This window comes from Danio aesculapii, chromosome 13 (assembly GCF_903798145.1).
Source record: "Danio aesculapii chromosome 13, fDanAes4.1, whole genome shotgun sequence".
Lineage (NCBI taxonomy): Eukaryota > Metazoa > Chordata > Actinopteri > Cypriniformes > Danionidae > Danio > Danio aesculapii.
This window is the reverse complement of record NC_079447.1, coordinates 10,657,383-10,729,471: the sequence shown is the minus strand read 5'-3', so window position 1 is coordinate 10,729,471 and position 72,089 is coordinate 10,657,383. Positions and strand designations below refer to the sequence as shown.

Here is a 72,089-nt window from a genome sequence, read left to right as displayed (position 1 = left end):
GAGGCTTGTGTTTCGTGGCTGCGTCATCGCGAAACACCTAATGACTCGTTATCAAGGCGACTCGTTTGAAGCACTATGAGTCGACTCTTTTATAGATGAATCAATAGTTTTAAACACTGTACACTTACAGATTTAAGCCTTAGCTGGATATTTCACTTCACTTAGAGCTGTGTGACACACTACATGGAAGGGCATTTTCAAAAACCCATAATATGGGCTCTTTAATACATTCATAACCTTGTTTGTGTTTTACCGTTATGCTAAAAAATAAATAAATTAAATAAAAATAAAAATAAATTTGGCTATTTATAATCCCTAATAATAACTCCTGTATAGTAGTTCCACAACATTCTATTACTCGAATACCCTGTCAGAAAAGTCTAGTGGCTGGGAATGACCTTTTTACAGTATCTGGTATACTATTACGGTTGTTTTCGTGTGTTAACATAGATGAATATGGCCACGGTGTAAATCACAGTACAGTTAAGATCTTATTGCCACATTACATCGTTATGATGGCATGAGATCGTTGCCTTCAGTGATTTCCTGAAGATAAATACCAAAAAATAATGCAACTGGAATTACTACAGTCGCCGTCATCATTCATATGAAGTAAGAGATCGTGATGCCATTGGATGACTTGTGCAGGTGTTGTAGTGCTGTCCCATTCCTTAGGGGTAAATTTTGAAACCCTTCTTTACATTCTGTTTCAATGGCCAAGGAAACAGGGAAGAGGAAGGGGTAGTGGTACAAAAATAGAATTGGGATTGGATCTAAAATTTGAGTTATTTAGTTATGTTCAAGGTGTTGCAAAAAATAAAGCGAATGTACAGTAAAAATACATTACACAAAAACTGCAAATAAATAAAAGATGAATGTTAATTCGTATGCTAATTATGATGTTAATGTTAATTAATAACATGCACCTTTTCTAAAGCTGCTTTTGATAAATTAATTATTGTGAAAAGCGCTATACAAAAAGTCTTGAATCATGCTGACTCCAAATCAGGAAATAAAGCATTTGATGGAGATATACATTTATGCATTCAGCATTGCTAGTTTTGTTTGTCAGTTCATGCATTCACTGATATTCCATTCCTGACATTCCAGCCCATTGCCTTCGACTAACATTTGATCAATATAAATGTTATAAAACGGCAACCACTTTCAATTCATAGTGCCAGAGCCTTAGGTATAATACAAATCAGTTCAAGTTTATTCGTATAGTGCTTTTCACAGTAATTATTGTTTTAAAGCAACTTTACAAAAAGTGGACATTATTGCGTTACAATCAAAATCAGAAAAGTTAAGGTTATTAGTTACTATTAACGTATTAGTAACTTATAACTAGGGCCAGACGAAATCTGCAGACATTTTTTGCTATTTCTGCACAGAATTGTGTTAAAAATCTGCAGATTTATGCGGAATTATTTTGCGAGTATCATAACTAAAACCTTAATATATTAAATAAAAAGTAATACCTTTTTAACTTTTATTTAATGTTTACAATGCAAATCCAATTAGATTAACTTTATTTGGTAAACAAAGCAAGTCTCTCGTATAATATATCAGAAAATATTACTGTGCAAACTATATTGTAAATAAATCCTATGAACATTTTCATATTAGTCAATATCACTAAAATTAATTTTATAACTGACTAAATATAAATTTACACACATTTACACAAGTAAATACACCAATGATGGGTGGAAAAATCTGTGGAATTCTGCGCCGGCAGATTCCGTGTGGGCCTACTTATAACTTTATAATTGAAAGTAATTATATATAAACGTAGTTAACCTTCAGTTATATAGTATATAGGTGATGTCTAAGTGCAAATGTTTATTGAAGTGTATTTGTGTATTAAGTCTAAGTGTTGTTCTCAAAGTCCTCGGTTGACTGGCATCATCTCTTTAAAGGTCTTAGATCTGATCAAATCAATCCATCTCTACCTCTTCTCATTAGGATCAACGTCTCTGGATCTTTGCTTTGCCACCAGTTTTGCCATCCTCTTTGCCTTGTTCTTCTGTCGATTGCTCATGCCTGGACGAAACTCTGAATCTATGAGCTCTGCAGCCGGCTGAAGAAAAAGTAGAGAAAATAAAAATCTAAAGAGGACAACCCAGTTTACACGAAAATAAAATATACTAACAAATATACAATTAATAAAGTAATTAGTATTACAAATATACTTGCAAAGATATACGTTTCTCCTTATACTCTAATTTAAATAAAGCAAGAGCTTTTCATGAGGTGTCTGTGATTTAAGACATTCTTGCACAACTCACCAAATGGTTGCGCGAGAAGTGACAGCCCAGGTTTTTACCAGGCTGTGTTCTGTTGGTACTGGAGGCGCAAGCATCCTCCAGGTCCTCATCATTAAAAAGCTCCTCTGTGTCCATGCCGATCGCTGCACCCATATCCAATCCCAGCTTCTTCTGTAACTGCTTTCTCTGCCGGGCCAAACGCTCTTTAGGATCTGTCTCACCTACAGGACAGAGTCCAATCAGGAAACACAAATAACACAATGGCTTCTTTTAGACAAACTATGGACTTTTTTTTTTTAAGAATTATAAGAAATGTTCATTGCATACAGGAAAATGAACTGCATGAGTAACTATGCCGTGCTTTGCTATGAGAATGTTTCTTGTTTCCATATATGTAAGCAATGCGGACCTAAATCTGCTTTAACATATATACACTTGCATTAACATTTATTAATATTAACTAGATTTTTTTATTTACACCCCCCCCCCCCTTTTTTTTTTTTTTTTACATTTTATTTCAGATTTTTTTAATTTTCTGAAATTGTAAGCCCCATCAAGTATGTAACTGTATAGCTATATAAAAATGTAAGAACTTTATGCATTTCCCCGCTCTATTTTGTGTTAATAAAAAATAAATAAAAAAAGCAATGCAGGGCTTGAAATTGCGACCATTTTGCTAAATTACGAAATTTAGCTATGCAATCTCAAAATATATTTGGGAGCATTTGTGCGAGTGCATAAAATTGTTGTCGTGCAACCAGCTTTCACAGCAAAATGTTCACCGCATACGCGGATTTAGGAGACATTCGCGCATTATGCATCTTTGCACCAAAAAACGTCAAAAGCAGCACATATAAATGGTTTAAAACAGTTGACATGCTAACTTGCTGCAGTAAACAAAGCCCGCATTGCTTGTCCCGCCTTCAAGCTCCTAATTGGCCAACTGCGCTAGAACAGAACGCGAATGGATTGGTTAATATCAGCTGTCAATCACTCAGTTCCGATGACAGGGAGCTATAGCCGCGAAAATGTAAAGCGCTGAAGATGTGAATGAAAACATCACTGACAGATTTTGTTTTAGAAACCACCTTAAGTTACAAATAATGGCACTTCTGATTAGCGATCATGTAATGAATGTTAATCCACCATCTACACTTTTGGAAGAGTGGATAAAAGACTTCCAGTGGTTAAAGTCCGCTATGAAAATGACTAAAGCATTCATCGTAAAGCCGGTGGGACGGAGCTTTCAGGTAACCGTGTTTGCCACATGTACACATTAAGCACAAGATGTTCTATTTAATCGTCACGATGCTGTCAGTCGTGCGACTGGCAAGATGTTCACCATCGCTAAAGAGCATGCATTCACTGAGATGAAACTAATATAGCATGAAAAGACCGTTAATGCTATTAAGATGACGTATGCAAATAATAAGTTACATATCAAAAGAATCTGTGCAATATCAGTTTTTGCTAGTTTTGATTAGTGTTGATTTCAAATGCAATAAATCTGTTAATATAAAACGTGTAGTAACTGCTCACTTTTTGGTGGGTGCAACTAAATTTTGTCTGGTGCACCTACATTTTTAAAGTTAGGACCACTGGTGTTACTAAGAAAAAAAAGGTGAATTTCAAGCCTTGCAATGTAAAAACCACATAGGCCGTTTAACACTATTTTGATGGTCCATTTAAGTATTAGTAGACTGTCTGCTTAATACCTGTTGATGCTGCTCCTTCAACAGACATTTAACTGACTATAAGAAACTTTGCAAGTACAGGTCTTACACTAACCCTAACCCCAACCTAACAGTCTACTTATAATCTAATGAGAATTAGTTGGCATGTTGATGCAATTTAACTTAAATTAAACAATTGGACCATCAAAATAGAGTGTGACCAAAATATATACAATATAATGACTTTTAGATGTTACACATTTTATTGTCCTCTGGTAAACTCACAACCACTGTGTGCAAATGTAATCGTGATTCATCATTCATGTGCATAGCGTATATGGTGTAGAAATAATTACAAAACATGCTATTTAATCTTCACCTAAACACAAATAAATGTTTGAACAGATAAAAAAAAAATAATAAAAATTTAAATACCATTCAAATGTCTTCCACATAGACATGCAAATAAACGCACACTTTTCCACTGCACCTCTCATCCAAGTCCAGGACAAAGAAAGTCAAATAGACTTCAGTCAAATTCAGTCAAAGCAATTCAATGGTATTCAATCAGACTCTTTAAATGACAGAATCATTTGTATCACCTTCACAGAAGTAAGTAAGTCACAATTGCATTTGAGGTAACGGATGTTTTTGACGCGCACTGTGGCATTTAAACCAAAAGTATATTTTTCCCCATAAAACAGAGACTTTCAAAGAAATTCTTAATTAATATCCTGTGAAAAAACATGTATCCTTGCCGGTAGTCTAATTTATTCCCTGACATCATGAGACAATAACATCTTAATTCTCTTTTGAACTTGAGTTGCAGGTATACGTTGATCCCCTTACCAAGCACTCATCACTATTGTTTTTTGTAGTATTTTGTTGTTTTTCCTTTTTCAGTCGCCTCGGTTTTCTTTTGGACAGCGAATTAATGACTTGGGCCAGTGTTAACTTTAAACTCTGTGTAATTTTCTCATGTGCATTGGCTGTGTGCTCCCTTAAGATTCACCAATGAGATTGTGCTCCCGGACCCTTTTTCAAAATACAAATGCCCGTGTGTCAGCATAATGGCAGATTCAAAAACAAAACTAATGTCCTATTCTAATGAGGGAGAGATCATCACTAAAGGTTTTCCCTCTCTGATGACACATACAAAGGGAGACTGTCAATCAAAGTATTTCTGCTGTTTTTATTAAGCATGAAAATACAATTAATAAATTTTTACAATGGAGAAAAAAATTATAATAATCTATACATTTCCATTGTAAAACCCCACAGGAAAATCTAGAGAAAACTCCAACTGAATTTACCTTTTGGGTGTTGACATAATTACTGCACCTCCCAGTTATTTAAAAAAATAAATAAATAAATAAAAACACAATTTAATTCTGCAACCACTACAGACAGGACCAGAGTATGCTTAAAAAAAAACAAAAATATTCTTCAGGCTTTAGACATCAAAGTTTAAAGAATTAAACTACTAAACATCTATATTAGGGCTGCACGATATTGGGAAAATATGACATTGCAATATTTTGTTTTTCAGCAATATATCTTGCGATATGAATATAATTTCACCAGATTGCTTGAATAGCTGTATTTGGAAAGAATTCACTAAAAAGTGCAGTAGGTGATTGTCTTAATGAAATTTTTTTTGTTGTGCTGGTTGAAAGGCTCTTCACATTCCAATAGTAATGACTGAAGTGAGATATCCATCTATCCATCCATCGAGAGAGAGATGTGTTTATATTCTGAGTAAGGCATAAAACTAAAAAATGTTCATCTAATTAAAATTTGTCAGGCGAACATTTCCTATAATTCTGATAAGTAGCCCAAACTGTCTGTCAACAAATGTAGATTTGTACATCTACACACCCATTTACACAGAACTGCCGTTTGCATGAGCGCCGCATTCACATGCACACTCGAGAGAGAGAGAGCAGTAAAAACAAATGGAGAATCAAAACTTTTAAATGATGACACCATGGCAGAAGCATTTCTTTTAGACAGGTAATATTATGTTTTAACCTCCTAGGGCTTTAGTGGCCACATCTGTGGACAGGACATTTTAGCTCTTAAGTGGCTATTTAAAATACTTTGAATGTTTTATATTTTGTTACAGACTTACAGTGTCATCCTGCAATTGTTTTGCAGCATATGAAATGTCCCAAACACTTTTTAACGGTCCAAAATTGGCAAAAAAAAAAAAAAGAAAAAAAAAAAAAAAGTTGTTTGTACTCTCTGATAGTCAAATCATGTTCAAAAAATGTGTGTGTTATTAATGCATGAATAAACAGTCAGGAAAAAGTGTTCTATAAAATTCGGAACCACGAGTCCACATATATGAACATCATTCTTCTTAAAAGTACATCATATGAAAAGGTGAAACTTAGGTTTTATTCTAATTAGGTTCCATTAAGCCTAAACAGCTAAGAGAAAAAAATGCATGTTAAAAAAACAGCTTGGGCCTTCATGCAAAACTTACGAATGGGTTATACAAGTGTTGTTTAGCCACTGAAATCTTCTGACGATAGATTGATGTGACTATTTTCAGTTTTATAAGGGACCTTTTACAGCATCGATAATGCAGATTTTTATTTAGTTTAATAACAAAACATCAGTAAACAGTGCTATTCCACCTAGCCTGCTTTAATGAGGTTCATTTTCCCTATATTGTTTACCATGCTACTTTAAACATATTCGGTCTGAAAGAGCATGCAAGTATGGTTTAGTAATAAGTGTAATTCCTGCACTGTCTTTCAAAAGATATTATGCTAACCGTTAGCATTTTGGCAGATCACCTACTGCACCTTTAATTTAGACTGATTTGGGATTTTTCTGGGTGTAAATCATGCAAACAATATAATAAACTATTTAAAAAGCAAAGATTAATTCAATAAAAGCAAAAAAAAAGAAAATGAAATTTACAGTACTTTTTGGTTTTCTGGTGAGCCAAACAGTATTCAGGTACAGAAACTGAATAATCATATGTAAAAACACGGTATAATCTGTAATGTAAATAGTTAGATAAAATAAATCTGTAAAACTTACAAAACGTAAAAAAAAAAAAAAGATGGCCTGAATGCAAAGTCACAGGTTTTAAAAACACATGCAGATGATAAACTTTTCATTGGCTGCATTTACACTGCACTGTTCAAGTGACTCAATTCCGATTTTTTTTCTCCCATTTGGCACAGATCTGATATGGCTCATGTACGTGTAAGCAGGAACAAATCACATGGATTCCGATTTACTCAAATCAGATTCAGTCCTTGTTCATATGTGCAAATTTATCGGATATGAATCGGATCTGTGCCCTCGTGTCTGCAGTGTAAGCAGGTAGATCGGATTTTCATCTGTCAATGCGAGTCGCGCATCATTAAAAACCATAGCGAATTATGTCAAGTCTGACGCTTTCCTTTCAGAACAGACTTCAGCAGAATCGCAAACCTTAAATCTAATACACGAGGACTTAAACAGCTTTTATATTGTCATAAAGCACAGGTATTTAAGCATGTTAGCGACAGAGCACAATGCCCGCCACGCAACCAATATAAAACTAGCGCATACATCACGTGCATAAATCACACCATGGACATTAAGATGCCTACTGGTTTAAAAAAAAAAAAAAGCCTAAATATCAAAAGAGGATGGACAAATGAGAACCTTTCTGTCATAAACTATAGTAAAACAGCTTGTCAAAAAGGTTGCATACAGTAATAGAGAAAAGAGCACTCTTTAATTATCAGCTGTTAGTCAGCGCCTGCTCTTTTTTTTTTTTTTTTTCCTGGTCATTGGGCCCCTGCCGTGTGCTGTGCAAATGCAGACGATTGGATAAGAGTCACTTTTAAAAGACGAAAGCAGGTCATCAAAAAAAATAAAAAAAAATCAGATACAATCACAAAATCGGAATTGACCATCAAGATCTGCATTGTAAATGCAGCTATTATGGCTAAACTTTACAAAATGATGGCTCTTGCTCAAATATAGTCCCTACAAATCAACTCAACATTGAATATCCTGTGATGCGACTACTGCAGACACGCAGATTGCAATATTGATGCTGAAACCATTTATTGTGCAGCCCTAATCCATTTAGTAATAACAAGTGTTAAAACATGAGAGATCTAACCCTACCTGACTTGTCATCCTGCAGCTCAAACTCAGCACCAGCCGAACCAAGCAGAGACGCTCCGTGCTTCAGCAGTCGAGAGATATCAAACCTGTAGAAACTCAGCCTGTCTGTGGATACATCCTCAGGAGACATATCTTCTGCACAAACCTCTGAGGAGAAAGAAACAAGCACAAGCTTAACACAAGACACTCATTAGACAGAAGCTTATAAACTTGTTGCAAACTGGTGTTGATTGCATTTGACAGCCTTGAAGTAGCCACGAGATCAAACAAACTACACTGAAAAAAGCCTCATTGGATCAACTTAAATTACCTCAACTTCTTGCATCTTAAAGAATGAAGTTCTTCCAACTTACTTATTAATGAAAACTGTAATAAATTAAGTGGAAACTAATCATTCATGTAGTTGTAACAATCTGAAGTTATTCGTTTAAGTTTTCACAGTGTAGCTACCACAGTAACATGCTAAAAAACACAATCTCCAATTGTCCAGTAATGCAGGCTGGGAATATTCGCTCACCATCTTTTGGCTTTGGAGATGGGTTCCACTCTGGAATATTCTTCACAATGGCTTCGACAGCTTGTCCAGCAGCAATTCGTGTATCCCAGTTTGGACTTCTTAAGTATGTTAAAACCTATTCAGTTCAGAGGAAAGAAAAACAGATCAATAAACAGAAAGGAGGACGGTTTGTGAGGACAAAACCAACCTATTACCTAAATAATAATAGTAAAGAAATACCTTAGTTGGTTTTAAGGGTCTTTTTACAATTCAATACTCATTTAAAGTGCATTTTCACTTATAGTTCAAATTTAACTTTATTTCGATAGCTCTTTTACAATGTAGATTTTGTCAAAGCAACTTAACATAGAAGTCCTAGAAAATACTCGATTCATTTGAAGTGGATCAAAAAGTTTTTCAAAATTGTCCTAATTTAGATTTAATCCACTTGACTACTGTAGACAACGAGAAATGGTTCACGCAGTCATTTTTAAAACAAACTTGCAATGCAAAAAAAAAAAAAAAAAAAAAAAAAAAAATGCCAAAACTGCATTGGCTATTATGAGAAAAACCTGGTATGTTTGAACATTAGGTCTAATTTATGCTTACACCGGGTGATTTCAAGTTCTGTTTCTGGATATTAATGTCCATGTTGCATTCGTATTGAAGTCAAAATGCACCAGAGTTCATTTAGAAGTGTACAGTGGCCCACCTTTTCAAAGGTCTTGGCCTGCTTGCCTGGTTAGGTTTGCATAAAAATGTTCATACTTATGGAAATAAACTGCACTCACAAACCTAGCAGCCTTGTTTTAAATCAAACCAAACCATTTAAATGTGAACACACCTTCATAGAGAAATCACTAAAAACACACAATGCTTTAGGATATAGGACAGAAATCCAAGCACAAAAATAACACTTATTTTTTGTCCCAGAATAACACCATAACACATTTTTTATTTTATAATACATTTATATTTTATACCACCAAATCACATTTTATAAAAGGATGTAGTCATTCTTTTAGTTCAGTTCTGCAGATCAAAATCTTGTTTTTCAAATCCAATCTATACTGCATTATTTTAAGTAATGAAATGAAGCCCATTTGCTCAGACAGATAGTCAGTATCTTCAGCCGTTGCTATAGTAATGATAAAAGACTCTCTCATACAACATATCATTCATCAGTGTGTAGAGAAAGACAAAAAGAAAGAGCTGAACATTTCACTTCTGCTCCTATTTCTCACCTCACCTCATTGTGATGCTAATTTTAACAATATATAGAAATATGCACACACTCACAGACAAGTTCTGGATATCGTTTTGTTTTGTGCTTTTTTTTAGATTAAAGAGCCCAGAACTACTCACAAGTGTTTTTGCATCACATATGGGAGCTCTTGTGAACAACAGATGGCAAGCATGCAATCATGAATGCTGCAAACAAGAGCTAACTAGTACAAAAAAGACATCATTTTCATTTGCATATTAGAACCAATTTGGGTGGTTAAACGTGTTTTACAACCATTCAGAGTCAGACTACGAATCACTAAATAAGAGATATATCAAAAAACAAAAAAAAAAGAATCAGATTTCTTTCTGCTGGTCTGAACCGAGCCTAAATACTCACCTTTGATAACAGGTTATTAAGCTCATGTGGGTGAAGCTTAACAACATCCCCCAACTGCTGAGCAGCCGCTTTACGAGTGACGGGAGTCGTTCCTGTATCCAATAAGATAAAGAGACGTTCTAACCTGGAGACAGTAAGAAAGGATATTATTAAAAGCACAATAAATATCTGACTGTCAGCACAATTCTACAATCACTGTAAAAAATGCTTTGTTTCACACAACCGATCTGTGTTGGGACAACATGGAGGCATTAAGTAAACATCAGTTGTTGGTTTTTTTACAAATTTAAAAGGACTGAACATGAAACAATTAGGAATTGTGTTCTTTCAGCTCATTTGAAACAAGTAGGATTGAACAAAGAGCAAACATCCTTTTTCGGAGTGATCTTTTTTTATCATTTCCTCACTTTCAGTAACTGTCAAAGCTTAACCTGTTCCCAAACATCCATAGTATGGTCCAAAAATAAAGTTAAAGGGAAACTGAAACTATTTGGTTGACATGATTGCTCAAAATAACTTGTGCATTTCGAATAGTCATAAAGTCTTAACAACAGATCGAAAAATCGGTGCGTTTCAGGTCTATTTTCTTTAAAAATAAACGTCTTCACCGTCTGATAGATATAAGATATAAAATGGGTCTCAGAATGTAAAAAAAAAGCACTGCATTTAATTACATTTTCCCCCACAATGTCTTTAAAATACGAACATTTACTTTACCTCAGTATTTTCAATGAAGTTTCTGTGTTCGCCTACTAATCCTGATGGGCGTGTGCGTGTAAACGGGTTTTTACTCATTTTACGCTTGAACAACTAAAAGATTGCTGAAGTTTATTTAACGGTTTGCATTTTAATTTCATTACAACATCAATGCAAGAAATAAAAAAAATTTTCTTATAAAATTTTTTATAAGCCACATTAACCGTTCACCGGAGGTTTATCGATATGGGAAGAAACACTAGCTGTTCATATAGCCTATAGTCTGTAGTTTTAATTTCAGTTGTTTAATATTGATTTTGGTCTGAAACATTTGGTCTGAAATCACACATAACTTCAACACAACACTATTTAGTAGAGCTGGGCGATTAATCGAAAAGTAATCAAAAATCGACATTCAGAATCTATAATAGATCAAATATTTCCAGGACAATTTTTTCCATTACTTTCTCTACTGCATGTGGAGTCATGTGACCCCGCTCTGTTAAAGCTGTTTATTTTCACTTTATAAGAAAAAAAAAAAAAAAAAAAAGTCTCTGCTGGTTTTAGGCAATATGCGTTTTAATTTCAGATATTCAACGTTGACGTTTAATAAATAATCATACATAGTAGATAGTGTGTTTCTTCAATAATTTAAAAATCAAGTAATGCACCCTTCACTTAAAAATCCCTCACTTGTAATATGTGAGCATTTTTACTGTACAAAACCTGCCAGTAAACTATAAGCACAAAAAATTAAATAAATAAAATAATCGTTCATTAATCGCTATGAGTCAAAATGTTCAATTAATAGAGATTTTTGTTTTAGGCCAAATCGCCCAGCCCTAATTGTGATTATAATTGACAGGAGCCACAGTTTTTGCAGAGTTTAACCATAATAGAGTAAAGGTTTATCCTCTACATGTGTTTTTGAGGTCTGTGACTGTATGATGATGTATGAGGTAAAGTTGGTTTTATATTCATAATATTCACACATTCATTCAGTGACAACTTGTGACCCTTACCATACTTTAAATATTCTGTCTGAAATCACACATAACTTCAAAACCACTATAGGCTATTTGACTATAGGCTATTTGACTATAAACAATGTTGTACTGTAATAGCCAATGGCAGCTAATATGATTTCACCATTTAGAATTTGCAAAGATTAGGCTACTTCTCTGAAATTTGCCTATATTATTAATGAGAAAGTCTGAACGTGCGGATACAAAACCAACTTTACCTCAATGACTGTATGAGCATTTATTTATTTATTGGCAATTATTTTGATACATCAGCAACTACAAATACAGTCTCAGCTATAGGAAAAAAAAGCTGTGAATATACAAACAAGCAAACAGGATAATACAGTCAGGCTAGGAGCTAACATATACACCATAGTAGAGTTGCCGCGATACCATTAATTAATCTTATGATACTATACCAACTGAAGTATCACGATACCAAGTAGTATTGCAATACTGTTATTCATAACTCAAATTTGAAAGAAAATGGTCAGAAATACTATATTTTATGTTATATTAGGCCTACTTGAAAAGTAATTCATAATTCCCTTAAGGTCAAAATGGATTATGGTTTTCAGCGACAGGCTTCAGCCACTGTTTAAACTTGTCTTTCTCCAACCAGGTGTACGCAAACGTACATTTTCCCATTTTTCGCTCTAAGGTTGTGTTACATGGGGAGAGCGTCACATCACCTTCCTGTGTTTGTCGCAAATTACGTGACATCACCCGGACGGAGGAGCTTGGCCGGACACGCCCCGCCCGGCCCGTACCAATCGTGTGGATAAATGAATATATTTATGCTGTTTTGGAGTCAAACACTTTGGACAACGCTTGAACAAAATTTTATACTTTTTAATACATTTTAAGGGCCTTCATTTTCTCTTTATTGATTTATCAACTTTTAATACGGACCCACGGACACCCTGTTTGTGAATCGTTCTTTTAAAGAGATTGTTGTGGTTGTTGTAGCTACTAAATCATATTAACAGGAACAAAAATTAACCGATTAAGATGTGCGTTCGAACTGAAGCATTCGAAAACGTGCAATAGGCTACCATAAAAGCTGCAAATTCTACAGTTTTGCAACCTTAAGGGGCTCCACACACTATTCAAATAAAATGGTTTATTGTTGCACAAAGGTGTAGGCATTTTAGTGACTTTCACATGCAACATTATCTATTGGAGATAAACCATTGATGATGACACTACCTTTTACAAACTACAGTGGCACCGCCAGTATTTTAGAGCAATAGTATCACGATACTACCATAGTACCGGTAAACCGTGCAACCCTACACCATAGAATAGAAAAATCAGGAGAAATTATTAATGTAATGCCAAAAAGGTGTCTATAGCTGCCAAAAGTCATTGACTTTTGATGCATGTCATAGGGGAGCTTCTTGAGTGGAAATAGCGTACATACTTGAGACAACCACATTTTAAAGAAGGGTTCCTGAAGATATAACCACAATAAAAAGTAACATTTCTGTATGAACATTTTAATAGCATTCATGCATCAGAAATTGCACTGTTTGTAACATTAATAAGGATTAATTTGATTTAATTCTCTATACAATGAACACAATGCAGTATTGTTTTAAATTTGATTATTCAAATACTGTACCTAACAACTGTTTCACTCCTCAGAACACCATAAAATACGGTTCATTTCATTTGTATCTTTAGCTCAGGGTGTTATGGATCCCCAGAAGAGCAAATGGTTCTGCTCACACACTGATATCTAAAGATCTAGACTGCATTAGGTTCGTTTATTAACCAGCTATGTATTATTATTAATAACTGAATTGTGATCAACATGGCGCCACCCATGAGGAGACGACCAGATCCAAGGCTTCCAGGATTAATCCCTTAATGTGTACAATTAATTACTTAAAAATAAATAAATGATAAAAATACACATATCCCAGCAGATTCCCTCACACCAGCCTGTCAGAAGCGTTACATAACGGCACATTAATCTACCGCATCAACTGAAGAGATGGATTAGGAGAAATGAGAGCTGCCTTAATTCAGTCTGTGTCTTTAGCTCAATGACACGAGCCCAACCCGGACAGGGATGACACTGTAGGGTTAGTCCACTAATCACCCGTGGATTTACACATTAACCGGAGATTTACCAGGATAAAGCGGAACCGTTATGACAGACCACAAACTGTTGGATTCATAACGCGCACCCCGAAATGTAACCCACTAACGTTATAAAATATATAGCACTAAAAAACTCGGTTAAATATTGACGTGTCAATCTGTAGGTTGTTTCTGCAGTGTTTGTCTGGGAGGTCTTACTATGGTTGCTCGTTTTAAAATGTTGGCCGAGCTCAACTGACAGACGTTTTTACGTAGGATGTTTAACATGTTGTAAAGTGTTAGGAATGAGCAAATTGAAGTGTGGAGACGCCTATAGCTGCTGGAGATGAAGTATTATCCACAGACTCACCTTGAAACGGCCATATGTAAGCTATTCGGGGGTCCGGGTTTGTGTCCGGCCGCTGGGTTCGGGTTCAGGTTCGGGTTTGGCTGCTGCTGACCGTAGCGTGCGCGGACAGGCCCGAAATCTCGCGCACTGCCTCAAAATCCGCCTGCTCGCTTATTAAATATTTCCCACAGCGCCCGAAGACGCTTGAGTAACTCCACGCCAGCGTACAGATTGTTTCAGCCCTCCGCACTTCCCCGAAAACGGTATTTTAATCGAACAAACGGGGAGAAATAATTTTGTAGATCACAAAAGAGAAGCCAGGCGGCTGGTTTTATATGAGGAGCCATCTTGCATTTATTCCTTCCTCCATGGTAGGCGCGCTGTGATTGGTTACATGGGCTCCGGCCGGCCAATCGCAAGGCACTTTTCAAAAGGAAGCACACTGACTGTAGGAGAAAAAAAACATGCTCCGGAAACTCGGGTTTTGTTCATCTTCTTTTCAGTGAAACATATATAAATATATATCTTTATATGCTGAATAGAAAACTCCTTTCCATTTTACATTCTACATTTAATAATATAACTTGCATGTCATCCTCTATGAACTGAGAGCAGTCGAAAATCCTATAAGACAAATATCAACTTGATGATGCTTACTAATGAAGTGCACTTTAAAATTATGAATCACATTCATCCTGCAAAAGAATTTCTAATGTTAAAATTCAGTATTGGTGACTCAAATGTATGCCCGATTTAGATATTGAAACATGCAGGGGTGGATTTAGTGATTTGGGGGCCCTATGCAGTTCCAGCCATGGGGCCCAACAGTCCTAAAACGAAACCATTTGAATGAAAATTTTAATAGCATTCATGCATGAGAAACAATGATTCATTTGACTTAATTCTCTATACAATGAACACATTGCAGTATTATTATAAATTTGATTACTCAAATTTTGTACTTACAACTGTTTCACTCCACAGAACACCATACAAACGGTTCATTTCCTTTGTATCTTTTGCTTTGGGTGTTATCATAGTGTTGTGCATTCCCAGAAGAGCAAGTGGTTCTGTTCACACACTGATATCTAAAGATCTAGACCACATTAGGTTTGTTTATCAACCAACTATGCATTATTAATGATAACCAATTTGGGATCAATATGGCGCCACCCATGAGGAGATGACCAGACCCAAACTATGAAGATACAGGCTCCAGTTATTATTAATGCCATAATGTGTACAACTTTAATTACTAAAAAATAAATAAATGATAAATTTACACATTATTGTATATATATATATATATATATATATATATATATATATATATATATATATATATATATATATATATATATATATATATATATATATATATTTATTTATATATGTGTGTGTGTGTGTGTGTGTGTATGTTTATGTGTATGTATATATATAGAGAGAGAGAGAGATAGATAGATAGATAGATAGATAGATAGATAGATAGATAGATAGATAGATAGATAGATAGATAGATAGATAGATAGATAGATAGATAGATAGATAGATAGATAGATAGATAGATAGATAGATATGTATGTGTGCTGAATATAACACTGTTTTGTCCCTGTTATACATTCGCATTCGACCAATTTAATAATATAACTTAAATCAGTGTCATCCTCTATAAACTGATAGCAGATAAAAATCCTATAAGACAAATATCAACTTGAAGATGCTTAATTAAGAAGAAGTGCACTTTAAAATTATGAACCACATTTATCCTGCAAAAGAATTTCCCAGGTAAAATTCAAAATTGGTGATTCAAATGTATGCCCGATTTAGATATTGAAACAATCAGGGATGGATTTAGCAGTTCCAGCCATGGGGCCCAACAGTCCTAAAATGAAACCATTTGTAGTTTTATACATTTGTTTATTTATTTAATTAGCTGTTTTTTCTAATGTCACTGAATCTCCTTTTCCATGTTGCATTTCTTAACTCCTAATGTCATTAGTTAACACACTCAATGCATTTTTTTCAACACATCCCATAATTTCTAAAATATCAACCTCTACCAAATGGTTGATATGTCGGTTTATGGTAAAAGTACCAGAATTAATAAATATACTATGAAAAATCTGAAAATATAAAGTGTTAGACCAATTTATTTTTAAAAATATTCAAAATAAAACATTTTAGAATACTGAATTATCTTCAGTTTTTGAAGTATTCCATAAAATATTTCAGATTCTCATTTAACATGTTTTGTTGTTGTTGTTTTTTTATACAATAAAATATGGTCAACCATTTGATAGAGCGGGCAGTCAAAGGGAGTCAAATGAATTCAAGTCAAATGAAATCTCTACATTTTAAATGATTTGTTTTTTTAAAATGAACTCACAACTGAAAAGAATGAATGCATCTGGATCTTTACCTGACTTGACTGCTGGACGGCTCCATGATTGGGGTGTAAGACAATATAACATAGATGTTATAATTACATAAAATTTTAATTATAGACCCTCACCAATACAAAATATGATAGAAAACGATGTTATATAGCTTATACTTCTAGGTATTTATTGGGGTCCCCCAAATTTCCTGGAGCCCTAAGTGGCTGCTTACTTCGCTTATTGGTTAAATCCGCCCCTGGCAGCAGACATTACAAACATTGTACAAACATTTTGGAACGAAGTATTAGTTTGGATTAGGGATGCACTGATATGGATTTTTTTCGATAACTGATATCGATTACCAATAACTTTTAAGATTTGGAGGCTGATAAACGATATATTAGCCGATAAATATAAATATTTCAAAATGTTATATTTTTATACAGTAAACAACTGATTTTATTTTAAAAACTTCATAAAAGAGGCGTCACGGTGGCGCAGTGGGTAGCACTGTCGCCTCACAGCAAGAAGGTCACTGGTTTGAGCCCCGGCTGGGTCAGTTGGCTTTTTTTGTGTGGAGTTTGCATGTTCTCCCCGTGTTGGTGTGCAGGGTTTCCTCCGGATGCACTATAGGTGAATTGCATTTACTAAATTATCCGTAGTGTATGTGTGTGAATGGAAGAGTGTATGGGTGTTTCCTAATGTTGGGTTGTGGTTTGATGGGCATCCACTGCATAAAACATATGCTGGATAAATTGGCGGTTCATTCCGCTATGGCGACCCCAGATTAATAAAGGGATTATTTCAAAAAGAAAATGAATGAATGAATGAAATTGGCTGTACTCTATATGTGTGAATAAGAGTGTATGGGTGTTTCCCAGTGTTGGGTTGCTGCTGGAAGGGCATCCACTGCAAAAATCATATGCTGGAAAAGTTGGCGATTCATTCCTCTGTGGCGACCCCTGATAATTAAAGGGACTAAGCTGAAAAGAAAATTAATGAATGAACGAACTTCATAAAAGTTTAAACTGATCTTATGAACTGAATAGCCTACTCAGTTTCAGAAGGTTATTATACAGACCTATAGTCACGATTTCCCATAAATCAGCATGACAAAAACATTTTCACATAGCTAATTAATATGCAACTTGACTGTTGCATAAAACTAATAGGTTAAATAACAAAATGAGATTTATTAGATTACAAACAATCTAACGAGTTGTTTAGCACGTGTGCATCTCTGCTATTATGTTTACACATGTAATAATTTTCCTGAGGCGATTTAAACCAAAAGACACAATGAAACTCTATTAACATATAAGGAAAATGGTTACTTACTGAGTTATTAACGCCCAGCAGTACCACACAAAGAAAGGACAGATTTTGAAGGAATAAACAATGTCAGGAAAGTTCAACCCATGCATGCGTGAGGCAGGCAGTTCTGTACAATTATGTAATCTATTTTAAAGAGATGTTTTAAATTTTTCATATCGGACTGATAACGATGACATTAAAAATAGTATTTATCGGCCGATATTGATATGGCCGCCAATATATCATGCATCCCTAGTTTGGATACAACAGAAAATATCTGTAAGACTTATCATCTCATGGGAAAATATTAAATGTGGCTTAATACTTAAGGATAAAAAGATATCTAATATAATGAATAATTTGTTGATATTATTAAAATGTGATATTCATAAATGTAATTTTTTCTAAATTCCCCCCAAGACTAGTTGTGTTTAAAGAAGAATTTGGAATATATTTGAAGAGAGATGAAAAGCTAAAAAGCAAGATATTTATATTCATCATTAGAGGATTTTGGATTTAAATTCTGATAACTCCAACTCCCCTGCTACTTATTTTTCTTTATCAGTTATTTTATTTGTTAATTTTTGTTATTTTATTTGTATAGAGTGCTCAGCATAATTGAGTACAGCCCATTTAGAAAATGAATATTTGTATTAATTTCTCAGTGAATATAGGCAATGTATTTTGGTGCATTTAAACAAAACAGACATATTAATTCAATTCAATTAAAATCAATTCAATTCAATTCACCTTTATTTGTATAGCGCTTATACAATGTAGATTGTGTCAAAGCAGCTTCACATAAAATTAATAATAAGTAATAATTTTAATTAATATTAAACAGATATATTTATTAAAATAATATTTTAGTCACCAAACATATTTAAATTCAATTAAATTCAAGCAAAATATTACAAAAATAAATTACAGCCTACAAAATTTCGACTAAATTTTTCATTTTTTCCTTTTTCAAATTTTATTTAATATTTTCTATAACATATACATTTGGCTGTACTAGTTTTTGGACCGTTAACATAAGTTTTTTAGTTAGATTAGCTCCAGATTTGGCTTCAGTACTGACTAATCTAATGTATATGCACAAATATAATATTGCATAGCTTCCTAGTAAACATATAAATTTATAGGATAGATTTGTGAGGGTGTACTTATATATGCTGAGCAATAGTAATAGAAATTGAATGCATATTTATACTCGTGTCTGTGACTATTTTCCCCCATGACAAGATATAAATAAAACATTCTTCCGCTTTGGTGAATATGGACATGCATATAACAATTTCATCTCAATTTCACAAATACCTACAACTTCTGATTCACGCAGACTTCAATACTCTATTAACTTTATATTTAAAATGTCTAGATATTTCAAATGTCTTAAAAGTAAAAACATTCGGTTCTATTTCAATCTCTCTGGTAAACCATAAAATGCAGAAACACAGTATACATTCTGAACATTGATCATTTTGTGGATATCAAATGTGTTAATGAAAAATTTATACAAAACCACTATTTTTGACCATAGACTACCACAGTTTCTGCGTGAGTTTTTACAATATTTTAACGGTGTCTACTTCTGTTTTGTCTCCCTCTGCTGCTCACATGTTGGGTCAGCACTCCAAAATCTATTTTCGCTATTAGTTTAAACTACTTATTTAAAATGAGCTGAAACAACACAATTCTTGAGTTTGGGACAACTTAATTTTTTAGTTTTTAATCAACTTAAATCTGTAAAAAGAATTACGTCAACTTAATCAATTCTTGCTGGAAACCCTCTATTTTTTACAGTGTGAATGTTCAAACTAAAGTGAAGTTTATTGAAAATGTTTGACAATTATTTTTTCATATTTTTGTGGTACCAATATCAAATTAAATATCAAGCATTACATTATTTTACTGATCGATAAAAATAGGGAAAACAGCTTAATTCAGTCATTTTAAATGAAAATTCTTCAAACAGTTAAACAGTAAAGTTAACCTCGATTATTCACAGTATCCTTTAATCTAACAATAAAGATGTCTGTTTTTTTTATTTCACTGAATGGCTCAGCTTTGCAACTTAAGTTATATTAATGATCAAATATTTAAGAGCAATAAATTCTTAAATATCTTTGTTTCATTCATTAATTTTCTTTTCAGCTTAGTCCCTTTATTAATCTGAGGTTGCCACAATGGAATGAACCGCCAACTTATCCAGCACATGTTTTACGCAGCGGATGCCCTTCGAGCTGCAACCCATCACTGGGAAACACCCATACGATTTCATTCATACACATACACTACGGACAGTTTAGCTTAGCCAATTTACCTATAGCGCATGTCTTTGGACTTGTGGAGGAAATCGGAGCACCCGGAGGAAACCCATGATAAAGTTCCGGTGAAAGGTTAATGTGATATTTTCAATTTCATAATGTTCCTTTCACAGCATCGTTGTTGTAATGGAATTAAAATATAATCAGTTAATTAGACTTCAGCATTCATTTAGTCGTTCAAGCGTAAAACAAGATGAAAAATGGCAAGCTATAGTGCAGAAACTTCACTGAAAATACTGTAGTAAAATTCATTCATTTTCTTTTCGGAAAAATGATTAATAAAACTCCCTTTATTAATCAGGAGTCGCCACAGTGGATTGAACCGCCAACTTATCCAGCATATGTTTTATGCAGCGGATGCCCTTCCAGCCGCAACCTATCCCTGGGAAACATCCATACACGCTCATTCACACACACACTCATACACTACGGTCAATTTTAGCATATCCAATTCACCTGTACTACATGTCTTTGGACTTGTGGGGCAAACCGGAGCACCTGGAGGAAACCCACGTGAACACATGCAAACTCCACACAGAAATGCCAACTGACCCAGCTGAGGCTCGAACCAGCGACCTTCTTGCTGTGAGGCGAACATGCTAACCACTGCGCCACCGCGTCGCCCTGAGGTAAAATTTTATGCAGTGCTTCTTGTCCAGTCTGAGACCTACTTTATATTGTATATCTATCAGGCAGTGAAGATCACTGATTTTTAAAGAAATCAGATCTTAAACATAGAGATTTGGTAATACTGCGACAGTTGACCAGAAGCTCTTAGGCTGACTGAAAATTAAAAGTACGTGTGCATACTGTATGGCCCATTTCTGTTGACATTAGTTTCTGACTATGGTTTTAGCCACAATATTATTAGCCACGCATCTCTTACCATTAGTTTGCTATGAGGGAATGATGCACAAGAAGAAAGCCCCATCCCTACTCAATATTCAGTATCAGTTGAAAGTACATCAACATACTGTAATAAAAGTCTCAGCAACTTACAGTGTACACAGATAAAATGGAAAAAAAAAACATCATGCTTATTTGCACAGCATATGTGATGATTAAATTCAATCCTAAACATAAAAGCTCTAGTCAGAAGCAAAACAGGTAACAGACTGACACCATTGAAAAAGTGTATTAGTCAGACTAAGAATTTTCATTTTTAAGAAAAAACAACCGTCTTCAAGTGCTTTAGCGCTGTATTTGCTGATCTGAAGAACCTGCAGGATCATACAAACTCAAAAACTTCAGGATAATAAATAGTTGATTTCTTTAAATGTTGTTGTGTGTGTCACCTCTCTGGGTTTTAGCTCATTTGACTGAAAAACTACGACACTTGTGACATGCTATGACCTCTCAGGAAACTTTTACAGGCTAAAAGAAATGCACGGGGTCTAATTGTTCTTAAAACAACGTCAGTAATCCAGCATTGTGACAGAACTGTGTGAGTTTCCAGCTGTCAGTGTGTTAATATGCTACTAAACCTGTATGTCTGGTTCAGCTCAGCAGCTTCTTCTTATAACCACAGCTCTGAGCAGAAACAAACACACACAAGAGGAGCACAAACACGCAGAGAGAAACCACAATGCTGTATATATTGGGGGTGAGTTCATCTGTAGCTTATTTTTTGTTTGTTTCATTAGGACTGTTAATTATAATTCTGACTGAGGTTTTAGTGTTTGGGTGCATAAAAAATCCATTAAATATGCACTTATAAAAGTCTCATATGGCATAGTCTTCTCTTAATCTTAGTATCTATGAGGTTTGGTAATAATACAGTGGTAATAATATATAAAATGAAAACTGTTGGCTTCCACTATATAACAGGTTCAAAAATGTAATATTTACTGTGTAGATATTTTTTCAAAATAGCATCAAATTATTGTAAAAATAGCATTGTTTTTTTCATAATTTGGATAAACCTTTAAACACACACAGGATACAATTTTTACAGTAGAAAACAGTTTTTGTAAATTGTATTAAAATGTAATAAAATTACTGTTTTACTGCATTTTTTAACAAAGAAATGCTGCATTTATGAACATTTTCTTTTTTTAAAAGGGTAACACTTTACAATAAGCTTCCATGAGTTCACATTACTTACTGACATGAACATACAAGGAACAATACATTTAATACAGTATTAATTCATCTGTGTTTAATTTACTTCTTGTTAACTCACAGTGCATTAACTAATGTTCAGCACAACTTTAGATTTTAATAATGCATTATAAATGCTGTACAAGTATTGTTTAATTTTAGTTCATATTAATTAATCCATTAGCTTACATTAGCTAATGGAAGCTTATTGTAAAGTCTGAACAAAATGTCAATTAAAAAACTGTTCTGAAGGTTTTAATTGCATTTAATTATGTAAGTTGTGACCACGATACCTTAGTTGGGGACTAGTTTGGGTTTGTTAACAGGGTAACAGTTTGATTCTGTACAAAGATACTGTATTTAATTCTGTATTTCACTTTTGAGTCAATAAAACTGCTAATCATTACACTGTAAAACTCAACAGTTTACTTTATCAAAAGAAATGAGTGTAGTTAACTCATTTACTGTAAGTTAATTCTACTAATTTGTAGAGTTTTGAACTCAGTGTTGAAGTTAATGTGTTAATTAAAAACCTCATTACTTCAACTGAAATGAGTTCACAGCACTCATTTAGATTGCTTTTTGAACTCAAATGGTTTACAGCAATCGGTTTCCTCAAACGGTTTGAGTTGCCTGAACTTATTGGGTTTTACAGTACTCGGTTGGTTTGAGGTCTCTTCATATATCGGGTTTTACTGTGCTCAAATTGCTTCATTTACTCAAATGGAGTAAGTTCACAGAACTCATCAGGATTAGTTTTTGAACTTAAATGGTTTGTTGCAATCGGTTTCCTCAAACGGTTTGAGTTACCTTAACTTTTTGGGTTTAACAGTGTAAAAAAACTGGATTCTCCTGAAACTATAATATGTCAAATGCTCGAATAATACACAGTGACAGAATTATTATTGTTATCTATATACATTTACATTTTTTGTATACTTTTGCAAAGATTTCTAATGATTATTAAACTGATGGTATTGGTGTGTTGGACAGATTGTTTTGGGGCTCATTGGCATCATCAAGTGCATGTCACATGGCCTGAGTCAGGTGAGAGGAACTGTTTACTTATAAGTTCATAACTGGTTCTTCTGGATTAAATAGTCAGTAACAAATCATTTAGTATATTATCTTGCATTACATCTCATGTTGGAATTTGTCAAAACAAATCATAGGAGAATAATATGACAAAAGCAGGAGGAGACGTTGTTTTCATTTAGTATTTAAGATTTTATTTAGTAAAGTAAAAGTTAAAAAATGATACACTACATCAGAAATACTCCGGCTTTTTGAGCAGTTTCACAAATATCTTCAGGCAAAGGAGTGTTTAAATCCTGCTGTTTGTCTGGGGATATCATCATTTACTCACCTTATGTTCAAAACCTTTTTGAGGTTCTTTCTTCTGTCAAACACAAAATAAGATATTTAGAAAAATGTTGAAAACCGTTAGCTGTTGAGATCCAAACTATTTTCACTCCTATTGTATTTGAAATAGTTCATTCATTCATTGGTTTTTTTTTTCAGCTTAGTCCCTTTATTAATCTGGGGTCGCCACAGTGGAATGAACCGCCAACTTATTCAGCTTATGTTTTAAGCAGCAGATACACTTCCAGCGACAACCCATCACTGGAAAACACTCATCCACGCTCATTAGGACAATTTAGCTTTCTCTATTGACCTATAGCGCATGTCTTTGGACTTGTGGGGTAAACCGGAGCACCCGGAGGAAACCCACACGAACATGGGGAGAACATGCAAACTCCACACAGAAATGCCAACCAGGGCTACCCACTGCGCCACCATGTCACCCCTATTTGAAATTATATATATTCTTTTGTATTTTCCAAAAGGTAAAAGAGATTACTGTAGTATGTCTTGTTGCACATTTGAGATGACAACTCCAATAGAGGGCGCTGTCTACATTTATGCAAATTCTGAAATACTTTGCTAAGTATGTTTTGTTGTATGATTTATGCAGCCATGTAGTTTTACCTTGATTTTACATCGCTTCTATCTCTTTTGTGGAACCGTGCTTTCCTGGACTTGAACCTGAGCGCTCTGCATCACAAGTATAACATACAAAGCATAAGCATACAAAGTACAAACTGCCCCCAAAAGTTGTCCATATGAAGATAGACAACTGAGGCAAACATATTCAGTTACAAATCATAGACAGCATAAAGTTCATTCATTCATTTTCCTTCAGCTTCGTCTCTATTTCAGAGGTCACCACAGAGGAATGAACCACCAACTATTCCAGCATATGTTTTACGCAGCAGATGCCCTTCCAGCCACAATCCACTAACAGGAAACATCCATACACTCTCTCATTCACACACACATGCAGACTACGGCCAATTTAGTTTATTCAATTCATCTATAGTGCATGTCTTTCGACTGTAAGGGAAACCAGAGCACCTGTAGGAAACCCACATCAACACGGCGAGAACATGCAAACTCTACTCAGAAATGCCAACTGGCCCAGCCAGGATTTGAACCAGCGACCTTCTTGCTGTGAGCCACAATGCTAACCACTGAGCCACTGTGCCGCCCACCATTAAGTTAATAATAATCCTTTAATAGTCAATAATATGTCCCTGTAAATATCATTAGTCTGAAAATGAACAAGTTATTGGTGTCATACTGCCCCCTAGTCTTTACATAGAAATTGCAGTCAAACAGACAATATATTGAACGTTTACGTCAAAAATGTAGCTGCAGCACGTATTTCCAATTAGCCTGTGTTACATGGATGTCAATAGCTACCGGTTACAACATTGTTTAAAACACATAAGGTTTAGAAACCACTTGAGGGTGAGTAAATGCTGAGTAAGTTTTCTTTTTGTGATAAACTATCTCATAAAGACTGTCTGAAATCGGTCTTGTTTTGACTGTATCGTCTCCAACATAGATTCAATGCAAAGCCGGAAATACCTCTCAAGACAAAAACTTGCTTTACAAAAATAAGGTAGGCTATAGGCTATATATGTGGAAATACCAGTTTTCTTGACTGAGCGACAGACTGAAGTGTTTATTGTTCTTTTATTTTGCTGCAGTGGAGAATGAACGATCAGGAGGTTTACCTCATCATTAAACTCCTGACCGCTGGGCTGGTGGACGCAGACCCGAACACCCTGCACCACATTAAAGAATACAGAGATCTGAGAGGAAGCTCAACCTGAGGGAGGAAATGACAGCAGGAGGATTTTACGAGAGGGAAACCCGAGAGCAGGGGTTTACCTTTACTCAAGAGGAAGAAGGAAGTCCGTCGAATGATCACAAAATGTTTTTTACCGAGAAGTCGGAAACTTCAGGATCATCTGTTCCGGAAGACTTCAGTGAAATGAATAGAAAAGATTGATAATTTTTCATCGATTCTCAAGATCAACAGATATTTTCTGGAGTTAGTAGAAATGATCCACTGTGAATACTCATCACATCCAGTGGGCATTCAAACACTCCTGCACTCATTCAGTTTAATGGTCAGCCAAAGAAAGAAAAAGATCATTCAATTATATATATATATATATATATATATATATATATATATATATATATATATATATATATATATATATATATATATATATATATATATATATATATATATCAGAAATAAAAGTACAAAATCTGTCACTGGGGTAGTTCCTTTTCAAAATAAGCCTACTTACATTTTTGTTCCTAACAGGTACTTAAAGGGAAATATCAATTCCTAAAAAAGTAAAAATAACTGTAACTGTGTACCTTATAGTATACGTTAGAGGTACAAAAGTATACAATAAATGTGACAAAGTTACTTTTATTCAATCAACAAGTTTTGCTTGACTGGAAATGGCACAGGCTACTCCCAAATGATAATAAGACAATGTACATGAGGCATCATTGTGGAAAATAAAAAAATATTTCTCAGCTAATTTACATTTAAACAAAAAATTTAAGTCAGAATTTATTAATAATTTCAGGCTTGACTGTAAATATATGAATATATTTATAATATGATGTGTAAATAGAAGAAAAACACTGAAAGAAAAAAAGATCAGTATATATATATACAGTTGAAGTAAGAATTATTAGCCCTCTTGAATTATAAGCCCCCTCTGTTTATTATTTTCCCCAATTTCTGTTTAACAGAGATTTTTTTCAACACATTTCTAAAAATAATAGTTTTAATAACTCATCTCTAACAACTGATTTATTTTATCTTTGCCATGATTACAGTACATAATATTTCACTAGATATTTTTCAAGACACTTCTATACAGTTTAAAGTGACATTTAAAGGCTTAACTAGTTTAATTAGGTTAACTAGGCAGGTTAGGGTAACTAGGCAAGTTAATGATGGTTTGTTCTGTAGACTATCAAAAAAAAAATAGCTTAAAGGGGTGAATAATATTGACCTTAAAATGGCTTTTAAAAAAAAACTGCTTTTGTTCAAGACGAAATAAAACAAATAAGGCTTTCTCCGGAAGAAAAAATCTTATCAGACATACTGTGAAAATTTCCTTGCTCTGTTAAACATAATTTGGGAAATATTTAAAAAAGACAAAATATTCTATTTTATATACAAATTAATCAAACCTACTTATTCTGATTTATTATTATTATTAATATTATTCTTAATATTTATAAAAGAAAAGAATAAGTGATGATACAAAATGTTAAACACTACTTTCTGAACTGTTAAAAATCCAACTTAAAAAAAAATTGAAATGACTTGTTTTTTTAAACAGCTCATTTACACAGACTCGTTGCTGAGTCTTGTTTTCCCCTGTGAAGCATTACAAAGCATTTTCCCGTTTGTCCTGCCATGTTTTGATCCTTGTTGTTTTGCCTGCTGTCCTGTTTATAATTCTGTCTAATAAATGTTTTGTTAGCATTTTTCTCTGTTTCATTTTTAATTTTTTTTCAAGTAAACTATGTTTGTTTGTTCTCATAACATTATTTCGTATAATCATTCAGCTTCAGACAATTTAGGTCAGTGCAACTGATGTTTTCAAAAGTTGAGTACACAAGAAAAAACAAAAGGAAATAAGGATTATGTTTTTTTTTGTTCACTTAACTTCAGGCATTCCAGTTCTGCAGACAAAAAAATGTTCAGCTTAAAAAGTTTTGTTACAGAGTAGTTCATCTCTCCAGAAAACGAAAAATCTTATGTTAACCCAACTAAAAAAATTTTGTATTACTGACTAATAATTTTAGGTCAGTGCAGCTGATGTTTTCAAAAGCTGAGTGAACAAGAAAAAGCAAAAGGAAATATAGGATATGTTTTGTTGTTGTTGTTTTTGTACTGGCTTAAAATGTTTACAGTGTGGCAAATGGTAAAACCTTGTGGTCTGAAGGATATTGGTAAAGTATGAAAAATGTAAAATGGCAAGTAATCAGTAATATGGGGGTATTTTAATGTCAACAACCTTTGGGGGTTAACAATATAACAAATATAACAATAGTGTTATAATAAATCACTTTTAAGTGTGTGTCTTCTGTAAATCATGGTAAAAAATGTATGATAGACATTATTATAGTCAGAAAAATATGAAAGAGATAAAAAGATAACACCTTTTGATGGTATTAAACAAGTTCAATAAATGTTAGAGAACATCAGTTTCATTATCAGTTGTAAAGATGCACAATGTAGATTTATATTAGCAGAAGTGGAATGGTTTCTGAAAATAATATACAAAAAGGTGTATAAATAATATGTATATATATTATTCAGATCATATAAATGTGATTTCAAAAAATTAGATTTGCTGTTTGTTCAAACTACGGTAACACTTTATTTTGATGGTTCATTTGAGTATAAGTAGACTGTCTGCTTAATATCTGTTGATTCTGCTCCTTCAACAGACATTTAACTGACTATAAGAGACTTTGCAAGTACATGTTAACTTACACTAACACTAACTCTAAACCCTAACTCCAACCCCAACCTAACAGTCTACCTATAATCTAATGAGAATTAGTTGGCATGTAGATGCAATGTAACTTAAATTCTACAAACGGACCATCAAAATAAAGTGTGACCAAACTACTTATTTAAAATGAGCTGAAACAACACAATTCTTGAGCTTTTTTTTGGGACAACGTAACTGCTTTATGTTCAATCCACTTAAATTAATAAAAATTCATGAGCTAACATAATTCCTTCATGTTGTTTTCACTAATCGATTGTGTGTAGCCCAGCATTCTTAACAGTGTATAGATGCATTTTCAGATCACCAGTAACTGGTTCACATCAGATATTCACATCAGACATGCACCTGAAGATATTTACAGTAAAACACATGTCAAGTTTGATCTCTAAAGCACTTCCGTCTGACTCATCGTGAGCTTGGACATTTCAGATGTTTTTTCCCTGTGAGAGTAAAAAGATATAAAAATATTCATTTTTGGCATGAGGAAGCATTTATATAAAGCAGCATCGTCATCATTCTCAGATATGTCAAAAGATAAACATATATTATTATGAAAATAAGACTCACCCCAAATTTTATAGTTCAAGGCTTGTCCCAGTAAAAACAGCAGTGTTACAACAAGCATGTTATGGAAGAAGAAGATGGCCAATCCTGAGTGGCTGAAGAGCCCCAGTAAAGGATAAACCCAGATTCCCACTGTACAATACACCCAGATCACCCTAAAGCAGAAGAAAGGCGCAATACTTTAATCTAACGGTCTGGAATTTTTCATTAGTTGAGAATAAATCAGTTCCTCCTGGATTTTACAGGGATTTTTTTCATATATTTCCTAAAATTATGTGATGATACTTATTTGTACTTATGGGTTCTCTTTTAAACCTAAATATGTTAAATAAATTAGACTTTACATTATTCCTGGTCAATGGTCTTTGCTTTTTGTGTTTTTTTTTTTTGTAGAATAGAAGATGATTTCGTAGCCTTGCACTTGTACATGTGTGATGACATTAAATTGAATCTAATCTAATCTAATCTAATGAGACTCCTCATTAAACCTAGAGGTGTCATATTTAATTTAATTTATTTATTGAATTTATTGTTACAGGTCTATCATGTATTGTGGAGCCGTGTCAGGTTTAGAGTTTGTAACACTTTGATCAAAAACTACGGCAATATTTTGCTGAGAAAATACAGAAAAATCTGGATACACGTTTCTTTACAGTGACGTTTTACAGTGTAACTATTCATTTAACAACTGAGTAATATTAATTAATTAATTACATGTACTTTAGGGTTTAGTTTAAGGTTTAGGGTTAGTTACATGTAATTATGCATGATTCATTGAAATTACTATAAGGAACATGTTTAACTGTCACCTTAAATTAAAGTGATACCAACAATCTTACAAATATTTTCTTTTTTTTTTATCTCATGGACCACTGAACTCAAACTCCTCAAGAGACAGTAGATAAACACACCAGTAATTGATAACTAACTTTCCCAAAATTATGCCTGAACTCAATTAAGCAGAAACACACTAATTAACGATTAACTTGACATTAAGGGCACATTAGAACTCATAGGACAGTAAATCCTTTAAGGTAATTATTTATTTTTAACTTACCAGCGAACCGTGATATTGTAGTGTAGTATTTCACTTGGGTATATTTCAGTCATTCAGCATCTATTAGGTTAACTGAACATCATGAAGTTATATCTGTGCTTAATTACTGCTGCTTATACTGCTGAAGCAGATTAGTTTGTTTTTTGTAGTATGTAACTAATATATATATATTGAATGAAATGAAAACGTGCATGATCCATTGTAGAATAATATATATCAAAGTTTCACAAGTGGTGAATTAGTGATCCAGGATTTTGACGTCTCAGGCACAGATGCAGAACTCAAACCTTTAGAACTAGCAGGTTTAACATGTTAGATGTTTTTTGGCATTAATAATACTGTCTTGCTATGTGAATTGGGTAAAACAATTAATTAATTCACTCGGTTTTGGCACTTAACCCTCAAGTTCTTGTTAACTTTTCCCCCTTTTAAGCTCCTTATAAAACTTTTCAAATTTAATGAAAAGGCTCTTCTAGCATGACAACTTGTTTTGTTCATAGTTTCTCCCCTCAGAATGTGAAATTATGGAAAAATAAAATGATTCCAGGAAAAATATTTGTGATATGCTATAGATTCAGAGCTGAAAGTACATTCTCATGATTTCATAGGGGGGTTTTGTGGGATTTTCTAACAGAAAATATTAACTAGAAAAAGGAAAAGCTCTTCCTTAAAAGCCCCGAAAAAGTTAAATGAATACACTTAAAGGTTTTAAATGTATCACTTCTGACTTCAGCATGCAGAGTTCACATAAACTGTGCATTTTTTTCTTAATTTCTCCTTTTAAAGTATCTGATTTAAAATATCCTGTGTGACATCTGTGTCTAGTTATGTCATTGTTATTATGCAACTAACCTAAAACATATAGTACATGTAATCAATTCATATTACTCAGTATAATAAAAAAGAATAATGCAGAATTTTTATCAAGAATATCAAGAAACAACATCAACAACATTCTGACTGTAAGACACTAAAAATGATCAGCAACAAAAGTGTTGATGTTCTTTTGTAGCTGTATTGTATTTAAGAAAGAGTTATATTTATATATTTATATTATATATATATATATATATATATATATATATATATATATATATATATATATATATATATATATATATATACATACATATATATACATACATACATATATTTATATATACATATATTTATATATACATATATTTATATATACATATATTTATTTATATATATATATATATATATATATATATATATATATATATATATATATATATATATATATATATATGTATATATATATATATACATATATATATATATATATACATATATATATATATATATACATATATTTATACATATATTTATATATATACATATATATACATATATATATATATATATATATATATATATATATATATATATATATATATATATATATATATATATATATATATATATATATATATATATATATATATATATTCATTTTCTTTTCGGCTGTGTCCCATTATTAATCAGGGGTCACCACAGCGGAATGACTTTGTTTAACTATTGTTTGAGAACTACTGTATTATGAATAACACATTTTTATGATATCATATTTTGAAAAATAAAAAAATCTATAAAAACACATAACTGGCTCTGTCATACACAGATTACAGAAGGAGCACAAATCATACTCACCATCCTAAATAAGCGAGACCAACCACTCCTAAAGCCGCTAAACCATTTTTAGTTTTGGGGAAGACATGAGGCTCCAGCAGGAGCTCACCAAACAAGATTGGCAGAACAAGTGTGTGCTGTGAATCAAACATGTACAATGTGACTGGTTTAGCAAACAGATCTTAAAAAAATCTATCTATTTGATCATTTAATTGACATAAAAAAAACTTATCATGTATAGAGTACAAACCATAGCATGATTCAGCCATGGAGGGAAGAAGTTGTCTATTGAAGCGGGATAGACCAGCTGTCGGTCATAGGCGAAAATCAGCCAAAACAGCAGCACTACAAACTTAAGACAAAAAACAACTTAATAATTAAAGTTAATTAGACTATTTATAATGTCAAACATTTATTGTAATCATTAATACTTTAAAATTATGTTATTACCAGTAATAACCAATAGATGGCGTACTGTCATTATTTCAAAACATCATTTCCTTTCAACCCATTCTGTTGAAACTAAACATTGTGCAATACATAGGCATGTATCAGTGAGTAACAAATGCATTTGTAGCAGGTTCTCATCCTTTTATTTAATGACATTGTTATTAATATATATTTTTAAAAGTTTTATTAATCTCACATTCTTTTATTCTGCTCTCCCACAAAACACTCGTTTTTTGTAGGTCTGCGCACATTGGGACTACACACATATTCCTACAATTAATTTTGATTACTTCTAATTTTGATTGATTTATTTAGATTTCTATTGATGATTTTTATTTCTATCGACCTTGTTTCTTTTCTTTTTCTTTCTTTCTTTACATACACTGTAGTGCCCATGCACCAAAATACATGTATATACATTATACTATTATTATTATTAAATTAATTATATAATTATCATATAATAATAATAATGAATATACATTTTTATTGATACCGACAGTTTGATTAGGGACCGTTAATATCCATGGTAAATTTTCACAAAAGGAGTATATACTGTACATAGAAAATATATATAACGGAGTTGTTAAAATTATTAAAATGCTTTTCAAACTCATTAAAAATAATGAAATTGAATTTTCGCTGAAATGTTCATTATGAAATCCAGAATGGTAACCCATGTTAAACCTATTTTAAGAGTGTTTGAAATTTTTTCAAGAACATGCCACATGTACATGCCACTCCTGTCAGCCAAGAACAGGAAACTGAGGCTACAAATCACACAGGATCACCAAAATTGGACAATAGAAGATTGGAAAAATGTTGCCTGATCTGATGAGTCTCGATTTCTGCTGCGACATTTGAATTGTAGGGTCAGAATTTGGTGTCAATAACATGAATGCATGGATCCATCCTGCCTTGTATCAACGGTTCAGGCTGGTGGTGGTGGTGTAATGGTGTGAGGGTTATTTTCTTGGTACACTTTGGGCCCATTAGTTGAGCATCGTGTCAACACCACAGCCTACCTGAGTATTGTTGCTGACCATGTCCATCCCTTTATGACCACAGTCTACCCATCTTCTGATGGCTACTTCCAGGAGGATAACGCACCATGTCATAAAGCATGAATTATCTCAGACTGATTGCTTGAACATGACAATGAGTTCACTGTACTCAACTGGCCTCCACAGTCACCAGAGCTCAATCCAATAGAGCACTTTTGGGATGTGGTGGAACGGTAGATTTGCATCATGGATGTGCAGCTGACAAATCTGCAGCAACTGTGTGATGCTATCATGTCAACATGGACCAAAATCTCAGGAATATTTTTAGAAGCTTGTTGAATCTATGCCATAAGGGATTAAGGCAGTTCTGAAGGCAAAACGGGGTCTAACCAGATATTAGTAAAGTGTACCTAATAAAGTGGCCGATGAGTGTATTTACAAAAGGTTGTTAAAATTATTCAAATGCTTTTCACACTATAAAAAAATTAAACAGAACCCAGAATGGTGAGCTACACAGTAAAAATGTATATGACCAATTAGTCATGACAACATATGTTTTTAGTTCATTGTAACTTATTAAACTAAGTTAATCATGTTCCAATCTAGTTTTTTAAACTACGCAAACTGTTTAAGTCAGTTGAACACAATATAAGTTCAAAGGATTCATAAGGTTAATTTAATTCAGCTTAAAAAATTAAGGCAACAAGCATTTTGTTACAGTGTAACCTATGTTAAAGCTATTTTATAAGTGTTTGAAAAATTTTCAAGAACATGCCACATGTACAATGTGCAAACTTTAAATCCTCAAACATTAATGATCCTAAACATATTTGAGTTTCAGCACTTGTAGACACATGAACTTAATCAAATCAAACATTCATCAAATAAAAGTTTAGAATTCTAGTCCAATGGCATCGTTTTTTGATTGCCGTTTTTTTTTTTTAATCAATGAAATATTTTCACAGTAAATACCCACACTCACCATTCCCACTGGAAACACAAAGACGGAAAACAGCAAGTCCTTGGAGAGGCAGAGAAGAGACATCTTTGAGCCTTTCCCCACAGGCTGAAGGTCATTCACAGACGCCAGTCCAAAAAACACCATCTGTAAGACCTGACAAACCCCAGTTTACAAAGCAAGCTGTCTTTTCCAACACAAAAACAGAACAAAAACATGCATAGCATCTTACCAGGTTTAAAAATGTGAGGTATTTCCAGGGTCCACCATAAACAAAAATCCCAGGCGGCAGATCTGAAACATCTTTTGCATAAATACACTGAATTATAAAGGCATACCAGCTGAAAGCCGCTATGTGGTAAAATGTCTTCATTACACCAGCCATATTTGCAGTCGAAGTCTGTTGCTGAAATACTACTTTCATTATTGAGATCTCCACTGTTATATCTGCTGTGGGAGACTTTGGGACAAGCCAGGGGAACTAATTCTGATTTATGAAAAAGAAAAGCTTATATTGAGAGATTAGCCTAAATTGACGGGCGGATTTGACATGCCATTACAAAAGTACAAATTCACACAAAGAGCTCAGTGTTTTTTCAAGTGACGTCACATACACTGTACATCATTTTGTAACACAGGATTACATATCACAGACTAAAAAAAGTGTGTTCTGTAATTTGCTTTGGCAAAGATGAATTTAGGCTTAACTGCATGCTTCACATTTTTCTGCAGCATGAGCTATTTAAAGATCACGTCACATAACAGACGTAACACACGTCACACATAAGCACTCTCAAAAGCAAGTAACTCCCAAAGGAAAGCAACTATTTTAAGAATAATTAACTTAAAGATAACAGTTCTGTCATGGTTTAGTATGTCTGAACTGTTGTTTCACATACAATAAAAAGCAACAGGTTGCATAAGGTCAAGGTGCTCCAGGATTGGCCAGTCACCAGACATAAACATTATTGAGCATGTTTGAGGTAAGATGAAGGAGTAGGCCTGTAAGATAAATCCAAATAATCTTGATGAACTCTGGGAGTCCAGCAAGAATGCTTTCTTTGCTTATTTGAGTCATTGCAGAGATGCATAGATGCAGTCCTCAAAGCTCATTGTAGTCATACTGTTATGGAAGCAGACGGACAAGTTAGGTGAGTATATAATGAAAGATGTTTATTACAGCAGAGGAGCAGATAAGGATAACAAAGGGGATGTGACTGTTGTAAGGTTGAGCAGATATTCCTTCTTCGGAGCAGGATGGATGACAGACACTGAGGGAGACCGAATGCACACACCAGAGGGCTTGCGGGGAAGACAGACTGAAGACACACTCAATACAGATAGGACACCGGGAACACTGGACAGACTGGAACAAAACAGAGAGCAGGTAAGTTCAAGAGATTAGATCAATGTGATAGTGACTACCAGGAGGTACTCGCTATGAGTCCGCTTCGTGGGAACGAGACCGGACACTGACTGAAGTGAGGTGTGTGCTTATATAGTGAATGGAAGTGATTGGGTGCAGCTGTGCGTGGTTAATACTCAGGTGACGGTGATCGTTGCGTGATGCTGGTGGAAGAGCCTGGCCAATCCGTGACATTACCCCCCCTCCCCAGGGCCCGCTCCTGAGGGCCTAGACCATCGACGCCGTGGTGGTCTACCTCGTCCACGAGGTGCTGGGAACTCGGGGTGATTGGAGTGGAACTCCTCCATGAGTGCGGGATCTAATATATCGGATCTGGGGACCCATGACCTCTCTTCTGGACCGTATCCTTCCCAGTCTACGAGGTATTCCAGATGACCACCACGACGTCGGGACCGTAGAATGTCCTTGACCTTGTATATGGACCCTTCTTCTGAAATCAGTGGGAGAGGGGGTTCCTCTTCATGGCCAGGCTCTGTGGAGGGAATCAGAGGGTCGTGAAAGGGTTTGAGGAGTGACACGTGGAATGTGGGGTGAATTCTGTATTGTGGTGGTAGCTGTAACTTATAGGTGACTGGGTTGACCTGTTCCAGGATGGTGAAGGGACCAACAAATCTGGGACTAAGTTTTCGGGAGGGCAGTCGCAAGCGGATGTCTCTGGTGGAGAGCCAAACTTTCTGCCCCGGAGCATAGGCAGGTCAAGGAATCCTCTTCTTGTCTGACACCTCCTTGGCTCGGCGAACTGCCCTCTGAAGATGGTGATGAGCATCGTCCCAGACCCTCTCGCTCTCCCGGAACCAGTAATCCACTGCGGGGACGTCAGAAGGTTCGCCATCCCAGGGAAAGAGTGGAGGTTGGAAGCCCAGAATACACTGGAATGGCGTAAGTCCGGTGGTAGGTTGCCGCAGGGAATTCTGGGCGTATTCCGCCCAGCCCAGAAACTGGCTCCAGGAGTTCTGATGACCGTGACAGAAGGTCCTGAGGAACCGCCCCACTTCTTGAATTTTCCTCTCAGTCTGGCCGTTGGTCTGTGGGTGATAGCCAGACGAGAGGCTGACGGTCACACCTAGGAGTCTAAAAAAGGCTTTCCATAGTCTGGAGATGAATTGGGGTCCTCGGTCCGAGACTATGTCTTCAGGTAGCCCAAAACATCGAAAGACATGGTTAAATAGGTTTTCAGCAGTTTCTAGGGCTGTGGGTAGACCCTTCAGAGCAATCAGACGACAGAATTTGGAGAATCGATCTACAATGACTAAAATGCAAGTATTACCTTCAGACGATGGGAGGTCTGTCATGAAGTCAACTCCTAGGTGTGACCAGGGGCGGTTTGGGATGGGCAAGGGATGGAGTTTTCCTGCAGGTAGATGACGAGGACTCTTTGACATGGCACATTCTCTACAGCCTTGGATGTATCTCCTCACATCCCTCGCCATGTTCGGCCACCAGAAGCGTTGGGATAGCAGCGAGAGGGTGTTGTTGGCCCCGGGATGCCCTGTGCCCAGAGAGGTATGACTGGAGTGAATGAGATCTACCCGTTGATTTTCAGGGATGAATCGTCTATTGGGGGGACAGCCCGGCGGAGTTCTGGACTCTGGGGTGGCGACAACTGTTGGAGCAGACCAGGTGATGGGACAGACAGTGATCTGATCTGGGAGAATGTTGGCCGGGGTCTCACTTGTTTCCTGTTGGTCATGGATTCTGGAGAGTGCATCCGCCCGGATGTTCTTGGATCCTGGTCGATATGATATGGAGAACTGAAATCTGGAGAAGAATAAGGACCACCGGGCTTGACGAGGACAGAGTCTTTTCGCTTCTTTAAGGTACTGTAAGTTTTTATGGTCGGTAATCACCTGGAATGGGTGTTTAGCTCCCTCCAACCAGTGTCGCCACTCCTCCAGGGCGAGCTTGATGGCTAGAAGTTCACGGTTCCCGATGTCATAGTTCTTTTCCGCCGGGCTGAGCTTACGGGAGAAGTAGGCGCATGGATGGAGTAGTGAGGGATTACCATGGAGCTGGGACAAGATGGCTCCTACTCCGGTGGTCGATGCATCCACCTCGACCACGAAAGGTAAGTCGGGATTGGGGTGAGTCAGGAGTGGAGCCTGCGTGAAGGACTTCTTGAGTCTTTGGAAGGCTGCGGCCGCTTCGGGTGACCAGGATAGTGTTTTGGGTTGATTCTTTAGGAGGTTGGTAAGTGGAGCGGTGATAAGACTGTAGTTGTTGATGAAACGGCGATAGAAATTGGCAAACCCTAGGAATCGTTGGAGTTCTTTGATGGTTTTTGGTTCAGGCCAGGAGATGACGGAAGTGACCTTCCCCTCGTCCATGCGAACCCCTTTTCGGTCAATGATGTATCCGAGGAACTGGACAGATGGTAAGTGAAATGAGCACTTCTCAGCCTTGAGGTACAGTTTATGGTTCCGTAGGGTTTGTAGGACCTCCGCAACGTGGTGGCGATGTTCGGCCTCACTCCGGGAGTAAATCAGGATATCATCAATATAGACAATGACGGAGATATGGAGGAACTCCCGGAGGACTTCGTGTATGAAGTTCTGGAATACGGAGGGGGCGTTGACCAGACCATAGGGCATGACCAGATATTCGTAGTGTCCAGTAGGGGTCACAAACGCCGTCTTCCATTCGTCCCCCTCGCGTATTCGTACCAGATTGTAGGCGCTGCGGAGGTCCAACTTAGTGAATATCCTGGCGGATCGGAGTTGTTCCAGGGCCGCAGGGACGAGAGGAAGTGGGTATCTGAATTTGATGGTTCCTTGGTTCAGGACTCGATAATCAATACATGGCCGCAGCCCTCCGTCCCTCTTGGCCACGAAGAAGAAGCTTGAGGCTGCGGGTGACGTGGACTGGCGAATATACCCCTGACTCAGAGCCTCCTGAATGTACTCCTCCATGGCCTTAGTTTCTGGAAGGGACAACGGGTAGATCCTACCTCTGGGCATAGGAGCATCAGGAAGCAGGTCAATGGCGCAGTCCCATGGCCGATGTGGAGGTAGCTGGGAAGCTCTCTTGGGGCAAAATACGTCCTCGTATGAGGAGTAGATCTTCGGGATCTGGATGGATCGTTTCTCAACTGGACTTTCGACAGACGTGACGTAGACATTTATGGGTTTCTGGATCTGCAAGGGTAGGTCGGGAAAACAGCTGGAGACGCATTCTTTACCCCATTTTTTGATTTCTCCGGTGCCCCAAGAGAGGATGGGATCGTGCTTCACCAGCCACGGGCGCCCTAGGATGATGTCCATTGATGCTCCCTCCAGAACCAGAAATTGAATTTCTTCCTTATGAAGTAATCCTACTCTGAGGGTGACGGGTTCACATTTACGATGGATACGTGCCTGGGAATGGATATCGGTGGTTATAGGTTGAATCTGGTAGACGTACGTCGAGGCTTCGGTGTGGAGCTGGAGGCGGCGACAGAGGGCGTGCGAGATGAAATTTCCGGCTGACCCGGAGTCGATGAGGGCCGTGACTGAAATAGAGACAGAATGGGCAGTTAACTGAACATTGGTGGTGAGAGGGTGCATTTTTTCAACGGGAGAACTGAACACACTCACCAATGAACGTACTGGACGAATGGGACAGTCCAGCCTGACATGTCCTTCGGCACCACAGTACATACACAGACCCCGGGTCAGCCTCCTCTGTCGCTCAGTAATCGTAAGTCTACCAGATTCGACGATCATAGGTTCTGGTTCTGGAGGGACGACTGGCTCTGGCGGACGAAGGAGTGCTTGTGAGTTTGATGGGAGATCATGCTGGTAGACCTTCAGACGATCAGAACATCGAAGTGAGTGTTGGATGAATTTTTCCAACCCCATGGTATCGTCGAGGGCTGCCAGCTGTAACCTCAGGTTGGGCTCCAATCCGAGCCGGTAAGTGGTTAGGAGAGATCGCTCATTCCATCCACTAGCAGCAGCCAGAGTACGAAACCGGAGCGCATAGTCCTGGGTGGACATGGCTCCCTGCTTCAGATGATACAATTGTTCTCCGGCTGCTACTTCTCCATCTGCGCGACCAAAGACCTCCTTGAAATATGTGGTAAAGTTATGAATGGAATTGGTTACCGGCCCAGCTTGCTGCCAGATGGTCTCAGCCCACCGGAGAGCCGACCCAGAGAGAAGGGAGATGATGAATGCAATTTTGGACCGATCAGTGGGGTATAAATCTGGTTGCATTGTGAATATCAGAGAACATTGTAATAGAAAGCCATTGCACTCCTCCGCCCCGCCAGAGTAGGGCGCTGGTCGAGCCATGGGACTGGATGAGTGGGTGGACGGTGAAGAAGTGCTCGGTGCTGGTGGTGCTTCGGGAAGTGGAGTAGCTGGCATTAAAACTCTCTTCAGGGAGTCCACCAACTCCTGAATGGGATCGGGAGTGCTCATGCTGTATTGGTGTAGGTCCGGTCTTCTGTTATGGAAGCAGACGGACAAGTTAGGTGAGTATATAATGAAAGATGTTTATTACAGCAGAGGAGCAGATAAGGATAACAAAGGGGATGTGACTGTTGTAAGGTTGAGCAGATATTCCTTCTTCGGAGCAGGATGGATGACAGACACTGAGGGAGACCGAATGCACACACCAGAGGGCTTGCGGGGAAGACAGACTGAAGACACACTCAATACAGACAGGACACCGGGAACACTGGACAGACTGGAACAAAACAGAGAGCAGGTAAGTTCAAGAGATTAGATCAATGTGATAGTGACTACCAGGAGGTACTCGCTATGAGTCCGCTTCGTGGGAACGAGACCGGACACTGACTGAAGTGAGGTGTGTGCTTATATAGTGAATGGAAGTGATTGGGTGCAGCTGTGCGTGGTTAATACTCAGGTGACGGTGATCGTTGCGTGATGCTGGTGGAAGAGCCTGGCCAATCCGTGACACATACACAATATTCATTCTTTTTCCCACTGCACCATGACTTTATATTCTATACTGTACATTATTTCTGTTACGTGACAAGACTTTTGTCTAAGCAAAGTCAGACCTTACTGTCCTAATTAAATAATAAAAAACCCAGGCCTGATCATATTTAATTTTGGTAAAATAAGCTTAATCTAGAGGCCTTTGCCTTTCATATAATCCACATCTGATACTGAATGATCAACTAGAAGTCATTATTTGTTGTTGCTACAACTTGGATAAGCGACAAGACTTTTTTCAGGTAGTGTAAATATCCATAATGATAACGAATGGAATGATTGCACATTTAAAAAAGTCTCTGACTGTAAATCTGTTTTCCATAACACACAATGGAGATTTTGATATTTCAAACTTGTTCTTTCAGTTTTATTTTCGTGTCAGTGTAATAGACCTCATATTACTTTAACATGATTTAGATTTACAAGCTTTGGAAAGGATGGCAACACGTAACAGGCATTTCAACACAGGAAAATAACGGGAACTATCAACAGATGCAGTCTCACTATATTGACAATTGTTTACAAACATTAAATTGCACAATTTAAATAAATCAACATCAGTACATCATCCCAATATTCACAATATTGCACATTTCATTCAACACGGTAAAAACAGAATCCCCAAAAAAAGTACTTTTTGTTACACATTCTATTGCATGTATGTATGTATATATAAAACAATCTACTCAAACATCTAGAAAAATGTTCTTTCCTGTTTTCTGCATTTGTGACTGATTAATTTCCCTTTCCTTCTCCTAAGCTTCCTCTAGTCATTCTGCGGTTTGTTCCATATTTTTTGCTGTTCTCTCATTACTTTAAGTTGAAGTTAGGTTATTAGTTCTTTCAAAATATTACAAACATTTGGGCACAAGATAATTACATTTAATAATAAAAAGTATAATGTTTGGAGATAAGTTTCAGTTGTAGCTATATTGACACTAAAACAATAACTTGTTAGCATGCTGGAACATTAAATGATCTTCAAGACTTTCAAAACAATTTGCTTCTTGCTCCTGACAGTTTCACATATTCCCCCCCGGTCCACATTGCTCCAACATAGGCTCATTCTGAAAACGTAGCCCTAAATACATTTCTGGAGATCGCAAATTATACAGCCAGAGCTACGTATGGCTGCATTTCATCTTTATAATAAACTCTACGGGAAGGTATGACGCTGTTACTTTTCTCGCTTACCAGCTGACCACTTATCTCCGTATGGACGGCTTTCTCGTTGTTACCATTTTGTCCGGTAGCTTGACATGTACATTGGTGGACTTGAGACGCAGAGCAGAGTTGACAGTGACAACAGGGTTCGAGTTCGATGAAGAACGGTTCCAGAAAGCAGGTAAGACAAAAACAAAAGCTAAAAAAATAAAATAAACAAGTAAATAACAGGATGAGAGTGTGGTAAAATCTGAAAATGTGGTAAAAATCAGGTGAGGGCTTTTCTTTTTCTGAATTCCTTTTTAAAACACTGCGGTTAGGTTTAGGGAAGTGGGTGGGCGAGTCAATCTGTGCTTTTTAAAACATTTGGTTGGGCTTAGGGAAGGGGGAGGGTGGGTCAGTCGACCAGTCATTCAGTCAGTGGACAGTCAGTCAACAGCAGCCCTTGGTGGATTTATGTGAGAACAGCAGGCATGAATGGCACTCGCAAAAGAAATATGAGATCTGAAAATGCATCCACAGCAGCCTCTGGTGGATTCGTGCACTCTCCGGAAATGTACATAGGGGTATGCAATCAGAATGAGCCTGGGTTGCATTGCTCACATGCTTTGTCACTGGCAAGTTCACTTTTTTGTTACTGTACCTCTTTGTTTGGTAAACAACACTTTATTTACAGTAATTCAACCAACTCTCAGTTTCTAGACAGAAATCCTGATAATTGCAAAAGATTCAGAAATGTGTTTCAAAGCTATATATAGGCACACAATAGGTAATATCCTGCCCGATCGAAAGCTTATTCCATCTGGGAAGGTTGCGTTCCTTTTTTTTTTTGGCACACAGTTCCTCTGCTTAGCCTTGTAAGTCTTTTAGGAATTTCCACTATATCAGCATAGGCAGCATTCTTTGGTATAATCAGACATTATGAGACACTTTATCCCAAGTTTGCGCAGGTTCATAGTTATGAGGTAAGATTGGAGGAAGGAGCAAAATTAGGAAATATTGTTTCCCTCTTACTGTCTACTCCTGGAGTCACTTTTCCAAAAAGTTTTTTTTTCATGAGGCCTGTGAAAACATCAAATACAAACGCAAACAATTAACCTACTTGAAACAAAGTACATGCGCACTTACACAATCTGATAAAACAACACTAAAAATGTTGAATTTATATAAACAAAACCTCCAGCATACCTCAAAACGGCTGTAGACCTTCCTCTCTTTCCGCATTTTCTCCATCTTTTGGAGCAACATCTCCCGTTCTTCTGCTGTAGCCTTTTCGGACCAGGGCCTTCCCGAATATTTTGAGAGTGGTTTATATGCAGATTTAACCTCACCTTCTTTAGCTTCATTGGGTGAGGAGAGAGTTTGTTTGGACTGGGTTGATCTGCTTTGGTTCTTCGCTGAAATTTGCTCTAAAAGAACTTTAGTGTCATCTCTAAGGTTGCTGCATGAGATAACATTTGCTGTAGATGACTGATGGGCAGATAAAATCAATTTTGGACTGTCTGCCACTGTAGACTGCTTTTCTGAATTATGGGTTACAGTCAAATTGGACTTTTCTGACACTTCTGAAGAGACAGAGACAGAGTTTTCTTTTTCTGATGATGTTTGTTTGATTTCATCAACCTCATTAGGGTCTATGACTGTAGAAATGTCTGTGTGAGGCATCTCATTCCCTGGAGCTATAGCCGAGGTGTCATTCTTCTGAGGTTGCATTGTAATGGTTTCATTCTTCCGGCATTCATCTGTTTTCTCAGGTTTTGGGTCAATTGGACAGCTAGATTCCATAGAATTTGATGATATGTTAGATTGGAATTCTGTGCTATCTTGATTTGAGTTCATTACATTTGAGGACAGGCAAGGCTCTGGTAAAACTTGAGGCTGGGTTGAGCCCACATCCACTGCATCAAGACCAGTCAACTGATCAGTACTGACATGTGAAATGGGTAACACTTCGCTCAAGTCTTTAGATACAATAATGTCTCTTTTTTCATCTGCAAAGTCAGACATTGTTGCAGTGATGATTCGATGGGATTCGTTTTCTGTTTCAATAGGATGTTTGGAAAAATCTTCTCCTATTTTAGAAATATTTTGAGAAGATACTTGTTCTGTTACAGTGATCTGCTTGGTTAAGTCAACCCCTTCTTCTACGGGCGGCTGGAAGAAGTCTGTGGCTGCTGCAGTGGGCTTTAGGGAAGAGTTTGCTTCCGTTAGAATGGTCTGCTGGAAAGAGTCTGTATCGATTGGAGAGGACTGTTGGAGGAATCTGTATCTGTTTGAATAGTCTGCTGGATAGAGTCTGTATCTGTTAAACTGGTCTGTTGGGAAGAATCTGTTTCTGTTGCAGTGGACTTTTCTAACGAGTCTATTTCTGTTGCAGTAGTCTGGTTGGAAGGGTTTGCTTCTATTATAGTGGTCTGCTGGGTAGAGTCGGTTTCTTTTGCAGTGGACATTTCAGAGAAGTCTATTTCTGTTGCAGCAGGCTGCTGGGAAGAATCTGCTTCTATTGGAGTGGTCTGCAGGGAAAAACCTGTCTCCGTTGCAGTGAACTGCTGAGGAGAGTCTGTGTCTATTAGAGTGGTCTGCTGGGAAGAGCCTGTCTCCATTGCCATGATTTGCTGAGAAGAGTCTGCTTCTATTAGAGCAATCTGTAGAAAAGACTTTGTTTGAGTTGCAGTGGTCTGCTGGGAAGTGTCTCCTTCTACTAGGGTAATCTGCTGAGAAGACTTTGTTTCAGTTTTAGTGCTCTGCTGGGAAGAGTGTGTTTCTATTGAAGTGGGATGATGGGTAGAGTCTGCTTCTACTGGAGCAGACTGATGGGAAGGCTTTGTTTCAGTTGCAGTGGGCTGCTGTGAGGAGTCTGCATCTGTTGCAATGGGGTATTGGAAAGACTCTGCTTCTACTGAAGCGGACTGGTGGGAAGACTTTGTTTCAGTTGCAGGGGGTTGCTTGGAAAAGTTTGCTTCTATTAAAGAAGGCTGCCGATAAGAGTTTGCTTCTAATACAGTGGTCTGTTGGGAAGAGTCAGTTTCAGTTGCAGTGGTCTGCTGGGAAGAGTTTGCTTCTATTACAGTGGTCTGTTGGGAAGAGTCTGTTTTACTTGCAGTGATCAGTGGGAAAGAGTCTGTTTCAGTTGCAGTGGTCTGCGGGGAAGAGTTTGCTTCCATTACAGTAGTCTGTTGGGAAGAATCCGTTTCAGTTGCAGTGGTCTGCTGTGAAGAGTTTGCTTCAATTAAAGTGGCCTGCTGTGAAGAGCTTGCTTCTATTAGAGTGGTCTGCTGGAAAGAGTTTGCTTCTATAAAAGTGGGATGCTGGGATGAGTCTGCTTCTACAGGAGTAGACCGATGGGAAGAGTCTCTGTCTTGCACAGTGATTTGCTTTGTGGACTGCATCTGTTTTGCAGTGGGGTGCTGGGAGTTGTCTGTCTCTATTGAAAGTGTCTTCTGGAAAGAGTGTTTCTCTAACTAGGTGTCTGCTGGTAAGTGTCTGTGACTGTTGGAGTGGTCTGTTCCACCACACCAGCAGTTACAGACACTTGCTCTGAAGAGTCTCTCTCAGATGGAGCAGGTTGCTGAGAAGTGTTTGTCCCTGGTGGAGCGGGATGCTGGCAAGAATCTGAGACTGTTGCAGGGGGTTTCTGAAAGGTGTCTGTTTCCGTCGTAGAGGGTTGCTGGGGAGAGTGGGCCTCTGTTGGAGTGGGATGCTGGAAGCAGTCTGTCTCTCTTGCAGCAGGCTGCTGGAATGATTCAATCTCAGTTGCAACGGACATAACTGAAGAGACATTCTGTGTTGCACTGGGCCTCTGGGAAGAAACTGTGTATGGTGTTAATTTTAGGGCATTGTCAACTTCAGTTCCAGCAGGCTTCTGGGAAGAGTATACCTCTTTTGAAACAGCCTCCTGAAAAGAATGTGCGTCTTTTGGAGGAGGCTGTTGGAAAGACTTTGTGACCTCTGCAGTGAGCAGCTCAGACGAGTCTGTGATTGGTGCAGTATACTGCTGGGAATGGTCTGTTTCTGTTGCAGCATGCAGAATCTGTTGTAGAGAGTCTACCTCTGCTACATTAGGCAGCTGTGCAGAATCTACCTCTGTTGAAGTTGGTTGCTGGGAGGAATCTGTGCCTGTTAAAGAAGAGTTTTTAGAAGATTCTGTGACTTTTGCAGTGGACTGGCTGAAACTGGCAGAGGAGTGCTGAGAAGATTCTGTGGCTGTTGCAGTTAGTGGATGGGAAGAGTTTGCGGTTATTGCAGTGGAGTGCTGAAAAGACTCTGTGGCCATTGCAGTTAGTGGATTGGAAGAGGTTGTAATTAATGCAGTGGAGTGCTGAGAAGAGTCTGTAGCTGTTGCAGTGGGATGTTGGGAGGAGTCTATGATTGATGCAGTGGAGTTTTGAGAAGAGTCTGTCTCAGTTGCATTCAGATGTTGTGAAGAGGCTGCAACAGATGAATTTAACTGTATGAAAGATTGTGTATCTGCTGTGGTAGGATCCAGAGATAGTTCACTTTCTTTTGCAGTGTGTTGTAGGGGACATTCTGAAGTGGAAGACTCAATAGAGTCCATCTCAGCTGAGGTGGGTTGTTCAGAAGAATTTTTCCTCAGTACAGCAGAGTCAGAACCAGTGCATTGTTGAGAAGGTTTATTGCTGGTTCTCACAGCAGAGGTATCTGTCACTATTGCAGTGGTTGGTTTGGTGGTTTTACTTTGTGCCTCAGTGGAGTCCGTCCCAGTTTCAGCAGGAGATTGAAAAGAGTACTCCTCTGTCACTGGCTGTTGAGAAGATGTTTTAATTGTAGTGGAGGTTAGTGATAATTCACCCTTTTCTAATGCTGGATGCTGTACAGAGTCAGTTGTTTTTGTTGTGATGGGGATATTTTGAGAAGTTTTAATTTCTGTAGAAATTGTGAGCTTAGTTGAGCCTTCACTCAAAGCAGTAGGCTTTAGGGCAAGAGGGGGTTGGGAGAAGCCAGTTTTTAATAATATAGGTTTTTGGAAAGGTTCATCTTCTATAATTACGAGCTGAGGTTGCTTTGAAATATGTTGTTGAGAAGGGTTTTTATTTATTTCAGTATCATTTAGGCTTTGAGAGGAGCCTACAGTTGTTGGAGCGAGGTCTTGGGCAGAACTAACTTCAGTTGTAGAAAGTGCTGGGAAAGGACTTGTAACTCTGTGGTCAGATTTTGAGAGTATGCTGTTATCTACAATTGCAAGGTTTGATGCTGAGCTAGAATCCAAAGACACATCATTTGAGGATGTGCTAGAAATGCAGAGTGAGCTCTGTGCAAGAGTTTGGGAATCATTTGCAGATAGACAGTCCTTATTTGGAGTGGTGCTTATTGGTGACATTGATTTTGTCTGTGGTACTTACAGGCAGACCACTCTCTTCCAGAACACCATGATATGGTTTTGTTTCTTTTCAATGTGATACTGAGTGGGGGCAGAATGTTTTAAGGGAGCATTGAATGCAACAGAACTGACTTGATTTTGAGGAGATGTGGTCTGATTTTTAACTGTAGACACTGTTTTGGCCTCTTCACAGGTATTAGAGCTGAATCTCTGATTTCTTGGAAAAATTGTTTTGAACCAGAGCAAGTTGAACCAGACTCTTCTGCAAGTTTTTTTCTTAAATCTAATTTTTTTCAGCATCTGTGGCTCTCTGAAGGATGTCTTTACTTGATTCTTCACATTTGGGATCTTTATATGTCTCTTTGATTTCTGCTGCAACAGCTGTCGTTTTGATTTAAGTGAAGTGTCTGGAGTTTTGAAAACAGCTTTTTATCTGTGTCATTATTTGCAGGTTTCTCTGGTAGAGCAAATTTTGGGTGGCTTTCACTGGATTGTTTTGAGAAGTCTTTGCTGCTGAAAGTTTGCGTTTGGCTGCCAACTCTTTGAAATACCTCAGTCTACAGTCCGGGTCATTCATATCTATGAGAGATGATGATTTTTTGCAAAACATTAGATGGCGATTCCATCCTTTTGCTATTTCCTTCAGGGACTGTGGTTTGAGGCAGGTCTTTTTCTTCCTGAGCACCCTCAATTAGTTTCTTTGAAGATTTTGGGGGTTTTCCAAATCAGATTTTTCACTTGTTTTGCTTAGTTCATCCTCAGGTTCTGCAGACTCTGTGGCAGAGTTATCAAATGTGGCTGACTTAGTAAAATTGCTCCACTGAAAGGCTGAAATGGAGAACCAGTCCTCCTCTTATCCAAATATGTGACACACGAGCTGACAGTTTTAAAGCTTCATCCCCATCTATTTCTCCTGCTGTATCTTTCATCTCTTCTTGTGTATTCAACTCTAAATTTGAACTGAATATCAATGAGTGTCTCAGTCTGGAACTCCTCTGAACAGGTCTGCTGGGCTTTCTCTTGAGGAACTCTTCACTAATCCGGTTAGTCTCTTTTGGTTCTCTATTCTGCATCTCCTCTGCTTTTTCACCCTCAGTGGTGCAAGAAGACCTCTGAGGTTGATGTTGGTGTTGATTTGAAATTGATTTGTGATAAGTCTGTTGGATGGTTAAGTGAACTAACCCGTAAAAACAGAATCATTCTGTATCTGGACAGGCATCAGATTTTCCCTTGGTGAAGGTATCCTGTTTAACTCTCGATTTCCTGGTCTAATTTCAGGGCGTATAGGGCCACAAGGAACGTCCTGTGTAAACCATGGAACCTCATCATTGCACTTGATCCTTCAAGTTCAGTAACATCTAATTCTCCAGCATCTTCACATGTACTAAGGTATGAGCTAATTCTCCAATCCCGCATGCCTTGCTTTTGACTCAGATCCTGTGGGTATTGCGGTTCACGTTTAAGAAACGTTTCTGTTCTGGCTGGTTCGGTTGAGTTGGGGAGGTCTGACATTTATAAGAATATCCCATGCTATGTCTCTTACGGCCAGACTGCAACAGGAGGCAATAGATGTCTTGGAGCATGTCCTTCCTCCATAGCAGAGTGAGACTGGAGGTATCTTTGAACATGATCATAACCTCCAGTTGGTTCAGCTTCATCTACCTCAGAAGGATAGCCAGAGCCTGATAACGGATCCAACATGGTGGCCTTGGCCTCTAAACTTCCCATACATATCATAACTAGTTGTAATCCAGTTTCCTGGTAAATATGTGGCTCCCTTGCAAGTGACCACCGTGGGACATTGCTTCCTCCATGTACTGATTCCCTCTCATTGGATGGTTTTGAGGGGACATATATTCAAAATCAGGGAGATTTCCGTAGCTATGCCTTTTGTATCCAACCATTTCAGTTGGTCCTCTCATTGGCCTTCCATGCTCAATGAATTGATGATCTCCTCTATATTGTTGGGGAGCAGGCATTGCAACTGGTGCACTGTGCATGGATTCACTCCTATAGGGTAACATTTTGGGACCCGCATTCATGTGAACAGCTGCAGTACATTCAGGCCAGTCCATGCTTACAGTTGGATATTGTCTGTTAAACATGGCGGTCTTCTCTGTGTTGTAGTAGTTTTCAGGTTCACTACTGTAGTGTGGCATATTGGCCAAAACATTTTCAACATCCAGTGGCTCCGAATGGGCAAACAAAATCCGAAACTCTTCATCAAAGGTGGACACAAGCTGTCCCAGAAACAGATGAGCTAGACAGCGATGTATCTTCTCAAATGACCACATGAAGCTGCAACACAAAGTGAGAAGATCAGTTAGCCAACACATATTTTAATGTGCCACATGCCACAGCCATATCACCCTGCAGCCTAAGAATGCCTACTCACTGAGCTAAGCAGGGCTGAGTCTGGTCAGTACCTGGATGGGAGACCACTTGGGAAAACTAGGTTGCTGTTGGAAGTGGTGTTAGTGAGGCCAGCAGGGGGCACTCAAACTGTGTTCTGTGGAGTCCTCTTGCCCCAGTATAGTGAAGGGGACACTATACTGTCAGTGAGCGCTGTCCTTTCGGATGAGGCATTAACACAAGGTCCTGACTCTCTGTGGACATTTAAAATCCCATGGCACTTCTCGTAAAGAGTAACCCCAGTGTCCTGGCCAAATTCCCTCTATTGGCTGCAGTAAGAGGAGGGCTCAAAAAATACATCAGATGTCAGAAACTTCTTGAATCTCGTTGTTTTGCCGCCTGGAAACATCAACAGTAGCGGAAATCGTGTTCGCATTTTTTTATCGCGGACGAATGACCTCATGAAAAAATACTATGGTAATTTATAGTAATTATTATTGTGTTTTTGAAAATCTTTTTTTAGTATTGGTTTTGTTTATAGTTGTTGTGATACCTGAGCAACCATAGAATTTAATAGGCTATTTTTATAACATGGTTCAAAAACACTAGAGTATTGCTAATAATTACTAGTATTTTTAATGAGGGAATGGACCCAATTGAAATATCACCATTTTTACAAAAAGATGGTCACAATCACTGTCAAATACTGTTTTTTTTTTTACAATTAAAACAGCATCTTTGGATATCTTTTTCTGCTGGAGATACTGTTGTAAAAAACGTAAATAAAAAAACGAACACATATTGGTGATCAATTCTGCGCAGATTTTGCCCATCTCAAATGAGCTTACTATCTCTCCACCCCACCAATAGCTAGTGTGAAGTGAGCACACTGGCGCTGTTGTCCTGTGACTGCTGTTGCATCATCCAAGTGGATGCTGCACACTGGTGGTGGTGTGAAGAGACCCCCGCCATACACATAAAATGGCCATACGGCCATTCACAAAAAATGTGCTATATAATAACATTTAAAAAATGTTAAGGTTGCTTTTTTGTTTTTAAGGTTAGGGTTTTGTCATAATGTAAAACACACTCACCTATAGTTGCCACTTAAAACAGCTCTGCAGTCTACAAGTATAAAACGATCCATCATTTGACCTTTGAAAGTCTTTCCTGTGCGGCAGAAATAGGTACTACCAGAGACGGTTCTCACCCGCATACACTGCAAGAAAAAAAATATAATACTGCATTCGTACTGACTTCTAACAACCACATTTTAATTGTCTTTTAAAGATGCACCATCTAATAATAAACAATGACAACTGAGTCTATATTACTCTAACATACAGTGTTAATACAAAATATTGTAAAAATAAAAAGTACGTACAGTATCAGTCATGATATTTCTATTCCATTGTTTAAACCAATGTAAAAGACAATCAATTTTAAAGGGGTTGTTCACCCAAATATGAAAACCTACCTATTTACTCACTTTAATTGGTTTTAAACCTTTATAAAAATTTCCTGATGAACTTAAAATAAGATATTTTGAAGAAAGCTGGAAACCTGTAACCATTGACCTCCACAGTAGGAAAAACAAACAGTATAAGTCAATGTTTACCTGTTTGAATATATACAATACATATATATATATATATATATATATATATATATATATATATATATATATATATATATATATATATTTTTTTTTTTTTTTTATTTATTGTTTAACAGAACAAAGAAACAGGTTTGTGACATATGAAGGGTGCATAAATAATGACAGAATTTTCAGTTTTGGGTGATCTTTCCCTTTTATTAATATGCTAACAAAACCCTCTTTATGACAACTAAATTTGCGCTAAAACTCAAGCACATGCCACTTACTTTTATCTCATCCAGATTAACCCTACAGTTGTTCACCATTGCAACAAAATGGTGAGCATTTAGTTCATCAAGAAGAACATAAACGGCCACACCACGTGCTGCTGCACCAAGGATATCAGCAAAGATGTCGACATCTGTAAACATATCCATTACCACAGCAATAACCTAGAACAAAAAATACAAATGTATTACAAAAAAAACAAACAATAGTGTTGCAATGAAGTTAGAATGAGTTTCAGTTTTTTTCTAGCTTAAGAACCTTTTTCCACTAGTATGTAGTTTTATTACAATAGAAAATATTTTTCACTAACATTTTTTTCGACAGCCATTTTACAGGCATGTCTATAAGTATGCAACAGAATTTGATTACTTCAAATGCTTATGAAGCATCACTATATAATGTCTGCAGAAAAAGAACAAACAAAATAATGACAAAGAAGCGAATATCAGATGAAGATAAGTGGAGGGCAAGGAACGCTGTCTACGTTTATGTTTACTTAAACTGGGCCATCACTGTTGACAATGTGGTAACCAGTCTGTTTTACACTAGTCAAAAGTTCAGACATAAAAGCCTCCCAAGAGCAAATGAACCAAATCTGAAACTCAAACGACCTCAACTGTAAAAAAAACACATCAGAGAGAAACAAGTCTGCAAGATATGGATGATACTTTTACAGTACAAAGGCATACTTATGACAACCAGGGCCGGATTAACCAATGGGCATTATGGGCACAATCCCAGGGGCCCGTGCGCACTTGGCGCCCCTGCGAGGAGGGGAAAAAACACTGATTTTGTAGTGATATTTAGGCTAAGTGCAAATAGCACATCTCGTTGGAATGAGCTAGTTAAGTGATCACCGTTTGATTGACAGAGACAACAGAACTAAAGAGATCGACAAACAGCAGCATGAGTGGCGTAGCTCATAAAGATCATGGCAACATGTTTTAATGCAATCGATCATGAACCCGGTTCGAATCCAGCGTCTGATGAACTCATTCTTCTTTTTTCCCCCACTACATATCAGATATTGCCAACTTTTCATCACGAGGAAGACAATAGGAATCATTAATAAGTGTGTGTGTATTATAGAAGACTCAAAGAACTGGATTGGAGAGGTGTTATATCCAAATCATATGCATTATAAGTTTGTAGAAGTTATACATTAAAAATATCCTTCAATATAAATTTTAGTTCTGCTTCAGTGAACCTGAACAAGTATATTAAAATCCATTAATTTTCACTAGATGTAATAGTATATTTTTTTCAAAGTATGCTTTAAATGCTTTAAAAATAAGTTAAATCTTTGTAGACTAGAAATACATGTACTGTAGGGCATTACATTATATATTTTTTATGAAAAAATATTATATTAATCTTGAGGCCAGGTAGTGGGCTACAAGACATTGTGCCCAGGGGCCTCTGAATTCTTAATCCGGGCCTAATGACAACATCAAATAAATAAAAAAACACTCCCAGTGCTTCACACAGGTTTGAAATATACTTGTGATGGTGGCCAGATTGAAACACCATTTACCCATATCACATAAATAGTTAACTATATATGACAAACAAAACATTATTTATTTTTAACAATAATTTGATTTATTATAACACTGTTATACACGGTTTCATTTCAATGGGTTAAAGTAAAAAAAGACTGTTAAAATAAAAGGAATCCACTATTTCTCTTACATTTATGTTATTTAGGAGCCATGCGCACCCACTGACAGGTCAAAATTTCCTCTCTCTTTCAAGTTTAAAGCAAACTTGAATGCTGAAGCATTTTAGATATGTATTTAAAATAGCCTATGGAATATATTAAAGGGGTGGTACAGAATGTCATTTTAAGGCTTGGTTGTGTTTATAAGATGCAAAGCAATGTGTGCTCATGTTTCACTTGAAGGAAATCACGTTGTTATTTTTTTCATAAATCTCACTTTGATTATATACAGCTACTCAGCTAACATGAAAATGACTGTCTTATTTTCTAGTTCCTCTGAAAGGCCCACCCTCAAGTGACTCTGATTGGTCATCTATCATAATGTGCTGTGATTCGCGGATCGGCTCCACGTCACGCCCATACAAGCACGCGTTTCCGGTTGTTTACATCTTTGCTACAGCATACCGTTAAGGCTAGACACTGTACATGTCATGATCAATTTTAACAAATAAAAACACCTACAGGTTGTCCCTCAGAGTTCACAGCTTCTGCTTGTTGGAGCTGCTCCTTCTTTGAGGAGATTTTAACCGAATCCAGCACTGAGCTGCGAGAGATTTTGGAAGCTGTGTTTAGTCAAATCATGTTTGCTAAGTATTTTATAATTCTCTGCAACATAATTAAAATTAAACTGTAAGCACTTCTATCTTTGTGTCGTGTCATTTGGAAGAAAATACAGAAACAGAAGAAGCTCTGTGAAAATAGCAACGTTTGGAAGGCATTTTAGCTCTCTCTGCTGTAACATTACCTCTGGCCACGCCCCTTTGCTGCGCAGTGTGTGTGCGCGGTAAAAACTATGTTTGTGATCTCACAGGCCCGGAAGTATTTTTTTGTAGTCCCCAAATTTTGTTCGCTGTAGGCTTTGCTAAGCTAACTCTGTAAAAGCCAAGGTCTCCCTTTGCATTGAACTTTGAGCGTCTTACATTCAGAGATGCTGTTTATGTTCACACAGCTACATTACACATCAACTAAAGTTTAAAATATGATATCGTAGTGGACCACCACTTTAACATCCTCAAATTAAAAAAATAATCAGCAAATGAGAAATAAATGACAAAAAGGGGGGAAAAAACAGACAATATCTCTAAAAATTATCATAATTACGAGATTAAAACATGTAGATTATTTAAATAAGGCAAATGCGTTGATTAACCATTACCACTGCAGCCAGTTTAGACCCAGTCATTTAGTCCTCTTCGAGTATATTGTAAGGTTTTTCTGAGTTGTTAAGATTAAAGAATGAATTGTTAAATGTTTCTCTCACTCTCATGCAAAAACATATACAATTAACGACAGCTTTAGAAAGCGAAAGCAAAAGCAGAATCCCAGACAGGTCCCAAAAAGGCACATCTCTGTGGGTCTGCAGAGCATGTGAGATTATGAGAGTGTTGACAGGTCTCGCACAGAACGAAATGGATACACAAGAGAAGATTTTCCACTAATTAATCGATCACGGATGTGTGGTTATATTGAGTGGATATAAAAAAAGTGTAAAAGGATTTTAATAATAGTAAAAAAATTGATGTGTCATTAAATATACTTGGGCAGCTGTTAATCTACTGTATCTGGGCGGCCTGACCAAGTAAGGTCTATGTATGGGAAGAACTGACTCCTACTCTAGCACTAAATTCTCTGAGCACAAACAAGTTCTTGTGTATTGTAATTGTAAGTTGCTTTGGACAAAAGCGTCTGATAAATGACTAAAGGTCAATGGAATAGTTCACTCCCCCCCCAAAAAAAACGTACTACTTACTCACCCTTAAGGTTATAAACCTTTATGAGTTTCTTTAGTGGAACACTGAAGATGATATTTTTAAGAAAGCTGAAACCATTGACATCCATAGTAGGAGAAACACTTACTATGGAAGTTAATGGTTAAATGTTTTCAGCTTTCTTCAAAGTATCTTACTCAAACAGGTTATAAACACATGGAAGTTTTTTGGGTGAAGTATGCCTTTAAGATCGCATTAAAGTACAGATGCTTGCAAGTTAGAGATTACTTTTTAAAATTAAAATTATGAATAAATTTAAGGATGATTATAATTTGATCACAGTATTTCGGATGCATACATAAATGAAGAAAACAAAAAACTGGTGTCTAAATGATATGAATGCATACAAAACAGTAAGACTCAATCATCAAATTACATAAAACAAAAACGGGAGAAAAAGTCAGACCAACAAATAACAGAGGAAGAGTGGACAGATATGTGTGTCACATGCAAAAACCACAAACTGAGGAGCTTGGAGAGAGTTTGAACAGCAAAATCAGATGAGGTACTTTTTAACACCTAAACTGTCTGCATTGCGTACAGGTGTTGAAAGTTTGGGGTCTTGTTGAAGACAACATGGAACCTTAGTGGCTAACCATTTTCACATTTTTTGCGCTTGTCCAAAAATACAGCCCTTCTGGTATGAAGTAGAAACTGAAATAAAAAAGATATCGGGAGAAGAATTGAACTACTCATTTATTACATTATACCTTGGGAAAAATACCAGAAATTAATTGTTACAGTTATTGACAAATACTTCATACTTCACTACATTCAAATACTTTTGGTAAGTAGCAGAAAAGCAATAACATTTTAGGGGTAATTTATATCAGAGTTTAACACCAAAAGCAACAAAAAATTGAGAGGGCAAACTTATCTGACTTTTGTGGCCACTACTACCTAATGGATCTCTATTATAATGTTATTTTACTTCAACTATTTCTTTCCCTAATAAACTGATCTACACTGTTCTTAAAGCTGGGCATGCCCTTGTCTGTGATGCAGGAATATAGCAGTGGTGGAACTTATAACACTTTCTGAGTTAATTTAGTCACTATTTAAATGCCATCAAGTCTAAAATAACTTTCAGGTTGATCCTCCTACAAGGACTCAATGTATAGGAATTTTAAAGGAAATTCACTGTAATGAGAGACTGACTTTTAACATAAAACTTGATTAAAAAAAGTGCAACAAGTATTGGCAAAAATAAACTATGCCATTGTAAATAATATGTGAGAATGTGCTTCATATGTATTGTGACTTGATTTTGTAACCCTGTATGACAACAGCTTTGTTCTTTATTTTTTCTCCCCCTTTTGGCCTTTTTTTTCTAAATTAAATTTTAAAAAGTAAAAAAAATAGCACTGAAGCCATTTCATGCCTTAACTAATCACGCACTTTTATTTTGAAATTATATTAACCTTGGGCGATTAGTAACAAAAATCTTATACTGTTTGCAATTGAATTAACTCTTCGTTAAATAAAAGAAGATTAATAGTGTGTCCTTAAGAGTGCATAATAGCTGTCATTGTGTCAAGTTTAGAATGAAAGGCCAGCTGTAAAACTAGTGTTACCAGTTTGACTTTTTGTACTAACCTTTTTACTAAGCAGTACTTGTGAAAACAGTACAAAGCTATTTAAAACAACAAAGTGACAAAGGAAAAACTGTTTACATTCGCTGCCTTTTTGATGCATTAATAAAATATTACTTAGTGCATTTGAACTCACTTGTTGTGCATTCTTGATCATTCTACGAACTTGCTCCTTGATACTGGGCATCTCAGGGTCAGATGGGTTCACCAATGTAGTGACCTCAGTAGGTCCAACAAATCGGAATTGTTGTGGCCAGCCTAAGTCCAAACTCGGAGCATCGTGGTCTGAATGTACGGGCCAGTAAGTGCCAGAAGAGCCATCAGCATCTTCAGCCATGTATCTCCTCTCCGGCTGGGCAGTCTGATTAGGAGCACGTATTGTGCATTTGATATACTCAATCTCTGTTTGGGACAAGAAATCAACCACGTTTGCTTCCTGAAGAAACCCATAGTAGCCTTCTAAGTCAGCATTAACCAGGGCATCAATGGCCAAGCGATATTCCTCACGGTAATGAGGGGGCAGGTAGTTTGGGTCCAGGGGATTGTCCCCGGCAGAGGAACACTGGGAACGATGGGCCATGTTTACACCTAAATCAAGAGAGAAGAGTGAATTTGATCAATCAAAGTAAAAAATGGTCATGCACATTGTTTCCACATCAGGGCAACAATTGTGTTTTTTCCATCCAAATACAGAATATGAAAAGCAAACATGCATAAAGTACATTAAACTAAACAATATCATACAGAAATTATATATAAAACCCAAAAATATTCTAGATATAATTAAAATCTGATATCATTTTAGAGATGACCTTTCAAATGAACATAATTACGTACAGTAAGAGGCCTTTAAACGTTATAAGTGTTTAATTTTTTCCTAAGTTTAAATTTTGTCATCAATAAGAACGGTTGACACTAACTTTACCTGTCAAAATTGCCAATATTATTCAGACATTGATGTATAAAACCATAAATTCTCTAGATATAATTAAAATTTGATATAATTTTAGAGATTACCTTTCAAATGAACATAAATATGTACAGTAAGAGACCTTTAAAACTTTATTAAGCCTTACACTTTTCTTGAGTTTGTGTTGTTCTTACCCAAATCACTAAGAATGTTTGACACCAACTTATAAAAACTGCCCAAAACAATAAAGAATTGAACAGTATTCATACTTTAAAACTTTTAACTGCTATATAAGCAAGTCATCATGATATGAAACCCATCAATAAAATTCGTCCTCTCTACGTTTAAAAATAAAAATATCTCATAATTAAAGTAAATAACAAATTAGATCTAAAGAAATGACATTGATTTAACCTATTAAATGAATTTGTAATGAATAAACATTTTTTTATTCCTTATAATTAATATGCATTTCAAGTAGAAATAAACAATGATCATATATTAGTTTGTCCTTGTAACATAATTTATGTCTGAAGGGGTTAAATACAAATGGATACTAAAACAAAAAAAAATTAAAAGAAACACGGCGTCCATTTGTAAAAATGAACTAAAACTTGTAACGTCAAGCGAACTAAGGGTCTCTGGACTTTCTGAATTGTATTATATATCAAATATTAGTGCTAAACATTGCAAATAATTTCTCTTACAGTAGCTACGTTATCAGTTTTTCATTCAAAATCAGAATTAGATCGAGTGAAGATCTCACATCTGTCTCACAACTTCTGGGTGTGTCGCAGAGAGCCCACCATTTAGGGACTGCATATTTCTCTTATATTCGTGTGTTAACAAATCACTTCTGTAAAATTAACCACAGACATGTTGCGCTTCCCCTGAGAATCGACGCATGCGAGTTACAGTACATTCAAACGGAACGCTATACGGGCTTAAAAAGTATCGCAAACTTACTGCCAAGCAAACCAAGAACAGATTATTAAATATAACGATGTTTCCTGACATGAATTTGACATGAAATCGACTTACCAATCTAAAGTTCAGTTTGATTCCTTGTGTAAAATCCCTTCATCGATGTAACAGTCATGACGAACGACAGACGCTTTGACTTTCGCTCCAGTTGAAGAAGAAAACGCACACACACATCTCTCTCTTTCTCTCTCACACACACAGACAGCCGCACACACATACACACACAGGCAAAACCTGTTTGTGTACGCGCGCAATCTAGTTATCTAGTCTATAGTTATCTTCTCAAAATAAGCGTCGTCCCATAAAAAAAGTCCATTTTACTTGCATGAGTTCCTGAGTGAAGTTGTTAATACGCGTACAGCATTGTTCCACAACACAGAAATCCATAGGAGTATTAGATTTTATGTAAAGTTAATAATTCTCAATCCTAGTCAATCTTTAACTCTGAACACATGGACCTGATGATAACAAAGAGTTGATCGGGAACTCAATTGCATATATGAGAATGTGTTTTGGCTGAATAGGCTATACGGTCAGTCAGGGTCACTGGGAAATGACAACTCCCCCTCAGCAAAAAACAGCCATTTAATTCATTTAATGCTTTTAGGCTAATTTAAAGATTATTTTGAAGGATGTAAAAAAACTATGGTCCCAATGTATTTCCTGTGTTAATTTCTATAGCTTCAGAGAATCCAAAAAGGGCGACATATGGATAAATAATGTTATGATAGCTGTTTTAACATTAAGTTATGATTGAATTGCCTCTTACAGTGATGAAATAGTTTGGTAATGATGAAATGTTCATGACATCGCATTGAAATATACATGTTTCAGTTCATTAACAGTGAGCAATTGAGAATTGTACTTTTAACTGGACCCTATAATTTAACACAATGAACTTGCTTGAATTACAATCTGTATTTATAATGTAAATGCAAAACCTGTCAACAATTTCTAATGTAGTAAAAGACATTTGTTTTTGTTGTTCGTCAAACCAAGAGCATGATAAATGGCATCATATGAGCCTGTAAACTTGTTTAACTGGAACAAAGTAACTTCAAAACATCATGGGTTTGGGGGGAAAAAAGTAGACAAACATGCAAACGTGACATTTTTAACTTAAGGAATGAGCGACACTCACTGAAAAAGATGAGTCACAGACAAAAAAAGAAAAAAAAAACCTAAAATGTAAATATTCTACTTAAAAAAACAACTAAATGCAATGCATAATTCAACATAATGAAATGACAACTCCCCCCTCAGCAAAAACAGCATTTAATTCATTTAATGCTTTTAATGAACACAATTATTGCTTTAAAAGCAAACAATGCTATACATGTTCAGTTTATAATAGTGAGTATGGGAACTGTACCTTAGCTGGACCCTGTGTAACACAATGAACTTGCTAGAATTACAATCTGTACATTTTATGTAATGCAATGCTAGGTCAATGATTTTTCATGTTGGTAAAAGGACATTTTCATGTTTGTTTGTGCAATCCATGAGCAGATAAATGTCTTCATATGAGCCTGTGAACTTGTTTGGCTGAACAAAGTAACTTCTAAAAAATGGGTTGGGGAAAAAGTAGACAAACCTGCAAACGTGACATTTGTTAGCTTAAAAGAATGAGCTACACTCACTGAAAAAGATGAAATCCCTGCAAAAGAAGTCATTTGTCTGTAAAATTGACAATTTAACTTTAAAACAATGAAAATGCAATGCAAAATTCTAAATAAATTCTTACTTATAATCATTATGTTTCAGTGTTTTGAGGGATATTGAGCGGTTCCCAATGACATTTGTGATATTAAATAAACCGATTAATGGATGACCACGAAATTTATTGTTTATTTTACTGTTTTAAACTTCCATGTGCAAGCAAGATTATAATAAATACAAACTATGCATCTAGTTTTACAGACACCTACAGTACAAATGCTTACTTTACAAGAAACATGTTTTGTGAACACTTATGCTGTCTGTTGGTGCTCTAGATTTGCCAGTTTCAAACCACTGAATAATATTTTTGACGCAAACATGCATTCACAAGGTTTTAGTTCATCATTTTTTTGCTTGTTCAAATGACTTATTTAAAATAAGCTAAATCAACACAATTATGAGATTTCATTGGGACAACTTGATTTTTTTATGTTCAATCCACATAAATTTGTTAAAAGGTTTAAGTTAACCCTTAAGTTTGTGTTGTGGCAACATGATGAATTGTGTGAAACCCGGCATTTTTAGTGTACAGAACAAGATTTATAGCCTATATGAAAACTATGCTAATGGTCTAATCCAATTCCAATGATCTATGCTAAGCAAAAGCTAAAAGTGCTCCCGCCAGACCTGAAAATCCGCTGAATGGATTAAAAAATGCCAAAACTCAACTGTTAAATTCTACGGTAGTTGTAAAATGAGCATATTTCCCTCCATTTAAAGGAAGTGATCTGTAAAAGACACTAATCTGTGGGTCAGACCAATTTAGACACATGAATGCACAACTTCCCCCTAATTTCCAACAAAAACTTTAAAAACCTTTACGCCAAGTGCACAACACATCACACAAGTACTTTAGGAAGTTGCATTCAAAATCTGTGAGGGGAACGTGCTGTGACTGTGACGTCTGAGCTTGTTTGACATATACATTCCGAAAGTACAATAGCCTACAATAACACAATGCTATTGTTATGGTATTGTTTGCAGGGTGTGACCACTATGTACATGCCAGCGTCGCCGAGGGCAGCACAGATGACACCTGAAATCACATGTGGAAATCACTGGGTGTTTCTACACCTGAAGGTCTGCACTGTGGTTTTCTATCTGGAAGTGATTAACCTTAGTCACAGAAGTACTAATAGTTCCACTCCCTGAAGCAGAACCACTTTTGCAAACCTCATTGTCAAAACTTGATATAATAGCTATATTTCTGACAGCTCATCAAACTTTTATCAGGCTATGATTTACGGTCTGCGCCTCAAGCTTATATTTATCAATCAGTATGCGTTATTGATCCAATATTTGCACCACAGCTGTGTGTTCTCTGATGCCGTTGCATTTAATTCAAGCTTCCTTTCCAAGGAAAAAAGGAAACTTGGCGGCGAAAGGGCTACAGGATATGATGTCATTTCTCAAGTGCATGCCTGAACAATCCTGCATTGTTTCAACAGACACCGCCTAAAGCACATATTGCCAGTAGTGTGGAGGGTGAAGATGTATGCGTGACCTCATACCTAAAAACATTCCAAGTGCAGAAGTCACGTTTTCACAGCTATCTCTTCACAGCTAATCCGTATGTGTTTATACCTGTTATGAGTCTTTAATGTCTTATGAAATGTCCTGACAAGAGGTATTCTTTTTGTGCTGATAAATGAAAAGCACATATCAAATGCATCATCCCTTTTACTATTAAATAATAGCCATTAGTTGAGTCACAGTTGATGCTACTTGCTGTTGCAAGTCTGAAAAAAGGGGTATTTGAGGGAGGGGCATTTTTATCTAATGGATAAGAAGATATGGCGCACAATTTTAGACAATCAACATCAAGCTACAAATATTATGCTGTATAATATTTCAAAAAACAAACAAAAAGTGCTCAGGGGTAACTCAAATATTTGGTCGGCGCTCTCTGGATACGGGATTCATCAAAACAACAACAGAAATAGCCCAAAGCATTATTTAAATATAAATTTAAAAAGCCTTTATTCACATGGCTAAATCTTAAAAAACCTTTGGTAAGGATCTGCCTTCATCAAGGTACAGTTTATCAGGTGCGTCTAGACTCTCTTTTGAGTACTATGGTCACATGACTCACTAAATATCTCAACAACACTCCAAATAATTTAACAAACAAGGTCAACTATCATCATTAATTCGGCATAGATAGAGGGGGACATATAAACATGAACAGAAATACAACTTGCATATATAAAAATAAATATATATAGAACTAATAAACAAGTATGTAGAGATAAATACGCTGTATGTTTTACTAGGGCCCGGATTTGGGCTGTATGACACTGGAAAAATCTGGCATTGCGATATTTTGTTTTGCTGCACTGTAAAAATCCTGGTAAAATTTTTAAGCTGAATCAAATTAACCTTACGAGTCCACTGAACTTACATTATGTCAACTGACTTACAACAGCTTGTGTAACTTAGTTAAGTTAGAACATGATTAACTTAGATTTACAAGTTACATTTTAGATTATAAGTTACATAAAAACATAAGCTGTCAGGACTTATTGATCATATAATTTTTGTGTGCAATATATTGCGATATGAATACAATTTCACCTGTTTCATTTGTCAAAACAAAATAAATCATTCATTTAGATTGGTTGGGTTGATTTTGTAAGGGTTTAAATCATGTATTAAAAAAATATAATTGGAAGAATAATTACAATAGAGCAAAGAAAAAAGTTAAATAAACAGTTATTTATGGTTTTCCGGAGAGTCAAACAGTATTCAGATAGAGAAATGTATTAATGCAATGTCAAACAACACTGTATAGTCTTCATTGTATTAATAAATCATTAACATTTCTCTTCATTAAAGTTACAGATGCTTTACATTATTGTGCCTGAATGCTTTACACTTTCTTGAAATGCCTTTAAAACACATGCATAAGATAAAGGTTACAATCTGTTATGCTTAGTAGCTGCGATGACTCCACAAATCTCATGTATTCTCAATTGCTGATCGACTGTAACATGTAACTTAACATTGAATCTCCTGAGATGTGACTATTGCGAACACATCCATTGGGATATCGATGCTGAAACGTCCCTTAAAATAATCCTAGCCCAAATTATTATAGAATGGCTCACAAAAGCTAAATTATAATAAATATAAAATACTGTATTTAATTTGCATATATGAACTTATAGTTGTGAAATTTGTATTGTATCTAATGTGGTCAAATCCGTCTGCTCATCGTTCTAACATCTTCAAACACATCTACAACACATGATGCAACCCTTTGCACTCAAATAATATGAAAATAGTGTTTTGGTCAGCAGCCAGATCCATGCAAATAAGAGCACTCCCAGCAGAATCCAGTTGAATATAATTTGCATGCATTGAAAAAATGGCGGGACTGCTTTATTAGCACTATACTAATGCAATTACATCTTAATTTGGGGCTAAAATCATCAAATTATTGATGTTTGTTTAAGTGTTTACATGTTGAGCCCAAGGAATGTTTTATTTTTTTACTTGATCCGAAATATACATTAGAATTTTTTGGAAATGTAAAAGTCTTTATCTAAATAAAGTTTCCCAAAACATCTTGATTTTTTTATGAATATTTATTGCCTTCTTAATGTCTTCTTCTCACATCTTACTGAAAGACAACAATTAGTGTGGTAATAGTGGCAAAAATTTTGATAATGTTGGAAGAAAATGCTGTAAGGTGTATTATAATTAACTACAACTAAAACATCCACAACATTTCAAAGGTGCTCTATTGGTTTTAGATCGAGTGACTGTGGAGGCCATTTGCGTACAGTGAACTCATTGTCATGTTCAAGGATTTCAGTCTGAAATGATTCCTGCTTTATGACATGACGCGTTGTCCTGCTGGAAGTAGATATCAGAAGATGTGGTACACTGTGGTCATAAAGAGATGGACATGGTCAGCAACGGGCCCAAAGTGTGCCAAGAAAATATCCCCCACACCATTACACCACCACCACCAGCCTGAACCATTAATAAAAGGCAAGATGGATCCATGCTTTCATGTTGTTGATTGCCAAATTCTGACTCTACCATCTGAATATCACAGCAGAAATCGAGACTCATCAGACCAGGCAACGTTTTTTTAATCTGTGTGAATTATAGATTGTTTCCTGTTCATAGCTGACAGGAGTGGCACCCGGTGTGGTCTTCTGCTGCTGTAGCCCATCTGCCTCAAGGTTGGACGTGTTGTGTGTTCAGAGATGCTTTTCTGCATACCTCAGTTGTAACGAGTGGTTATGTGAGTTACTGTTGGCTTTCTATCAGCTGGAACCAGTCTGGCCATTCTCCTCTGACCTCTGGCATCAACAAGGCATTTGCGCCCACAGAACTGCCGCTCACTGGATATTTTCTATTTTTCAGACATTCTCTGTAAACCCTAGAGATGGTAGTGCATGAAAATCCTAGTAGATCAGCAGTTTTCTGAAATACTCAGAGCCAGCCTGTTTGGCACCAACACCATGCCACGTTCAAAGTCACTTAAATCCCCTTTCTTCCCCATTCTGTTGCTCGATTTGAACTGCAGCAGATCATCCTGACCATGTCTACATGCTTAAATGTATTGAGTTGATGCCATGTGATTGGCTGATTAGAAATTTACGTTAACAAGCAGTTTGACAGGTGTACCTAAAAAGTGGCCGCTGAGTAAGTATGTACGTTTAAAGCAAGAACATAAAAGTTAATCAAATATGAATTAATTATTTAAAAACTACAATATTCACCATCCCTCTTACAATGAGAAATGAACTAAATTAACACCCCAATCACTCTCTTGAGGTAGAAATACTGCAAGGAATGACACAGGATTTATAGGACAGCAATACATGTTCACATCTGGGTTATAATTTGATTTCTGATCTTGTTAATGGATGTGAATTGTATCAACAGTCTGTCATAGCTTATAGAATTACTCTACAGTAAACATCCTCCTAAGATTTTGCAAAACAAAACAACAAATTATAGTTACTGACAAGAAGGGGAGAGTTGTAACTTTCCAAAACACTCTGACAGCACAAAGATTGCACAAAGTAAGATGCTGTATTTGCCACAATCACCATAGTGATCAACACATAAACCATTGTGTCGTGTTCTTGAAGTTGCTAGGCTACAGTTTATGTTTTGGTTCAATATCTCCAATTAGTTCTGCACTTATGAGAAAGTTCATTTTGAATTAAAGTGGGTAAAATAACATGAATACTGAGGAAGGGAGTAACAACAGCACTTTATAAACTTACAATTAATTTACTGAGTTGTTTTTTTTAAAGTACTTCAATTATACACTCTCTTATTCACTTTTACCTGAACTTGAGTTCTTGCCTGCAAGTAGATCTTTCAAGAGTTCCTGAAGGAGAGTCACTGAGTGCTTCAGGGTTCAGTGCACAACCTGCTGCTTTTCTCAATTTAGCAGCCCTCTCCGTTTTTAAAGTGTGTGTCTTCTCCACAGCTTCTTCACATGGGGGTCTGATGGCATGATAAGCAGATGACAGTTCAGATGAGTGATCAGATTAAATCTAAAATGATTCATTAAGAAATGTTGTTTTCTCACAATGTTAAAGGAAACACTCTCGACCCAGATGCAAGTGTAACAGCAGGTTCTGACTAGCCAAGTGTTTTTGTGCCAAGTTTGAAAAGAAAAAACTGTGTGAATATCATTGAAGATACTTTCTTTGCTGTTTTCTTCCTTTACCCTCATCTCTTTATTGTCCAAGTACAGTACATGTGTATGCATGTGAGGGAATGAAAGCGAAGAGTGTGCCACACCTAATGATATTTTAACAGCCAGAGATTTTTTTTTTGTAATTTGATCATTAGTTTATTCAATACAGGTTAAAACAATTGGTAATTACTATGATTAATGCTAATGTTTTTATTGGTGGTTGCTTTATTTTTCAATGTTAACAGGGTTTTAGCAGGTTTCATACACCAAATTTAAGACTTTTAAAAGAACTTTTTAAGACCTTATGAACGAAATTTCAGACTTACACAGGGGCTAAATGCTAGGAATTTGTTCTAATTGCAAGGTTGGTCCAGGTGAATAGAGTTTTATACTAGCCTTAGCAAATCAAATTACTAATTATTATTTCTAAGCCACATACTTAAATGCATCAAAACAACCGAACCCTAGTTGTAACATGCTCATTTTTAAAAAAATAACTTTTCTTAAAAAATAAAACTCTTTAATAACTAAATGTATGCACAACAGTCAGGTCAGTGTCCTCACCATATACAGTATGTTCTATAAATACACAGAACTTTTAAACAAATGTTATTGTAATAAAGATAATTAAACCTTGTTGGTTTAAAAGCTATTAAATTTAGCTACACTCAAAAACAAAAACCTCATTGGATGAACTTAATTTAATTGAGGGCAGGATTTCCATCCAATAAATTGGTTTAGCACAAACTACAAACAACTATTTACTCAATTAAATGCAATTGAGTTGGGCCAACATGATTTTATCAAATAAAGATGAAATATATTTGTAATTTTTTTAACTTAAACTCAAAGTTCTGATATTATCATGTATGTCTATTATGTGTCGTACATTTCAAAGTCTTTTAGTTTTATTTGTATTAGTTTTAAGTTATTCTGAATGAACTAAAAGAGAAATTTTAAGCATATATCATGAGTTACATATACAGTTGATTGAGACTGATCTCAGAACTCATTTTAGGACAGTCACTGCTCACTGAGTATTGGCAGCTTAATTACTGAATTGTTGCTTTGCTCAAAGCATGGGTGCTTTTGCATGGTGGTAATCTCAAAACTCAAAGCATTACATGAAAATCTTCTAAATCTTCAAACTAAAGTGAAGATTAATCTCTAATAAGTCTTTCAATTAACTTTAAACACCCAAGATTACATTTCCCTCTCTTAATTCAATACCCACACAAAGCATGCTGGGAACAACAATCCCCTAACCAGGTAGTTGGACCAACACAATTCCTTCATGTTGTCCCAACACAAAACGCTTATGTTAACTCAATGGATTACAAATTTAAGCGGACTGAACATAAAACAAATAAATTAGCCAAAACAATTACAAGAATTGTGTAGATTCAGTTCATTTTAAACAGGTAGTGTGAACAAGCAGCATTATAATATATAATATATAATATATTATATAAGTATTTTAATATTAGTTATAAATAGATTCATTAAAAGTTTTGAGAGAGTGCTGGTGATTGGGCATGGTGGCTCAGTGGTTTGCACTGTCACCTCACAGTAATAAGATCACTGGTTTGAGTCCTGGCCAGTTTGAGACCAGCTGGCATTTCTGTGTGGAGTTTGCATGTTCTCCCTGTGTTCCCATGGGTTTCCTCCGGGTGCTCCGGTTTTCTCCACAGTCCAAACACATGCACTATAGGTGAACTGGATGAACTGAATTGGCCATATATGAATGCGAGAGTGTATGGGTGTTTCTCAGTGCTGGGTTGCGGCTGGAAGGGCATCTGCTGCGAAAAAACATTTGCTGGAATAGTTGGCGGTTCATTCCACTGTGGCGACCCCTGACAATCAGGGACTAAGCTAAATGAAAATGTACAAATTAATGTTGGTAATTGGATGGTGTTGGCCTGATTTACAAGGACAAAGAAAAATTAAGACCCATTTTAAATGATTTGAGACCTATAAGAATATTTCAGGCGGTTCATTCCGCTGTGGGGACCCCAGATTAATAAAGGGACCAAGCCGAAAAGAAAATGAATGAATGAGAATATTTCAGTGAATTTAAGACTTTTTGGGACTTGCAGAGATTAAGTTTGTTTGTGCAGATCATTTACTCTGAACTGAGAGGCTCAGAAACTGCACACTGTCATCATGAGCTGCTTGTGGGAAAAAAAAACACTGTGCATCAGATTGCTGTGCTCAACAATACGCCTGACTTAGAAAGTGTTCGAATGAATAAGAAATTAATAAAAAGTACTCGCCAGCACAGATTTGTACTGTCAATTGGCACTTTAATTCAATAGTGTGTTTGTGATCCTGCAAACAAAGATAATATGGGACACTCAAGTTTTTTGTATATTTCCTTTTTTCCCTCTGTACAGTGTATTAATATTTAGCTATTCAAAATGGTACTGTGTGAACGGCTAAGCCATTCGCTTTCCTTCAATGCAATTACAGTGACAGTGACAAATCACCACAAAATGCGCACACACACACATGCTGTATACTAACCTCACAAGTCCTGCCTTTATCAGGTTTCATCAGGTCAGACCTACAAAAGTGTGAAAGCAGAAAGACACACAGACTGACAGATGAGAAAGGTTTCAGCTTCACAGAAACACCCATCAAATAATGTAACACGGTATTCCCCTTCTCAAGTTTTATGCCTTCATCAGTCTTCATACTGTGTGTAAACAAATCTAGGTTGCTTGAAGCACCGGTTATAGAAGTATGTTTGTATGATTCGTCTTAATAAGTGAGTGCTGAAAATGAACAGGTTAGGACTAAACTAAAAAGGACAATATGTACTGTAAAACAAGACAGTGAAATTAAAAAGATATTTGACCCAAAAATGAAAATTTAATCACTATTTAGTCTCACTCAAGTGGTTCAAATCCTTTAGGAGTTTCTCTCTTCTGTTGAACACAAGAAGATATTTTGAAGAATGTTGGAAACCTGTAACCATTGAATTCGGACACGGCATTTCACATTAACGTTTAAATACAGAAGTCAATGGCTACAGGATCCAACATTTTTCTAAATATCTTCCAAGGTGTTTAACAGAAAAAAAAATTGCACACAGTTTTGTAAAAACCTATTTCACTACATATATTATTAATAACAACATATGCTGGATAAGTTGGTTGTTCATTCCGCTGTGGCGACCCTGATAAAGGGACTAAGCCAAAGGAAAACGAACAAAGGAATGCTATAAATGACTGGAACATTTTTCTAAATATTCTTCTGTGTTCAACAGAAAAAAGAACTGCACACAGGTTTGTAACAATGAAGGGTGAGTAAATGGTGACAGAATTTTCAGTTTTGGGTGAACTAACCCTTTATTTAAATGAAAGAAACTAATTCCCCTTAAAATATCAGATTTTCAATGTATCTAATAGAAACAAGTTATGTGGGATTATGTTCAAATATTTTGGGAATGTGCCAAAATGCAAGTGTATTGACGAGAGGTTAAAAGGGAGATTAGTAAAGTTTTAGGATATGAAATACCAATGAACCCAGAATTTGTTTCCTTGATAACAAATTAAGCCTCATCTGTTTTACTTTATTATTAAAACCAGCTAGAAAGATAATTACAGTGAACTGGATGAAGATCTGCAGACATATATATATATATATTTGAGAAAATGACTGCAGATTTGCAGTTGAAATGAGACATTTTCCAAAAGCATTAATTTAAACATATTTACTTGATCTTTGAAATGTTGTCAGGGGCTTTGTAGTAGTTATTGTGTTTGTATTGAAGTTTTATTTATTTACTTTTTTGATGTGTTATTTAGTTTTAAATTGTCATTATATTATCATTTATTTATTAATTTTTCTTTATGTTTATTTTATGTATATACTATGTTTATGAAAAGTTTAATAAAAAAAAGTAAGTAAAAAAAGATATGCCAACTCAGAATTTGTATGTAGAATGGTGAACTTAAATAGATTTCTAGTTCCCAGCATGGTATACATCAGACTGTATAAGGAAATGCATTTAATGTAGATGTTATTCTGTGTATTTTTGCACAACATAAACAGGAAGCCATATGAGTATTTATTGCTGTGCTATGTTAGTATTTACAGAGGTTTTTTTGTTATGTTAAAATGATAAAATTATTTATGGTGAAAATTAAGAGCCTGTCTTTAGGTTAGAGTAAATTGAAAGAGTTAAGACTGTATATATGACATGGTTTCCAACTACATTCATGCAAATGTATAAAATAGTCTATTTGATAGATGTATTATGGCATTAGTTCATCCACAAAATGAAAATTAGGTTATTGTTAGTTACCTGCACTCTTGTCATTCCAAACCCCTTAGACTCATTAATCTTCAGGGAACAAATTAAGATATATTCTATTTAATCCGAGAGATCTCTGTGCCTTTTGAGGGATGTAAACAATAATAATGGTCCCAAAGTATTACCTGTATTACATTTTTAATTAGATTTATTTATTATTGATTTATTTCTTTATTTTCCTTTATTGACTGCATTTAAGACTAAAGTATTTTTTATCTTGTTTATTTTGTTTTAAAAAAAAAGGTCCCGTTGTATTTTTTTCAAGATATTTGTTTTATTTGCATGTTGTACAAGTGTTTGAAACTCCCAGATTGTCCTGATTACAACTTTGTTTAAACTGTACATTGAGTCCACGTATCTGTAGAAAGGAAAAAGAGAACAGTGTGAAAAATATTTACTTTTCAATATAGTTCATAATTGATTCTATAAATACAAACATGCTTATACACACTGAAAAGAATTTAAAGACATTTTCCCAATTATTTAAATTAAACTAAATTGAAGAAAAACTAACTTTGTGTTTGATTATTTACTCACCTGCTGTGCTGCTTTTCTCTCTCCAGTAGCCGTTCCTGCTCTTCTGATCAATTGGCTCACACTGAAAAAGAATCAGTGGCGCAGTAGGTAGTGCTGTCGCCTCACAGCAAGAAGGTCGCTGGTTCCATTTGAATGAAAATTTTAATAGCATTCATGCATGAGAAACAATGATTCATTTGACTTAATTCTCTATACAATGAACACATTGCAGTATTATTATAAATTTGATTACTCAAATTTTGTACTTACAACTGTTTCACTCCACAGAACACCATACAAACGGTTCATTTCCTTTGTATCTTTTGCTTTGGGTGTTATCATAGTGTTGTGCATTCCCAGAAGAGCAAGTGGTTCTGTTCACACACTGATATCTAAAGATCTAGACCACATTAGGTTTGTTTATCAACCAACTATGCATTATTAATGATAACCAATTTGGGATCAATATGGCGCCACCCATGAGGAGATGACCAGACCCAAACTATGAAGATACAGGCTCCAGTTATTATTAATGCCATAATGTGTACAACTTTAATTACTAAAAAATAAATAAATGATAAATTTACACATTATTGTATATATATATATATATATATATATATATATATATATATATATATTATAATATATATATATATATATATATATATATATATTTATTTATATATGTGTGTGTGTGTGTGTGTGTGTATGTTTATGTGTATGTATATATATAGAGAGAGAGAGAGATAGATAGATAGATAGATAGATAGATAGATAGATAGATAGATAGATAGATAGATAGATAGATAGATAGATAGATAGATAGATAGATAGATAGATAGATAGATAGATAGATAGATAGATATGTATGTGTGCTGAATATAACACTGTTTTGTCCCTGTTATACATTCGCATTCGACCAATTTAATAATATAACTTAAATCAGTGTCATCCTCTATAAACTGATAGCAGAAAAATCCTATAAGACAAATATCAACTTGAAGATGCTTAATTAAGAAGAAGTGCACTTTAAAATTATGAACCACATTTATCCTGCAAAAGAATTTCCCAGGTAAAATTCAAAATTGGTGATTCAAATGTATGCCCGATTTAGATATTGAAACAATCAGGGATGGATTTAGCAGTTCCAGCCATGGGGCCCAACAGTCCTAAAATGAAACCATTTGTAGTTTTATACATTTGTTTATTTATTTAATTAGCTGTTTTTTCTAATGTCACTGAATCTCCTTTTCCATGTTGCATTTCTTAACTCCTAATGTCATTAGTTAACACACTCAATGCATTTTTTTCAACACATCCCATAATTTCTAAAATATCAACCTCTACCAAATGGTTGATATGTCGGTTTATGGTAAAAGTACCAGAATTAATAAATATACTATGAAAAATCTGAAAATATAAAGTGTTAGACCAATTTATTTTTAAAAATATTCAAAATAAAACATTTTAGAATACTGAATTATCTTCAGTTTTTGAAGTATTCCATAAAATATTTCAGATTCTCATTTAACATGTTTTGTTGTTGTTGTTTTTTTATACAATAAAATATGGTCAACCATTTGATAGAGCGGGCAGTCAAAGGGAGTCAAATGAATTCAAGTCAAATGAAATCTCTACATTTTAAATGATTTGTTTTTTTAAAATGAACTCACAACTGAAAAGAATGAATGCATCTGGATCTTT

The 72,089-nt window shown here is 36.0% G+C and overlaps 3 protein-coding genes across 3 annotated transcripts in view; all 3 read right to left on the bottom strand.

Annotated features, from left to right (window-relative positions):
- The window catches only part of btaf1 (BTAF1 RNA polymerase II, B-TFIID transcription factor-associated), a 53,919-nt gene extending 39,210 nt beyond the window's left edge, over positions 1–14,709 (bottom strand). The window contains exons 1-6 of the mRNA XM_056470407.1: positions 14,383–14,709; positions 10,204–10,327; positions 8,601–8,715; positions 8,084–8,230; positions 2,292–2,491; positions 1,956–2,083 (exon numbers count right to left, since the gene is read on the bottom strand). Coding sequence (XP_056326382.1) covers positions 1,956–2,083; positions 2,292–2,491; positions 8,084–8,230; positions 8,601–8,715; positions 10,204–10,327; positions 14,383–14,396 — 728 coding nt within the window. The 5' untranslated portion in view covers positions 14,397–14,709. The remainder of the gene's footprint in view (positions 1–1,955; positions 2,084–2,291; positions 2,492–8,083; positions 8,231–8,600; positions 8,716–10,203; positions 10,328–14,382) is intronic.
- Positions 14,710–27,113: 12,404 nt separating this feature from the next.
- LOC130240085 (androgen-dependent TFPI-regulating protein) lies at positions 27,114–35,683 on the bottom strand. Its single transcript, XM_056471499.1, has 6 exons — positions 34,314–35,683; positions 34,106–34,237; positions 31,920–32,021; positions 31,691–31,806; positions 28,963–29,114; positions 27,114–28,835 (listed from the first exon to the last, which is right to left on the bottom strand). Exons 1-6 carry the CDS (start codon positions 34,503–34,505, stop codon positions 28,801–28,803), a joined length of 729 nt encoding a protein of 242 aa, XP_056327474.1. The 5' UTR covers positions 34,506–35,683; the 3' UTR covers positions 27,114–28,800.
- Positions 35,684–40,796: 5,113 nt separating this feature from the next.
- Positions 40,797–58,361, bottom strand: LOC130240021 (protein FAM83H-like). The gene is made up of 11 exons (XM_056471436.1): positions 58,216–58,361; positions 56,401–56,852; positions 51,183–51,347; positions 50,393–50,517; positions 48,739–49,244; positions 48,490–48,661; positions 47,370–47,623; positions 45,071–46,963; positions 44,136–44,933; positions 42,797–44,052; positions 40,797–42,670 (listed from the first exon to the last, which is right to left on the bottom strand). Exons 2-11 carry the CDS (start codon positions 56,842–56,844, stop codon positions 42,662–42,664), a joined length of 5,622 nt encoding a protein of 1,873 aa, XP_056327411.1. The 5' UTR covers positions 56,845–56,852; positions 58,216–58,361; the 3' UTR covers positions 40,797–42,661.
- Between the last annotated feature and the right edge of the window lie 13,728 nt (positions 58,362–72,089).

Coding starts and splice junctions, on each gene's coding strand:
- LOC130240085 (XM_056471499.1), bottom strand. CDS start 34,505: ATGAAAGTAGTATTTCAGCAACAGACTTCGACTGCAAATATGGCTGGT. Junction 32,022..34,105: donor TTGTGTTTCCAGTGGGAATG/GTGAGTGTGGGT, acceptor TTTTGTCTTAAG/TTTGTAGTGCTGCTGTTTTG. Junction 28,836..28,962: donor CTTGAACTATAAAATTTGGG/GTGAGTCTTATT, acceptor TTACTCTCACAG/GGAAAAAACATCTGAAATGT.
- LOC130240021 (XM_056471436.1), bottom strand. CDS start 56,844: ATGGCCCATCGTTCCCAGTGTTCCTCTGCCGGGGACAATCCCCTGGAC. Junction 51,348..56,400: donor TGATCAAGAATGCACAACAA/GTGAGTTCAAAT, acceptor TTTTTGTTCTAG/GTTATTGCTGTGGTAATGGA. Junction 48,662..48,738: donor GGAGGAAGCAATGTCCCACG/GTGGTCACTTGC, acceptor TGGGAAGTTTAG/AGGCCAAGGCCACCATGTTG.